Source organism: Elephas maximus, chromosome 9 (genome assembly GCF_024166365.1).
Source record: "Elephas maximus indicus isolate mEleMax1 chromosome 9, mEleMax1 primary haplotype, whole genome shotgun sequence".
Taxonomy (NCBI): domain Eukaryota; kingdom Metazoa; phylum Chordata; class Mammalia; order Proboscidea; family Elephantidae; genus Elephas; species Elephas maximus.
In genome coordinates, this window is record NC_064827.1 from 38,584,995 (window position 1) to 38,657,083 (window position 72,089).

The 72,089-nt window shown below is 36.8% G+C and overlaps 1 non-coding gene across 1 annotated transcript; it reads right to left on the reverse strand.

Moving 5' to 3' along the window:
* Window positions 1-35,146: 35,146 nt before the first annotated feature.
* Window positions 35,147-35,253, reverse strand: LOC126083478 (U6 spliceosomal RNA). The gene has a single exon (XR_007518822.1). It is a non-coding gene; the product is annotated as a U6 spliceosomal RNA (small nuclear RNA).
* Between the last annotated feature and the right edge of the window lie 36,836 nt (window positions 35,254-72,089).

A 72,089-nucleotide genomic window follows, 5' to 3' on the forward strand; every position in this document is an offset into this window, starting at 1 on the left:
TTCCTTGCAGGCATATGGGTATTATTCTATCACTGATAGCGTGGTACTTCAGGATAGATCTTGAAATGTTCTTTTTGACGATGAATGTGATGCCATTCCTCTTCAAACTGTCATTCCCTGAATAGTAGACCATAAGATTGCCTGATTCAAAATGTCTAATATCAGACCATTTCAGCTTACTAATGCCAAGGATATTGAGCTTTATGCATTCCATTTCATTTCTGACAACTTTTAATTTTCCTAGATTCATATTTTGTACATTCCACATTCTGATTATTCATAGATGTTTGAGGCTGTTTCTTTCCATTTTGATTCATGCCACATCAGCAATTGAAGGTCCCAAAAGCTTTACTTCATCCATATCATTGAAGCCAACTCTACACAGAAGAGTCAGCACTTCCCCAGCTGTATTTTGAGTGCCTTCCAACCTGAGGGGCTCATTTTCTGGAACAATATCAGACAATGTTCTGCTGTTTTTTATAAGGTTTTCACTATTCATTTTTTTTTTTTTTTTTTTTTAAAGATTGCCAAGTTCTTCTTCCTAGTCTGTCTTAGTCTGGAAGCACCACTGAAAACTGTCTGTCATTGGTGACCCTGCTGGTATTTGAAATATCAGTGCCATAGCTCCCAGCACCACAGCAACACACAAGCCACCATATTATGACAAACTGACACATGAGTGGTGGTGTGCACTGCATATATATTCTAACATAAAAAAAACATGATGGCACAGTTTTGGTACTTCCCAGACATAATCAAACACCTCACAGGATTAGTTTACTGGGTTTGAGGGCTTAGAACCATAGTCTCATGAGAAAAGTCAGTCACTTCGCACAATGTAGTTCATAAAGGCAATGTTCTGCATCCTAGTTTGGTGACTCACATCTGGGATTGTCATAGTTATCTAGTGCTGCTGTAACAGAAATACCACAAGTGGATGGCTTTAACAAACAAAAATTTATTCTCTCACAGTCTAGAAGGATAGAAGTCTGAATTCAGTGTGCCAGCTCCAGGGAAAGGTTTTTTCTCTCTGTTAGCTTTGTCATCAATTTTCCCCAGTCGGGGAGCTTCTTAGCCCAAGGACTCCAGTTCCAAAGGACCCATTATTCTCCTAGTTCTTGTTTATTCATGGTAGGAGGTCCTCTGTCTCTGTGTTCGTTTCTCTCTTTCATGTCCCAAAAGAGATTGACTTAAGACACAACCTGATCTTGTAGATTGAGTCCTGCCTCACTAACATAACTGCAGCTAATCCTCCCTTATTAACATCATAGAGGCAGGATTTATAACACACCAGAAAATTGTATCAGATAACAAAATGGTGGACAATCACACAGTACTGGGAATCATTGCCTAACCAAGTTGAGACACATATTTTTGGGGACACAATTCAATCCATGACAGGGATCTTAGAAGTTTGCCAGTGCCATCTAAGATCCAACTATTGGTGTCTACTCATCTGGAGCAAAAGAGAAAGAAGAAAACGAAAGACTCAGAAAAGAAACTAGTCTACAGAATTAATAGTCTATACAAACAATCGTCTCACCTACCTTGAGAGCAGAAGAACTAGATGGTGCCGGTGCTAGCACCACCAACCATTCCGACCAGAAACTCAATAAATGCTCCTTGATGGAATGGGAGAAAAATACAGAAAAAAAGTCAAATTCCTAAAAAAAAAGGCCAGACTTACTGGACTGGTAGAGACTAGATGAACTCTCAAGATTATTGCCCTGGGATGCCCTTTAAACTTATGGTTAGGGTTGTGTGTCAGTTTGGCTGGGCCATGATTCTCAGGAGTCTGAAAATTATGCAATGATGTAGTCTGGCAGTTATGTAATGATGTAATTTGGTAGCTACATAGTGATGTAGCTATTCCACATTTTGAGACATAATGTAATCATCTCCATAATGTGATCTATTGTGATCAGTTAATGAGTTGTAAAGGAAATTTCCTCAGGGGTGTGGCCTGCATCCACAATATATATGGATGGTCTGGCAAAGCTCTCTGGCTTTTGCTCACTCGGCATCCTGCACCCAGATCCTAAACCTCTGACCTCTGGTTCTTAGCACTTGAGCCAGTGCCCTGCCATATTTCCTGCCAATCTTGGGATTCATCAGCCTCCACAGCCTGTGTGTCAGTAGCCTGCCATCTGACCTAATGATCTTGGGTTTGTCAGCCTCTGCAGCTATGTGCGTCAGGAGAAGCCTCCAGCCTGATCCCTGACCGACAGATTTGGGACAACCATATGAGCCATTTCCTTGAGATAAATCTCTCTCTCTCTCCCTCTCCCTCTCTTTCTCTCTCTCTCTCTATACACACACTAGAGAATTAAAACCAGGTATATAAATATATATATATATACCTGGTTTTAATAACCAGCCTAAGACAACTTGGAACTCAAACCTCTCCCAGGGGTCACCTTTCAGCCAAAGGACAGATTGGTCCATAAAATAAATATCACTTTTGAGTACTGTGCTCCTCTAAATAATCATCTAAACGAAACCAAATGGTAAATGGTAAACAGTTACCCTAGACCAAAGATGAGAAGGTAAGTTGGCGGGGGGGGGGGGGGCGGGGAAGCTAGATTAATGGAAACAAAACAACAGGAATGGAAATAATGAGAATGCTGATGTGTTGTGAAAAATCTGACCAATGTCACTGAACAATATACATAACAAATTGTTAAATGAGAATCTAATTTGCTGTGTAAACTTTCACAAAAACACGATAAAAATATATTTTTAAGTGTATGTTATTCAGAAATTCATGAACATGCAGTCCCAGACAGTTCACTACTGCCACCATTGGTCAATGCTGAGCATCACTCTACTTACCAACACCAACCACACATATACCTACTAGACTAAACTTGCTGAATAGTTGAATAATGAAAGATGTTTAAATGAAAAAAATGTAAAAATCAGTATACTCAAAAGTATGTATTATATGCCTATTATGTACCAGGCATCATTCTGCTTAGATGCTGGGGATATTAAAGCAAACTCGATATAGTCCCAGCCTTCAGGAAATTACAGAGAAGAAAGCTAGCAATTGAAAAAAGAGGGTGAAACTTTCTATGAAAGGGTTACACACAGGGCTTAAGGAGACCACATAGGGTGCCACTTCACCCAGTGGTTAAGAGAGTTAGAGAAGGCTTCTCTGAGGAGCTATCATGTGAAATAGAACTGAAGGAACCATAGGGGTTAGTGATGAGATGGGTGAGGTATGAGGTTCTAGGCAGAAGATAAAACATGTGCTAATGCCTAGAGAAAGAACACAGATTTTTTTGTATACTATAGATGAAAGGGAAAATTTACACTATTTTTAGACAGTAAGTGAAAACAAGTTATCATCACCAAATAGGGAGCAGTAGAGACACAAACTGGAAGGAAGAAAACTGAGGAGTAATGAGATAGCTTATCCAAAATACGGTCAGGGGAAGGAGCAGCTGGAAAGACGCTCTCCAGCTCTGAATGCAAAGTGTCACACTCGATCCCAGGATGGTTCAGGTAAAGCCTCCTAAAAAATTAGGCTAGTTTTCTCTTTGAGATTCAAGCATACCTGTTTGGGTTCAGGAGAGACATCCAGAGGTTGACTTAGGTTGGGCACAATGGTTAAGTTCTTGACTGCTAATGGAAAGCTTGGCAGTTCAAACCTACCCAGCAACTCCATGGGAAAAAGACCTGGTGATCTACTTCACTAAATATTCTAGCCAAGAAAACCCTTTGAGCTAAGGGCTGTGGAGACCATGGCCTCAGGGAACATCTAGCTCAATTGGCATAACATAATTTATAAAGAAAATGTTCTTCATTCTACTTTGGTGAGAAGTGTCTGGAGTCTTAAAAGCCTAAAGCCTGAGTGGCCATCTAAGATACTCTAATGGTCTCACCCATTGGGAGCAAGAGAGAATGAAGAAAATTAAAGGTACAAGGGAAAGATTAGTCCAAAGGACTAATGGACCACATCTACCATGGCCTCCACCAGACTGAGTCCAGTACAACTAGATGGTGCCCAGCTACCACCACTGACTGCTCTGACAGGGCTCACAATAGAGGGTCCTGGACAGAATCGGAGAAAAATGTAGAATAAAATTTTAACTCACAAAAAAAGACCAGACTTACTGGCCTGACAGAGACTGCAGAAACCTGAGAGTATAACCCCTGGATACCCTTATAGCTCAGTAACGAAGTCACTCCAGAGGTTCACCCTTCAGCCAAAGATTAGAAAGTCCCATAAAAAAAACACAAAAAACAAAAACCGACACTAAAGAGGCACACCAGCCCAGGGGCAAGGACTAAAGGGGTGGGGGGGGGGACAGGAAGACTGATAATAGGAAATCCAAGGTCAAGAAAGGAGAGTGTTGACATGTCACAGGGTTGTTAACCAATGTCGTAAAACAATATGTGTACTGTTTAATGAGAAACTAGTTTGGTCTGTAAAACTTCATCTGAAGTACAATAAAAAGAAAACCCTATGAGACAGTCCTACTCTGTCATATGGGGTCCCCATGAATCGGTATGGACTTGACGGCACCTAACAACAACAATCTTAAGAGAAGATCTAATTGGTTCTGTGAATAACCACCCCACTCAAATGCGAAATTACAGTTGATCAAATAATGATAGAAAAATAATTCAGGTAGATTTCATTATATTTCATCTCACTTTTTGCCTTTCTTTCTCTAAGCAAGACAACTTTGCTGTCCACGCCTAATAGTATGTGCTAGTTAGGCCACTCTGCTTTGCTCTGCTTCTGAACTTGAATACGAGAAAACTCCAATTAGGTCCCTCTTTAGACTTCATTCAGCTGCTTAAAAAAAAAAAAAAAAAATCCTCCCACAATTTCTGTCAAATATGCAAATGCTTTTATATAAGGGGAAAATTGATGTGCTCTGAGAATGAAGTGTTCTGGTTCAACCAATTTCCTGGTACACTGGTTAATTAAAAAAAAAAAAAATCATGTTTTCCAAATCTTATATTTGATAATTTATTTCACTTTAAAAATAGGTGAAGTCCCATGCTTGTTGATGAATGACCATACTGAAGTGTTTTATTGTCTCTTTCTAAGGTAATTCAGAACCCATGAGACACTTTCTATTTGAGGCCAACCTTTTCTTTCATGCTCACAATAAGCAGCATCATGGTAAAAAATATTGAAGTTGTCAAGGAGTTCATTTTACTTGGAGCCACAATCAACACCCATGGAAGCAGCAGTAGGAAATCAAACAATGTAGTGTACTGGGCATATCTGCTGCTAAAGACCTCTTTAATGTGTTAAAAAACAAAAATGTCACCTCGAAGACTAAGGTGCGCCTGACCCAAGCCCTGGTATTTTTAATCACCTCATATGCATGTGAAAGCTGGACAATAAATAAGGAAGACCAAAGAATTGATGATTTGAATTATGGTGTTGGGGAAGAATACCAAACATACCATGGACTACCAGAAGAACAAACATACCTATCTTGGAAGAAGAACAGCCAGAATGTTCCTTAGAAGCAAGGATGGTGAGACTTCATCTCATGTACTTTGGACATGTTACCAGGAGGGACCAATCCCTGGAAAGGGACATCATGCTCGATACAGTAGAGGATCAGCAAAAACAAGGGAGACCCTCAACAAGATGAACCGACACAGTGGCTGCAACAATGGGCTCAAACATACCGAAGACCATGAGGATGGTGTAGGACCGGGCAGTGTTGCCTTCTGTTGTAGATATGGTTGCTATTGGTGGAAACCAACTCAAAGACACCTAACAACACACAATTGCAGGGTATAATGTTATTACTTGTTAGCTGCCCCCTAATTGGTCCCCAGCTCATGCTGACCTTATGCACAATGGGAAAAAAAAGTGCTGCCCAGTCCCATGCCATCCCCATGATTGGTTGTAGATTGGGCTGTTGCAATCTACAGGGTGTTCATGGGCTGATTTTCAGAAGTAGATCACCAGGCCTCTCTCCCTAGTCTGTCTTAGTCTGGAAGCTCTGCTGACATCTGTTCAGCATCCTAGCAAAATGTAAGCCTCCACTTAATAAGGCTGGTGGTTGTGCATGAGGTGCACTGGCTGGAAACCAAGCCCGGGCTTCCCACATGGAAGGTAAGGATTCTACCACTGCTATTCCTACGTTCTGACACTAGGACAAATTTTGAGAGTTGTTTGTAGGGCAAGTTAGTGATGTTAGCAGGCATTCTTATAATTAAATTTGTTCTCTTACTATTCTATCACCTGGGGGGAAATTCTAGCTAACTACACATTTTTTTAAATTGAGCTTTGACTAGTTGAAGGGTTTATCAGAGGACAAATGCCACCCAGGGAGTCTTAAAGTGAGTACCTTAGTTTCAATTCAAAAGTTGAAACAGAAAGTTAAGCTGTGGTAGAATTTATTTGCTAGATTCATCCTCAGTCTCAGAGTTTTATACCTAACATTCTGCAACCCACATAAGCAAGAAAACTGAAATAACAAAAAAATAAAAACATAAGGAAAGCTAGGGATGAAATTACGATACAGGCCATAATATCACCTCCATTTAAAATAACGACGGCTGCCGACAGGAAGTAAAACAGCTTCAGAACTGACAGAGGCATCTGCAGTTAAGGACTATATCACACCACTAACACGATAACCCCCGCTGGTAAACTGAGTGGGAACACAGCTCCAAAGGAAGCCGGCATCCACTTCTGGTGATAAAAGCTAAAAAAACGGGAATAATATAGCAAGTAAAATAACACAAAACAAAAATAGAACAGGAAATGAAAAATGCATGCACAGTAAATACAATCCTCCTATAGGTTGGCTTTTCCTTTTTTCTCTCAAAAGCTTTCTTTTGCCCCCAAATGTTGAAAATAATAGTTCAAATCAGGGGATGAAAACAAGTGACTGCTGACTAAAACTAATCAAGTATGCACGAGAAAGCTGCTAAGGAGTAACACTGTGCTTTGGCAATGGCAATGAAGGAATACATAGTTTAGCGATGTAGCAAGACATTAAAGTTACGATTTAGACATTTATTTAAGGTAATCAGTAATAATAATGAGCTAGATATTTGAAATAATCTGTGTATTTCAATAAAAAAAAATGAAACTACCCTTTTTTGTCAGTGTCAGGAATTGAAATAAATTCCAGAGACAAAATTATTGAGATTTTCATTATTTTTGAAAAAAATAAGAACCTTTATTTACCAAGCTTCTACCAAGTCCTTATCTTAATCCATTTATTTTTTTGGTGACAACAGAGAAGACTAAATGTCCATCTTAAAAAGGAGGAAACTGAGGCTCAGACAGACAGCAATTTGCCCAAGGTCAAAAAAGTATTTAAATGGCAAAGCCAGGTACGTCTAAATCAAAAGGTCTTATTTTGTCCCACTCCCGTAAAATTACCTGAAGCACTGGGGAAATCTATTCACACCAAAAATAAATAAATAAAAGCTTAGATGAAAAAAATGAAGTTTGAATTATAGATCATATCGAATTCTGTATAGAATCAAATAAACATGGGTATGGGGGCTAAAATGAAACAATTCCTTTAACCAAAAATAATTTTTCAGAAAGTTATATTCAAAGTATAAATGTTTCAAGGGGAATATTTAGTTTACTTAAGACAAGTTTTTCAAGACTTTATATAAAATATCCATTTACATAGGAAGAGATAACATGCTAATTATCAAGCACTCCTTTCCTACTCATTAAAGTAGATCTCTAGAGGCTTGAGAGAACTTAACCTAGTTTCTTATTAAATTTGCTTACACTTAATAAGATACCTTGTCTATAAAAAGTGTACTATCACTTACATGCCTTGAGCACAGCCTTGCATTCAGTAAGTCCACATTCATGGCATTTTACATTACACTCAAGGAAATATTTTGTGGCAATCAATGGATTTAACACACTGTCAGAGATCTTTAGCCCAAGGAATAATGGCTAGAGATTCAGTTTATCAACTGGGCATCTACACTTACTCAGGGTGTTCCTTGGAATGATCTCTGTGTGCACACGCACATATATGTGTGTATACACATGTACACACATTTTCTTTTTTTTCCTATTTTAAGCCTGCTGCCCTTGGAAAATTGATTCATGGGAATTTTCTGTCAGCTTGGATGTCACTCTTCTACTTCAAACATTCCGCCATACTTAATTGTCTAAGTTTTTTGAAAGTTAACGTAATTGCCAATACTTTTTTCCAGGTGTCTCTTTGGAAACTGTATGAGAAGAGAGAAAAACAATGCATTTAAAATGCATGTAAACTTTCAATTCTTGGTATTCCTCTCATTAACGAAAATCTCATATTTTGAAGAGCAGTTTAACTGAGTTACTGCAAACAATTTTGTTCCTGTGGGTCAACTCTGTTTCAAAACCTCAAAGATTACATTTTGCAATTAAAAAGTAAGCTTTGTACCTTGGTTTTGCAGATGAAGATAGAAAGCAATGGAGTATGTTATTATTCAAGCTCTCAACTCACAACTTTTGCAACGTGGAAGTGACATTATTATATAATAATCCTTTCGATAATATCGTTGATGGACTTTGGCCCTATTCTTTGGATGCAACAAAGGCCCAGTAATCTTTCCTGTTTCATGAAAGGTGATTTGATGAAAAAAATATTTCCATGCTTGCTTTTAACTCAAGGTTTTTATCGAATATGACACAAATGTACACATACATATAAACTTTTCCTAGAAAAGTCTGTTCATTCTCAAAGACGTGGCTCCAATGCCATGTCCACAATACACTAAGAAGCATTCTTTGATTCCCCATACAGAGGTTGCAGCTTCTTATTCACAACACCCACAGCCCAATGTTCCTACAACTACTGCAGCCCTTTTTATTCAATGGTAATGGTTTATGGGTTTAGCTATCCCCAAATTCCATTACCTCCCAGAGGTTGGGGACTGTGTCTTAGTCATCTGTGACTTTCCCAGCATCTAGCATAGGACCATCATACAGCACATGGTGAATGAGTATTTTCTGAATAAATAAAATGTAAATGGTATTGACCTTTTGAAAAAAATAAAAACATAATGCTTCCCCTACTAATTCTGCTTTGAATGTGGATTTTGCTAATTTTGTAAGTACATTTCTATGGAATAATCTTTTTGTTATTTTTAACTACAAAAGAATTAGAATAAATTATTGATAAATATTATTATGATATTAAGAGAAAACTTTATAAAGCATGACATGTACCTCAGAAAAAGTATTAGCACATCTGACTACGTAAGTATGTGAAATATCTGTATTTCATATGACGCCAAGAACAAAGCTAACACATCAAGAACAGATTATTCAAAAATATCTGCAGCTTATATAAAGAATTGGAATTCATAGACATAATAAGTAAAGAACATACAAAACAGCAATAAAAAAAGCATAAGAAACATTATAGAAAAGGGAATTATTGGAAATTGTAAATCATAAGAAAGAGAAATGTCCAAAAGTATATTAAAAAAAACTTGCTTCATTTCTTTTATATTATAAATTTAGTAAATCAAAACAATAACAAGATACTTCATTCATCAGATTGGTGATAATTACAGACGTCAGGAAAGGGGAATGCATTCTTTATTGCCAGGAGTTTAGGTTGTCATGCTTCTTGAAGGCTTATATAGTAGGAAATGTCAAAACTTTAAAACAAACATACAATTTTAATCTAAAAATTCTCCTTCTAGACAACTACAGAAATGCTTATATTAGTAAAAATATATTAACAAAGATATTCACTGAAGCAATTTTTAACGTATCCAAAGTGGGGAATAACCTAAATATTCATCAGTAAGGAATGACTAAATAAATTATGATTTTAATACTGTTACATAGATATTGGAAAACCTGGTGGCGTAGTGGTTAAGTGCTCCATCTGCTAACCAAAAGGTCAGCAGTTCAAAGCCACCAGGCGCTCCTTGGAAACTCTATGGGGCAGTTCTACTCTGTCCTATACGGTCACTATGAGCTGGAATTGACTCGACGACAATGGTTGTCTTTTTTTGTTTGTTTTGTTTTTTTAGTAGCTATTACAATTGTAATTTTTTTTTTATTACAATAGGGTAGATATTAATAATAGGGTGAATCTATATGATATTTAAATACTATGTTAACATTTTAAAATCCTGAAAATCTAAATGGAAAGATGTCCATGGTGATCTACTGATTTAAAGCAAACTCAAGTCACATAACAATATACATGATACAAGCGTACTGAAAATATATATGCATATAGAGACAGTCTAGATGACACATACGAACTTGTTTAGAATGTTTATATCAAATGAATATGAGAGGTAGTACAGGTGGCAATAGAAAGGGGGCTTTAACATTTTACGTCACACACTTCTTATTACCAAAGGCATACAATGTTATATCCGGCATTAAAAATACAGAAAGAAAAAAAAAGAAAGACTTCCACATATTATAAAAATAGTAAACTCGGGAACACTGCCGGAGATACTAGTCTGTAACCAAATCATGCTCATATTAACATCTTCAATCCTTTGAGATTTTTATTTTTGAGAAGGAGCAATTACCTAAAGACAACCCTACATAGAAAGCAACAGAAAAAGTTGGGAGTCTTAGGTTCAAATCCCAGTTGTGACACAGATTAAGTAGATGGACATTATTTCTCTTTGCCTTACTTTCTTATACATGTTTATAATAGTATTTACCTACTAAGATTTTAAAAATGCTTAGTACATCCCATAGTAGATGCTTAATTATTTCTGTTTTTTTTTTTGTTGTTGTTGTTGTTTACTATTTTTCTTTACTATAAGAAACCTTGTCCTGTTTGGAGATGAATGATAAGGTCTGCACCACAGTCTTTACTAGAGGGGAGTGTTACAACTGTAGTCAACAATATGGTGATTTCCTCTCAATTTATAGTGGAATATTGCCTTTATCCTCTAATTTCAGAATCATAATTTTCTACTTTTGCTTATAAAAGCATAGAGCTGGAAAAAATCTCCAAAAGTCATTTAGCTCAGGTTTCGACTTGCAGGCAAAATGAACATTATAAAATACTACCGTGTTTTAATCATTCCTCCAAAAAAGAGATCCTAGAGCTTGCTTGAATGGCTGACCCATCAAATGTTTACATAGTCTTTTATTTAAGTAATATCTTATGGGGATGGAAAGTATACCAGAGACATTTGGAAGAAAAAACAAATTTCTTTTCTTTGAAACACATTATTTTATTTGCCTGCACTTGCCGTATCAAAAATAGTGGAAGAGATGACATTTAAAGAGAGAAAAAAAAAAAGATTTTCAAGCAGGAAACAACAAAAGTGTGATGTGGTAAAATTAAAGGATGTTATCTTTTGAGAAACAACTGAAAATAGGTTACAATTCTAGATATGATGGCAAATTCACAACAGTGTTCAGCCTGTGATTATTGTTGAATCAGTTGTTTGACAAGGTGTTTATGGTAAAAAGATTCCAGCACAGTTTGAGACACAGTTCCAAGGGGCTCTGCACACAAAAAAAAAAAAAAAAGTTGCTCCCCAGTAACCAAATTTAACAGAGGTTTTTTGGCAGGTGATTATGATCATATATCTAAGAGTAAATAGTTACTTTGTTCTTGACATTGTTAATATTTTTTAGATGAATGAAGGGAGCTTAATGACTGACACTATGAGACTTGAACCTATAGTCATACTGCTAGGGAGGGGATCACCTTGTTTTCCACTTGATGACATCTGTACAAAACCAGGAACAGATATCCCAAGAGGCAGAAATAGGGCCATTAGTTTACCTAGGAAAACTGCTGAGTAATAAAAATAATTTTAATTAAAAATCGAGTGATATCCTTCTACCTGAGGATTAAGAGTCCATTAGCAATAACAAGAAGAAAAAAATCAATTAAACATAATCTACATTTAACATCCCCAAAGTTTGTGAAAATGAGATCTTTTGTTTTCTTTTGATTTAACTCAATAACAGATAAATATTTTCTATTAGTAAGCAACGTCTTCCTCTAAATTTATTTTAGTTATGAAGGTAATATCTAAGAAAGGCTTGACTAAACAACTACCCTACCTGTTCTATAGATCACTGATATCTAGAGCCCAAAATTTAGGAGGTAGTTGTTGTAGTTGGAAGCCCTGGTGGCATGGTGGTTAAGTGCTATGGCTGCTAACCAAAAGGTTGGCAGTTTGAGTCCACCAGGCACTCCTTGGAAACCCCATGGGGCAGTTCTACTCTGTCCTATATGCTCACTATGATTTGGAATTGACTCGATGGCAACAGGTTTTTTTTTTTAATTGTAGTTAGTCAGACTTTTCAGATAATTCCACGTATTACCTTAAGTTACTTTGATGTGAATTTACCATCCCTTATTAAAGAAGCCCTGGTGACACAGTGGTTAAGTACTCAGCCAGTAACCGAAAAGTGGTCAGTTCGAACCCACCACCTACTCCATGGGGGAAAGATGTAGCAGTCTACTCCCAGAAAGATTACAGCCTTGGAAGCTCTATGGGGGCAGTTCTACTCTGTCCTACAGGTTCACTGTGAGTCAGAATCCACTCAATGGCAACTGGTTTTTGGTTAGCCCTTATAAACCGGATTGTAAAAGCTGTTGGTTGTGATACAAATTTTAAAAATATAAAGTCCTACATAGGATGTCAGTTGCTATTTTAATTATGCAAGTTGTAAACTCACATAATTGCAGAAGACAACAAAGAGAACTGGTTTCTTTCTCTTTTGGTGTTCTACAAAAATGACTTACTTTCATTCAAAGTTCCTAAGCTTGTTTAAGCAACTGAATACCTAGACGACAGGTGTTCTTTGTTTAACACCATAATGTAATTGTTTTATTTAAATTTCACCACAGAAATTAGGGAAAAAAGTATAGCAAAGAGGAGTATGTCTTTATATCAACAAATAATACCAAATATTATTTGAAAGAAATTACATTTTAGGAGTCTATAAACAAATAATATGAACCCACTAACTAAATCTAATATGATGTCTGAGGGTGACAAGTGAAGCAAAAAATGTTTGATATTATATAATTGAAAACTCATTAATTTTATCATCTGCTGGGCATGAGCCATGACGATTTAATAAAAATATTATTAGAATTAAGAAATCCAATAATTTTAAGGTTTAAAATACTAAGAACTTAAAATTGAGAGTAATCTAGCCATGATTGGATTTTTCCTTTCTTTTGCAAATAAAGGGATTGTCATTATTTAATTTTAAAAGCTAGTATCTTGGACCAATTTATGGAAAACCAGTATGTGTGTACGTATATGTACAAAAATATATATTTTTATGGAGAAACCATTTTATAATAAATTGTAAACATCATATTTCATTTCAAACAATTTCCGTGGATCTCCTGAGACAAAAGGACATCCACAATACCATTATCTCAAGAACTATAACACTGCTCAATAATACTGTCTAATTAATATACAGTCCATACTGTTTACCAATTATTTTAATAGTGTCCTTTATAGTTGTGTGTTTGTTTATTTGTTGCATCAGAATGCAAAGAAAGATCATGAATTACATTTACTTGTTGTGATCTTTAGTATCCTTAATCCAGAATGGTCTCCCTTTTTGCTATTTTTGTCTCTCATAACATTGACATTTTTCGAGTCAGGGCCAATTATTTTTTAGGATTTCCAATTATTTGGATCTGTCTGATTGATTCCTCATTATTAGATTCAGATTATTTTGTGGGAGGAAAAAAAACCAGGGAGATGCTGTTGACTTAATTAATTTTTAAGACTCTTTTTCTTGAATATGTGTTTCAACATACTCCTGATCTTTTTCATCAGTCTTCATTTTTTTTTCTGATCCTGATACGTTATATGGAGCCCTGGTGGCACAGGGTTAAAGAGCGCAGCTGCTAACCAAATGGTTGGCAGTTTGAATCCACCAGCCACTCCTCAGAAACCTTACAGGGCCATTCTACTCTCTCCTATGGGGTCGCAATGAGTCGGAATCGACTTGATGGCAATAGGTTTTTAGATACTTATATATTTGTATTTTTCATTTAATTTTGTGTATGCTTACAGAGTGTCCAAATTTTATATATTAATCAAATATTAATCAATCAATTCATTAACTTGATCACTTAGCAACTTGTTAATTAAATAACATTTCATGTTCCATAGTTTGTAAGTAAATACCATCTGCAAAGAAATTCTACTAACTATACATACCCCTTTTAGTCTAACAACTTTGTGTATCATATTAACATAATTCTGATGGGTTTAGAGACTAATATGGCAGTAGACAGTAGTATTACCACTTTTTTCACTCAATAATATATGTATTAGTGCTGCATGGTTTTCAAGACTTTTTCATATACACTATGTCATTTGTTCTTCAAAATAGCTCTAAGAGTTAGGCCAAAAAATAATAATAATTATTATAGTATTATTCTTATTTTATAGGAAAGTGAACTAAGGCTTTGTTCCAAAATGACTTGTCCAAGGTCATATGGATAAGAAGTGGCAGCACTTGAACTTAACTATAAATATTAGGACTGAAAATGCAGTGAGCAGCTTTGCTTTTGTTCATCACCACACCATTGTCTTTGAATCACATCAGTAAGAAACCTTCCCAGAAGGCTCCCCAAAACATCTCATCACATAGTCAAGTATATTCAAAATCTTTTCCAGGCAATTTCAAATACAGTTTTCATACAGTGTGTCTTCCAATTATCATAGCAATTTGTGCCTTTTTTTGTCCAATTATTTTTACCTCATCTGGGAGTTCCAATTGATTGAAGGCATTTTTGCCTCATTAGTTTTTAATTGGCTCACTTTGGTACTTTTACAAATGTCCAACCTGACCGGCAGCCATCTTTGGGGAGCTCCATACCCCACCCCAACACTAGCATGCTAAGTATGTGTAATGGTATTTGACTTAATTATCACCATTGTAGATAGATCTTGGTAAAACAGCTAATGTTGTTGAGTTTAGAATTTCCTGAGGGGGAAAAAAAAATATCCCTGAATGGTTTTTGTGGTAAATTGGCTAAGGAATCAGAAAGAGAAGGGTAGTAGAGATCTGGCTAGGAATCCAAAAGCCTAACTGTGCCTGTAACTCTGTCTATTCACCTAACTTCCTTAAGCTACAGTTTGCTAATCAGTAAAATAATGCCATTGAACTTAATTGTCTCTAAGATTCTGGCTAGCTATAAAATCCAATTATTTTGTTGGCTAAACATCAGAAATAATGTAAATAACTTCAAATGAAATTGGACTACGGAAGAATATTCTATTTTAAATTCACCGGTGATCTAAAAAGGGGAAACTATACTTTCCTAAGGAAGTGTTTTAATTTTCAAAGATACAAAACCATACTTATTTGACAGATATTTTTATATTTACTAATTTGGTAGCATTTTAAATGCAAAATACTAACATGACCCAAAATCTCTTTTCCATTGTAACTATATTTACATTTTCTGTGCATTTTGAGTCTTTAATATTGTCAGTTGCATTTTGGATTAATCTATCTGTACAGCGCATAAATCTGAAGCAGCATACCACTGTACTAACTTGCACACCTATCATCATGATAATATTAACAATAATAATAAACACCTGTCACCACTTTCTTTATGCTCAGGACATTCAGTTCCCAAAGAAGCCTGTTGCTTCCAAACTTCCTCAACCACAGATGAATTATATGTGCTCACAGAGTTTTCAAAGGGAAGATGAAAAAACTTAAATTCATCAGTCACTAGAAAGGCTTGTCTAACACCATATTCACAATAGGTTAAGAGAGGTGGCATAACGTGGTCCACAGTACGCAGTTCAGAATCAGAGTTCACTGAGTTTGAACCTTCGCTCTGCCATCAGGATTTCTGAGAAATTTGGAGATAATGATGTAAAATGTCTAGGGCTTTTCCTAGAACATTTATACATTCATTACCTGGTGATGAACAGCAACAATTATTATTATATTTCAGTAACATTTCAGCATTAACGATCTATGTGTTTAGGGGGTAGTAGACGTTTGGCAGAATCATCTTAGGAAGTATTCAATACCAGCGCACGAGAGATTTCAGATGATAGACTAGATTTGCTTCTCTAAACCCTTTACATCATAACCGTCTAACACGTGATTATCTACCCAGTCCTGATCTTTTCTCACTGCTCGGCATCTCATGAAGCATACCAACACATACCCAGTAGCTCACACCAGAGAACTACCAGTTATCACTGAAACCTCACCCTCCCTCTCCTTTACAGCTGATATTCATCAACAACAAATCAATTCACTTGCATTTCCCAAATATCTCTTCAATCAACCCATTTCTTCGTATCTCCACTGCTATAACCTTCTTCTGGACTATTGTACCAAAAAAAAAAAAAAAAAAAAAACACACACACACACAAAAAAACCTTTGCCGTCCAGTTGATCCCAACTTATAACAACCCTGTGAACTACTGCAGAAGTCTTGTAATTGATCCCCAAAATCCACACATGGTTCTCTTTGATCCATCATTCACACTTTAGTGATCTTTTTTTTTTTAACACAAGTGTGCTAATTTCCCTGCAGTATACCAAGCACATCAACAGCATCCCAAAATCTGAGTATAAAGACCAAAATCCTTAACACAGCCCACAAGATTCTTAGATTATATGCAGTCATTATCTATCTGCTGAAGTCAACCTAAACTACTTTCTCTTCTTTTTCTATGCTCAGATCACATTAGGCTTCTTTAATTTTGGTAAATGTTGTTACCCTCTTCAACTTCAGTATATTTATATACACTGTGCCTTCTGCCTAGAACATTCTTCTCATCCTTCTAACCACCATCCTTCTAACCATAATTTCAACTCACTTATCAGTGAGCCTTCAGTGACTGACTGAACCCTGAACAATTCAGGCCTTTCTTTTCTATGTTCTCATAGCACCTTATTTTTTCCCTCTGCATATGTCACCCTTTGAAATTCACGTTTACTATACTGTGTGTTTATTAAATTAATACCATAAATTGTAATTTCCATGAAGACATAGATCAAGCCAATCTTTCTCAACTGTGTATTTTTAGTGAATAACACAGTGCAGGCACAAAGTTGATGCTTAATGAAAATTAGTTGAACCCATGCCAAAACCAAACCCACTGCTGTCTAGTAGATTTCAACTCATAGTGACCCCATAGGACAGGGGAGAACTGCCCCCATAGAGCTCACAAGGCTGTGAATCTTCCCATGGAGCAGCTGGTGGGTTCGAATGGCTGATCTGTTGTTAGCAGGGCAGTGCTTTAACCACTGTGCCACCAGGGCTCACTATTAGTTGAACAAAGTACAAAAAGAAAGCCAGAGCTGTTTTGTCACTGTTATTTTTTCTTATGGTTTTATATTTTCAAAATATTTTTTGTTCTCTAAACTCTCTGCTCTTTTTTTTTAAGCATGTATAATTCAAGCACTATGCCCATCTATATGCACCCTTGATAATTGTGCCTGATTGACCAACGACATCGTCAGCATATAGTCCTGATCAGCACTATCAAACTGAATAGGTGCAATTCTGGGATTTTATTACCATATTGGGCTTTATTACAAAATGTATGTGATTTCCATTAAGATTTTTGAAATACTGAAAGTAATGAACTAAAAAAAAAAAAAAGCAAATACTTAGGTTACCTGAAAGGACCAGGACAGATGTCCCATGATCTACCTTTCCTGTGTTCAGATGATTCTCAAATTATAAATTAACTGTGTTTAAAAGTTCAGACATTAATAAATTAATGGTTTAGAACTCATAGGGTATTTACCAAGAAAAAAATGTGCAAAACAATATAAAGATTACCATCTAGGCCCACATAAAAAACACAGTTTAATTGTGTAGCAAATGTAAAACTTTATCTACAGAAAATGCACTGAAAGTGGTTATACCACCACCAGACACAGTTACAACGACTGGAGCTTTTCTAAAACTAATTTCAACAGATATTAAAATGGGACTTTCCAGTGCATAAGGTTGCACTATTTCTGAGGAGTAGAATGGCTACCTTCAGCTGCACTGGAACTGGAACATTTGAATAGGACGCTTTTAGGTTAGGCATCTAGGGCTGTCCTGCAGACAAGGGCACCACAGTTTTTGGTCAATACAAACAAATGAGCTATCCAAAGGATTTCACAGGGTTGGGTTTATCTATTAAGGTACTAGGAAACACCATTCAGTTTGCTTTGCTTATTCTTTCATCTTGGTAATTCACTGTGGAGCAACAAGTGAGAGTAAGTGTATAGTTATTAGATTTGGCCACTCTGGTGTCTATGGTGAGCTGATTAAAAAAAAAAAAAAAAAGTTAATTACAAGTTAATTTTGTGAGGCAGAGCCAAGATGGCGGACTAGGCAGACGCTACCTCGGATCCTTCTTACAACAAAGACACGGAAAAACAAGTGAATCGATCACATACATAACAATCTACAACCCTGAACAACAAACACAGATTTAGAGACGGAGAAGGAACTAATACGGGGAAGCAGCGATTGTTTTCAGAGCCTGCAGCCAGCGTACCAGTCAGGTACGGCACAAGCACAGAGAGCTGCTCCACCACCCTGAACTAACCCCAGGAGGGGGACCAGCCGGTTCCGCGGGCGGCGTGGGACGCAGCCGGTAGGAGAAGTCCCCGGGAGGCAGTGACTGGTCTTGGAACGGGAAAAGCAGCGTCCCAGCCGGGGAACCATCCCGCCGGGATTTGGACTGGACGCAGGTACGGCATAAACACGGAGAGCTGCTCCACCCCCCTGAACTAACCCCGGGAAGGGGCCCAGCCGGGTCGCGCGGGCGGCGTGGGACGCAGCCGGTAAGAAAAGTCCCCGGGAGGCAGCGACTGGTATTGGAGTGGGGAGAACAGCGTCCCAGCCGGGACACTCGGTCACGGCACAAGCACAGGGAGCTGCTCCACCCAACTGAACTAACCCCGGGAGGAGGCCCAACTGGTTCTCAGAGGCGGCACGGCAACGCGGCTGGAGGGACGAGAAGTCCCCGGGAGGCAGCGACTGATTTTGGAGTCGAGAGTGCACCGTCCCAGTAGGGGAACCTTGACGCTGGGCGTGGGGCTGGAAGCAGAGGATCTGACCTTGATTCCAGCGGGCCAGACCCCCTGGGGGCAATCTCCACACAGCCAGCACACATAGGCGACGCGCCCCGTGGGAATCTCAGATATAATAGTCATTCCAAGCAAGACAAGCAACTCTGGCTATATTCTGAGGTGCTACTCTCCTATCTCTCTGTTCCCTCCTCCACCCTCCCCAGGCGGCTTCATTAACATCCGAATAGCCTGAGCCAGAGTGAGAACTCTGATAGGGATCTGACTGCATTTTTTTTTAGCGGATTTTCTAGAAAAACTAGTTTCCCAGCGATGGCTCGGAGACAACAATCCATATCAAACCACTTAAGCAGACCATGACAGCTTCTCCAACTTCCCAAACAAAAGAATCAAAATCTTTCCCAAATGAAGATACAATCCTGGAATTATCAGATACAGAATATAAAAAACTAATTTACAGAATGCTTCAAGACATCACAAATGAAATTAGGCTAACTGCAGAAAAAGCCAAGGAACACACTGATAAAACTGTTGAAGAATTCAAAAAGATTATTCAAGAACATAGTGGAAAAATTAATAAGTTGCAAGAATCCATAGAGAGACAGCATGTAGAAATCCAAAAGATTAGCAATAAAATTACAGAATTAGACAACGCAATAGGAAGTCAGAGGAGCAGACTCGAGCAATTAGAATGCAGACTGGGACATCTGGAGGACCAGGGAATCAACACCAACATAGCTGGAAAAAAATCAGATAAAAGAATTAAAAAAAAATGAAGAAACCCTAAGAATCATGTGGGACTATATCAAGAAGGATAACCTGCGGGTGATTGGAGTCCCAGAACAGGGAGGGGGGACAGAAAACACAGAGAAAATAGTTGAAGAAATCCTGACACAAAACTTCCCTGACATCATGAAAGATGAAAGGATATCTATCCAAGATGCTCATCGAACCCCATTTAAGATTGATCCAAAAAGAAAAACACCAAGACATATTATCATCAAACTCACCAAAACCAAAGATAAACAGAAAATTTTAAAAGCAGCCAGGGAGAAAAGAAAGGTTTCCTTCAAGGGAGAATCAATAAGAATCAGTTCAGACTACTCAGCAGAAACCATGCAGGCAAGAAGGGAATGGGACGACATATACAGAACACTGAAGGAGAAAAACTGCCAGCCAAGGATCATATATCCAGCAAAACTCTCTCTGAAATATGAAGGCGAAATTAAGATATTTACAGATAAACACAAGTTTAGAGAATTTGCAAAAACCAAACCAAAGCTACAAGAAATACTAAAGGATATTGTTTGGTCAGAGAACCAATAATATCAGATATCAGCACAAAACAAGGTCACAAAACAGAATGTCCTGATATCAACTCAAATAGGGAAAACACAAAAACAAACACATTAAGATTAATTAAAAAAAAAAATACACATAACAGGGAATCATGGAAGTCAATAGGTAAAAGATCACAATAATCAAAAAGAGGGACTAAATACAGGAGGCATTGAACTGCCATATGGAGAGTGATACAAGGCGATATAGAACAATACAAGTTAGGTTTTTACTTAGAAAAATAGGGGTAAATAATAAGGTAACCACAAAAAGGTATAAAAACTCTATAACTCAAGATAAAAGCCAAGAAAAACGTAACGACTCAACTAACATAAAGTCAAACACTATGAAAATGAGGATCTCACAATTTACTAAGAAAAACGCCTCAGCACAAAAAAGTATGTGGAAAAATGAAATTGTCAACAACACACATAAAAAGGCATCAAAATGACAGCACTAAAAACTTATTTATCTATAATTACGCTGAATGTAAATGGACTAAATGCACCAATAAAGAGACAGAGAGTCACGGACTGGATAAAGAAACACGATCCATTTATATGCTGCCTACAAGAGACACACCTTAGACTTAGAGACACAAACAAACTAAAACTCAAAGGATGGAAAAAAATATATCAAGCAAACAATAAACAAAAAAGAAGAGGAGTAGCAATATTAATTTCTGACAAAATAGACTTTAGACTTAAATCCACCACAAAGGATAAAGAAGAACACTATATAATGATAAAAGGGACAATTGATCAGGAAGACATAACCATATTAAATATTTATGCACCCAATGACAGGGCTGCAAGATACATAAATCAAATTTTAACAGAATTGAAAAGTGAGATAGATACCTCCACAATTATAGTAGGAGACTTCAACACACCACTTTCGGAGAAGGACAGGACTTCCAGTAAGAAGCTCAATAGAGACACGGAAGATCTAATTACAACAATCAACCAACTTGACCTCATTGACTTATACAGAACTCTCCACCCAACTGCTGCAAAATATACTTTTTTTTCTAGTGCACATGGAACATTCTCTAGAACAGACCACATATTAGGTCATAAAACAAACCTTTGCAGAGTCCAAAACCTCGAAATATTACAAAGCATCTTCTCAGACCACAAGGCAATAAAACTAGAGATCAATAACAGAAAAACTAGGGAAAAGAAATCAAATACTTGGAAAATGAACAATACCCTCCTGAAAAAAGACTGGGTTATAGAAGACATCAAGGAGGGAATAAGGAAATTCTTAGAAAGCAACGAGAATGAAAATACTTCCTATCAAAACCTCTGGGACACAGCAAAAGCAGTGCTCAGAGGCCAATTTATATCGATAAATGCACACATACAAAAAGAAGAAAGAGCCAAAATCAGAGAACTGTCCCTACAACTTGAACAAATAGAAAATGAGCAACAAAAGAATCCATCAGGCACCAGAAGAAAACAAATAATAAAAATTAGAGCTGAACTAAATGAATTAGAGAACAGAAAAACCATTGAAAGAATTAACAAAGCCAAAAGCTGGTTCTTTGAAAAAATTAACAAAATTGATAAACCATTGGCTAGACTGACTAAAGAAATACAGGAAAGGAAACAAATAACCCGAATAAGAAATGAGAAGGACCACGTCACAACAGAACCAAATGAAATTAAAAGAATCATTTCAGATTATTATGAAAAATGGTACTCTAACAAATTTGAAAACCTAGAAGAAATGGATGAATTCCTGGAAAAACACTACCTACCTAAACTAACATATTCAGAAGTAGAACAACTAAATAGACCCATAACAAAAAAAGAGATTGAAATGGTAATCAAAAAACTCCCAACAAAAAAAAGCCCTGGCCCGGACGGCTTCACTGCAGAGTTCTACCAAACTTTCAAAGAAGAGTTAACACCACTACTTCTGAAGGTATTCCAAAGCATAGAAAATGACCCAACTCATTCTATGAAGCTACCATCTCCCTGATACCAAAAACAGGTAAAGACATTAAAAAAAAAGAAAATTATAGACCTATATCCCTCATGAACATAGATGCAAAAATCCTCAACAAAATTCTAGCCAATAGAATCCAACAACACATCAAAAAAATAATTCACCATGATCAAGTGGGATTTATACCAGGTATGCAAGGCTGGTTTAATATCAGAAAAACCATTAATGTAATCCATCACATAAATAAAACAAAAGACAAAAACCACATGATCTTATCAATTGATGCAGAAAAGGCATTTGAGAAAGTCCAACACCCATTTATGATAAAAACTCTTACCAAAATAGGAATTGAAGGAAAATTCCTCAACATAATAAAGGGCACCTATGCAAAGCCAACAGCCAATATCACTCTAAATGGAGAGAACCTGAAAGCATTTCCCTTGAGAACAGGAACCAGACAAGGATGCCCTTTATCACCACTCTTATTCAACATCTTGCTGGAAGTCCTAGCCAGGGCAATTAGGCTAGACAAAGAAATAAAAGGTATCCAGATTGGCAAGGAAGAAGTAAAGTTATCACTATTTGCAGATGACATGACTATATACACAGAAAACCCTAAGGAATCCTCCAGAAAACTACTGAAACTAATAGAAGAGTTTGGCAGAGTCTCAGGTTATAAAATAAACATACAAAAATCACTTGGATTCCTCTACATCAACAAAAAGAACACCGAAGAGGAAATAACCAAATCAATACCATTCACAGTAGCCCCCAAGAAGATAAGATACTTAGGAATAAACCTTACCAAGGATGTAAAAGACCTATACAAACAAAAGTACAAAGCTCCACTACAAGAAATTCAAAAGGACATACTTAAGTGGAAAAACATACCTTGCTCATGGATAGGAAGACTTAACATAGTAAAAATGTCTATTCTACCAAAAGCCATCTATACATTTAACGCACTTCCGATCCAAATTCCAATGCCATATTTTAAGGGGATAGAGAAACAAATCACCAATTTCATATGGAAGGGAAAGAAGCCCCGGATAAGCAAAGCACTACTGAAAAAGAAGAAGAAAGTGGGAGGCCTCACTCTACCTGATTTCAGAACCTATTATACAGTTACAGTAGTCAAAACAGCCTGGTACTGGTACAACAACAGGCACATAGACCAATGGAACAGAATTGAGAACCCAGACATAGATCCATCCACGTATGAGCAGCTGATATTTGACAAAGGACCAGTGTCAATTAATTGGGGAAAAGAAAGCCTTTTTAACAAATGGTGCTGGCATAACTGGATATTCATTTGCAAAAAAATGAAACAGGACCCATACCTTACACCATGCACAAAAACTAACTCCAAGTGGATCAAAGACCTAAACGTAAAGACTAAAACGATAAAGATCATGGAAGAAAAATTTGGGACAACCCTAGGAGCCCTAATACAAGGCATAAACAGAATACAAAACATTACCAAAAATGATAAAGAGAAACCCGATAACTGGGAGCTCCTAAAAATCAAACACGTATGCTCATCTAAAGACTTTACCAAAAGAGTAAAAAGACCACCTACAGACTGGGAAAGAATTTTCAGCTATGACATCTCCGACCAGTGCCTGATCTCTAAAATCTACATGATTCTGTCAAAACTCAACCACAAAAAGACAAACAACCCAATCAAAAAGTGGGCAAAGGATATGAACACACATTTCACTAAAGAAGATATTCAGGCAGCCAACAGAGACATGAGAAAATGCTCCCGATGATTAGCCATTAGAGAAATACAAATTAATACTACGATGAGATTCCATCTCACACCAGCAAGGCTGGCATTAATCCAAAAAACACAAAATAATAAATGTTGGAGAGGCTGCGGAGAGATTGGAACTCTTATACACTGCTGGTGGGAATGTAAAATGGTACAACCACTTTGGAAATCTATCTGGCGTTATCTTAAACAATTAGAAATAGAACTACCATACAACCCAGAAATCCCACTCCTCGGAATATACCCTAGAGATACAAGAGCCTTCATACAAACAGATATATCCACACCCATGTTTATTGCAGCTCTGTTTACAATAGCAAAAAGTTGGAAGCAACCAAGATGTCCATCAACGGATGAATGGGTAAATAAATTGTGGTATATTCACACAATGGAATACTAGGCATCGATAAAGAACAGTGACGAATCTGTGAAACATTTCATAACATGGAGGAATCTGGAAGGCATTATGCTGAGCGAAATGAGTCAGAGGCAAAAGGACAAATATTGTATAAGAGCACTATATTATAAGATCTTGAGTAATAGTAAACCTGAGAAGAACACATACTTTTGTGGTTACGAGGGGGGGAGGGAGGGAGGGTGGGAGAGGGTTTTTTATTGATTAATCAGTAGATAAGAAATGCTTTAGGTGAAGGGAAAGACAACACTCAATACAGGGAAGGTCAGCTCAATTGGACTGGACCAAAAGCAAAGAAGTTTCCAGGATAAAATGAATGCTTCAAAGGTCAGCGGAGCAAGGGCAGGGGTCTGGGGAACATGGTTTGCGGGGACTTCTAAGTCAATTGGCAAAATAATTCTATTATGAAATCATTCTGCATCCCACTTTGAAATGTGGCATCTGGGGTCTTAAATGCTAACAAGCGGCCATCTAAGATGCATCAATTGGTCTCAAACCACCTGGATCAAAGGAGAATGAAGAACACCAAGGTCACACGATAACTGTGAGTCCAAGAGACAGAAAGGGCCACATGAACCAGAGACTTACATCATCCTGAGACCAGAAGAACTAGTTGGTGCCCGGCCACAATCGATGACTGCCCTGACAGGGAGCACAGCAGAGGACCCCTGAGGGAGCAGGAGATCAGTGGGATACAGACCCCAAATTCTCATAAAAAGACCAAACTTAATGGTCTGACTGAGACTAGAGGAATCCCAGCGGCCATGGTCCCCAGACCTTCTGTTGGCACAGGACAGGAACCATTCCCCGAAGACAACTCATCAGACATGAAAGGGACTGGTCAGCGGGTGGGAGAGAGACGCTGATGAAGAATGAGCTAATTATATCAGGTGGACACTTGAGATTGTGTTGGCAACTCTTGTCTGGAGGGGGGATGGGAGGATAGAGAGAGTTGGAAGCTGGCAAAATTGTCCCGAAAGGAGAGACTGAAAGGGCTGACTTAAGAAGGGGAGAGCAAGTGGGAGTAGGGAGTGAGATGTATGTAAACTTATATGTGACAGACTGATTGGATTTGTAAACGTTCACTTGAAGCTTAATAAAAGTTAATAAAAAAAAAAAGTTAATTTTGTGTATTTATCAAGAAAATAGCCTAGAGTTCTTTTAGATTTGCTGAATTTTTCATAAATTACCCAAATTAGTGAGATATATTTGAATTGCAGATAAACCTAACAATGAATTATTCTGCTAGAATCACATGCTTTCTACTTAACAGAGCCTTTAGCCAAAGCCAGAAGTGACATGTAGAGTGGGCACAGGTAGAAAACTCATTGCAGAGTGGGCCTGGCATATGTAAATGGCAACAGTTTTAGAATTATTTGAAAGACATTAATGCCCAATATTTGTGACTAGGATGGAAAACGGAGGCTCAAAGATTTGAATTCAAGCTGAAACTGTATTATGAAAATTTAAATACCAAGTTTTTATGGCAGGTCTAAAATGGTGAATTCCTCTTAGAAAATGTAATTGTAAGAGCCAATTAATTCATACTAGGCAGGAACGCTAGAGTTAATGGAGTTTAATTAAAAAGACAGGGCTTCGTCTTCGGATTTGAGGACAATGACAAATGAAACCTTAATTAGATTCTTAGCTTCCAGGAAAGAGTATGTTCCACGGGGTTTTTGCACAGGAGGTGCCATGTTTACTCACATAATTCCTTGTGCTGCTTAGTTCCTTTCCTCCAATTTTAAGGAAGAAATAAATTTTTGTTGTTGATTGTCACCTTTTACAAGACAAGTGTTTGTTTTCTCTTTCTATATGATCTCTCAAAATTTCCTGAGGCTGGGATCATTTTTGAAGCTCAGAAGTGGTTTACATTAGAAAATCTGGGATCCTGGAATTTTCATTTGATTCCTCTTTCCTTATAAATCCCTTGGTTTCCTTAGACTTAATTAGCCATACGAAAACTTTCCAAATAGCTGGTTTGCACTCCTAGGACTACAAATTTCTTCTCTCAACTCTAGTATCTACTTCAGCAGTTGGTATCTTACAAGAACAGGGTCTTCTGCTGCTGACACCTTTCCTGCCTGATAGCGCCACACCAAATCATTTTCTTATATAAGTGAAAATTATTTATATTATTATTATTGCCCTGTCTTCATTTTTTTTTTTTTTTTTTTTTTTTAATCATTGCAACTATTTTTGAAATGGCAATGTTGGGTAAAGGTGATGTTTGTAAGTACAGTGGGTCTTAACAGATAAGTAAAGAATAATTAGAGTGTGTCATATTATTGGCAAATCTTGTTTGGCTTGTTTGGGTGACTGTAATGCCAATAATTATCGGGGCATTTAAAATCGATCATTTTAAAAAGACCTACTCAAACAGTACGTGAAATTAAAGAAATCAGAATTTCAGAAAAACTGAAGTTAGGGGTCTTTTAAATATTGTAAAGGAAAAAAAAAATCATTCCAAACAATATATTCCCATCAGTGCCACCCTGTACTAAATTGTAATTTTGTCTTGTTTTAGTTCTAGGCTGCTTGTTATTATAATTTATTATTTGCAAAAATAGTAACCCACACACCATTTTCTCTTTTCTACCAAACGGTGAAGAATGGCAGCATCATTATAATAAATACACCAAAGCCTTGTACTCCTAGGAAGAACAGTGCATCACACTAAGTTCTTAGGGAGAGTGTCATCTAATCATCAAATAAAGTGACCAAATACCTAAGAGGTACAAACTTTCATCTGGGAAAAGGGTGGATATTCTACTAACAAAAGCAGCTATGAGCACCTTTGGAATCTACCCCAGAATGGATTAAATACTAAAATAAAACTTGGCTTTTATGAGATAACATGATAATATGAAGCTCATTCAGGAGTTACCACTTGGGCAACTAGGAATACACTGAATATAATTTTAAAAATTACATTAAAAGAGAGAAAAAGAGGAGAGGAGAGAAAGAATAGAAAAACTGAAGTCAGAGCTCCTTCAAGTTAAAATTCAGAGATGAGAGAGTAAGGCAGACTTTTAAACTGGAAGGGTCCCAAAATACTTCAGACACTAAGAAATGTTCAGCAATAGGTTAACCACATTGCGCTGTTCAAGGTAATGCAGGGCAAGGTGTGGGCCAGAAGAAAATCTAATGTTTGATCTATCACGACTGAGGCAGGATTGTGCACATATAGTGCTGTTAAATATACAAAGAATTGTATAGACACTCTACTTACCAGTTCCTATCCTAGAATCTAGCAGAACAGAGGCGCAACATATGTCTGCTGAGTTAAAGTGAACTGACATATAAGTTTTATGTTATTGATTTGTGTCCGGCCAAAAAGGGTGAAAGCTTTTTCTGTTTAGTTATTTAAAGCAAGAGTCATACAAGCTACTTGGATGAAGGCAATGATCGGTCATAACTTGTCACTGGCCTAAGAAACTGCTGACATTAGGATAACGTGTATGCCCCAGAAAGTCGATTCTCAACCACGATGTTCTGACTAAATGCAATGTTATGCTGCAGTGGCCAGTAATTTATTACTAATATTAAAGAATGATATTAATGGATGATTTACTTTTTAAAAAAAGGATATACAGGAAGGTGTGTATAACTTTTTGTATGAGAGACTGAATTGATTTGTAAACTTTCACTTAAAGCACAATAAATGAAAGAAAAAAAAAAAAAGAGTGTGCTTCAGGTGATACCTGTGTCATCTTGCCACATTCCGACATGATAAGTTTTTCAGATCACAGTCAAGCCAATGAGAACATAGTCCTCCATTTATCTTGTCTAAGCCACAGCCAGCAGCGTGACCTCACAGGAACAATTATGTCACAGGTTCAGGTATAGGACCAAAAAAGAAACAAAACAAAACCGAGAACTAAAGACTGTGAAGTTAGAGAAAGGAGGTGTACTTACTGAACAGTGACTGACAATAGTTCTTTCTGAAAATGGGCTTTCAAATGATTAGATATATATGCATATTTATGCCAAGATAATTGAAATCAATTGAAGAAATCCTACAGAAATAAGATCTAAATTGGACTTTTACTGTCACATATTAAAAGCACCTTTTTTTTCTAGAAAGAAGATGAGTGGAAATGAAGGAGTTTCTAGTCTCAGCTTAAATGTAAGGAATTTTACTGAACATTTCAAAGATAAAATTTTGAAGAATATAGAAAGAACACTGTAAGAAATTTTACATTATTTTAGATATTTAACCCAAATCTAGCCCTAAGTTATTATTTGGTTTTCTAATCGAATTTGAAATTCCCTAGGTATTTAGTTACAACCTCCGCTATTCCCTAAGATACCATAAACAGCATCAACTTCATACTTTTATTTTACCCCTTCCTGGTCCTTGAAAACATTTGCGTTTGCCCACTCATGCTAAAAATTACCATGAACAGACTGTGAAAAGAAGCATCAGCTTTTTACGATTTCATGAAAGGCTGCTTCAAGAAATTTAAGAACAGATTTATGCTATAAGTATTAATGACAAATGTACACCATTAAGCAATCCTGAGATATAAAGAAAATAATTACACACATTGATGTTAAACATGAGCATGAACAGAGGAAATACGTTCTCAGGAGAAAACGGAAGACAAGTTCAACATTTATGGAGTTAAATTCCTGATCAAATCTAACCAAGAAAAAATGCAGATGAATACCAAGAAAAAATGCAGATGAATAACCAAGAAAAAATGCAGATGGAAGAAATTTTTTTAGTTTTTTCCCCGCCATAAAATCTATAAATCCTCTTTCACATAAACACTGGAATTCATTCCACTGAATTATTTACATCTTATAAAACCAAAGAGTATATCATTTAAAATATGTTTTATAAACTATCTGCTCAGTTGACAAGGATATACATAATCAGGAGTTAGTTTAGAAGTGGCATATTCCCTTGGCTGGAATCAACACTTGAGGAACTGATCAAGAAAACCATAGAGGCCACAGTGAGTTGATAAGGTGCCCTTGCCTATGTGAGCTACTTGGCATTTCCAAGATCGCTTACCTGTTTAGAACTTAACTTAAAACATGTAGTCATTGAGAACAGTGGTACGCATCAGTCATATCACGTTGTCCACTGAAAAGCAGTAGAAATGAGTAGGAAGATTTGTGGGTGTTCCCGGGAACTCATCAGTCTCCTGTTCATTTTCAATAGGAGACTCACAAGTTCCTGCAAATGCACACAAACGTATTTTAAACAGGCACCCTTGGCAGCTAAGCAGATGCTGATATTTCCTCCACTTCATGTGAATACAGTAAATGCTTCCCTCGCAGTGTCCTCAGCAGCTCAGCTGGGCTTGAGATTCTTTCCAAACAGTGTAGTGGGCATCCCAGTTGCTGGTCACTTACAGTCACTTCTTCAACAAATATTAATTGAGCACCTCCTATGACAGGTACTGCTCTTGTCTCTGGGAATACACTGAAGAACATTTTCTTGCTCTTATGGATATTCTATTGGACATTAGTCCAGTTTGCTTTCAATCGTGCTTGAGTCAAAGTATTGGTCTCCAATGCCAAATGAGATGCAGGGATAATGTTTAAATTTTCCATTATAAAAAGTTCTTGGTAAAGGTTGCAGTTCTCAGTGCAATGGGAAGAACCTGAGAATGGAGATTAAGATGTCTGAATTCCAACCTTAATGCAGGTAAAACCTAGCTGTATTTTCATGGGATGACCATTTAATCTTTTTTGGCTTCAGTTTTCATATTTGTAAATTAATGATTTGGGCTATTTCACCTTTACTTCCACTCCGAATATAACTGGCTGATTACAAGGTAAGAACTGAAAGCACAATATAAAATGATTTCTTTCACAAAGAAATAATAATTGAGTTTTTTTTTATTAGCTTCTGATACTGATTTTTTCTTTTTTTGAAGTTTTAATTTCCAATTAGATCTCAGACTGTAGCACTCAAATAACAAGACTGCCCAATTCTTGACCAGGAAGGTGAGACAATCCTCAAGGTGGATACGTGTTCAAGATGAAGTTTCAGCCTTTACAGTTTTCTGGAACTTCAAGATGTAGAAAATTCTTCCTCTTTTGGTTCACTTGAATGGAAAAATAAATATTCTAATACCCACTCTCATTATGAACAAGCATGTGTATGAGAATATGCACAAACACACACATACACACACATACCAACACACACAAAGACACATGGCCTTCAAAACTCTTCATCCTAAAAATATTCACAGCTGGCAAAAACTCACACTGAGTACAGCATTGTAAACAGATTGCGTTGATTTTGCAACCTATATGCCACTGCAAGAGGCTGTCTATTTAATGCTCTATATAAAAAAAAAAAAAAAATAGGTTTATTTTTCAAGTCCTGTCTAAAAAGTGGCAGACATACATTAGTTTTTTGTTTGTTGTGGGGAGGAGGGGGAAGGGTGGGTACAGCTCAGGAAGGGTTGGTCCGAATAGAATTTTCAGTTCCTGGAGTTTGTGACTTGACTATCCCTGCCTGCTTCTCACTGTCAAAGTACTGAGAACATGTCCTCACATACCTAGTTGAGCTGAGAGAGGAAGCTGTTAACATTTGCTTTCAAGTAAGAACACAAAAGTATACCAGGGCAGCAATGCCATGGAGCCCTGTACAAAGGGGCCTGTCTGGGTACTCCAAAAAAAAAAAAAAAAAACACATTGCTGTAGAGTCAATTCTGACTAATAGTGACCCTATAGGACACAGTAGAACTGCCCCATAGGGTTTCCAAGGATGTAAATCTTTACGGAAGCAGTCTCTCATATCTTTCTCCTGAGGAGTGGCTGGTGTGTTCAAACCTCTGGCCTTTTGGTTAGCAGCCAAGCACTTGACCACTGTGCCACCAGGGCTCCTTGGTATCACTGGAGGTGTGTGAGGAAAAAAAACACAGTCAATGTGACCTCAATGATTCTGACTTGTGATATCTAAGTGCTTGGATGAAGACTAAACAAATAAACAAAAAACGACAGCAACAAAAAAAACATTGCCTTTGAATCAATTCCAACTCATAGTGACCTCCAAATGGACCTGTGGTCAATTACTAGTTTGGTGGAAATGTGTAGAGAGACAGTAGGGCATTCTCTCTTTCATTTCTACTGTGACTAGGAAAGAGAGTCGGCCCCAAGGAATAAGTTCCTCACCAGGTGGGCAATATTTAAATTAATGACTACTTACTTTTGTGGTCCACTATGAGTCGGAATTGACTCCACAGCAATGCGTTTTTTTTTTTTCAGATATACATATGTGAACCATATTCTACAAAGGTCATTTGCTTTATGATTAAAGTCTCCAACTAAAATTACAGTTTAAAATTCAAGAATACTCGAAATAGCCTATGCAATTAAGAGTAGCTTACATTCTTTTTCCAAGGAATAAAACCATGAATCAAGATCATCTCAATGGCAATGGGTCTGTTTTTTTGTTTGTTTGTTTGTTTTTAATTTTTATTTTTGGAGGTGCAGCATCCTATGTATTTCTTTTGTTTTTCCACATTTGCAAACTTTTCAGAACCAAAAAAATCAATTATGACATGGCATAGCATATGGAAATTTACATTGTTAAATAATAAATCAATATGTCAGAGAACATTTATTACAACAAACTTTGCAGAGCAATAGACCAGGTGTTCAAATAACTATGGTACAATCTCTCCCTTTACAGTGCTGTACATTAAAGGGTTAGCCAATGGTAACATACAGGTTCTTAGTCTCAAATGCATGCTACAGATTCAGATATGCAGAGATGATGAGGGAGAACATTAAACAGGAGTAAATGGTACAAACCAAGACACAGAGGAAGTAATGTTGATGTAATAGTGTAGCAATACATCATAACACATAAGAATTTAGGGACCTACGTCAGAGACCCATATCCGAGTAGCTCTACCATGTACAACATGTATGGGCAGATAACTTTTTGAGCCTCAATTTTTTCATCTCTAAATGGAGATACCTATAGTACCTATCTAGTAGTGTTTTTACTGGTCATTATCATTATCAACATGATTATTATTATTGAGGTTAAGTAATGACAGAGAACAAAATTGGAGGCTACAGCTGTGCTCCTGGTTTTACACATTAATGCTAAAACCTTAAATCGAAGCTCAAAAGGAATTGACAGGGAAGAAAAATTCTCAAGAGAATCAGTGGGTTTAACTCCGAGCACATTATAGTCATGAAAATCTACTAATAGCTTTGTCATTACAATGAACTCTGGTACTTTTGGGTTGAGTTATAGTTTCTATTCCTAGGGAACTATTTCCCTAAAATAACTCAGAAATTATTTAAGATGATGAAAAATTATATTGTCCTGTGTATGTCTTATTAAAAAAATTATTCCTTGACATCATTATAGCCCTTTGATAATTAACCTCTTGGTACTTATCTGCAATATGAAAAAAAAAAAAAACCTAAGGAATACTCACGCAATTTATTAGATCACAATAAGGAAGATGGTAAAAACAGACACGGAATAAGAAACATCAACATCACATAATTAAGCACAGAGCAAGCTCTCCCCATAAGGTTTCCAAAGAACGGCTGGTGGGTTTGAACTGCTGACCTTTTGGTTAACAGTCAAGCTCTTTAACCACCGTGGCACCAGGGCTCCAAGATCTCCTAGAATGGAAATTTAGACTAAATAAATGCCACAAGATACTTAGAAGTTCTGAAATTGTCATTTAAAAAAAAAAAAAGTTTCTCAATTTTAAGTAATAGATTTATTTATTATTTTACTACCACTGCCTTATTTGTTACATCCCCTTTTGTTGATAAACATTTTCTATCCTTATTCCAGTCACTAATCTTTGAACAAAATAAACCGTGAAGAACACCAAACTGTTTCTCAGTTGATAGAATATTTCTACCTCATCCAATTATCATGTTCAGGAAAAATGAACTGAATGGTTGAATTAGGCTGAGATAACTCTGAATTTCAAAATGTATCTTTCATGTTAGAATCTAACAGCACACCTATCAAGGCTTTTGATGGGTACTGTGTAAAACAGGAGAATGGTTATAGTGTCTACTGAGCTCTAAGAGATTGAGCCCTGTATTCTTTTCCTAATTTTCCCAAAATTATTGAGAATATGACCATATACTTTAGAGGAAAGCTGTGGAGGTCAAAACGAAATATCATGTATTTATTCATTCATGTATAAAAGCTATTTTGAATAATTTGACTAGTTTTGAATGGTTTCTTTGACACTAAATTCACAGCCAGTAAAAGTATTTCCAAGGCAATTGTACTTATCTTTCTTGCCTACTCCTACAATTGAACCTGACAAAAGAATAATTTTGGCCAACCATAGACATATATTTTAATTAATGATCAACTATTTGTATAAAACCTACAAAAACTATATAAACAACTTAAAATCAAACCTGTAAAACCAAGCCCATTGCCGTCGAGTGGATTCCCACTTATAGCGAACCTATAGGACAGAGTAGAACTGCCACATTGGGTTTCCAAGGAATTGGATTCGAACTGCCAACATTTGGGTTAGCAGCCAAGCTCTTAATGAATTTTGTAACTTTCACTTTGCCAGCTATTTAAGTTTCTATGCTGAGTCATACTAATTCCATTAAATATTATTTTCCAATAGTGTTCCTTAAACAGTTTTTAATTAGTTTGAATTTAGAGAAACAACTTTATATAGGTGCTACAGTGACAGGAATAGTTAAAACAAATTAATTAATACCACACTTCCAGAAAAAAAATTCATTCTTGTTGAAGTATCTCATGATAAGAATCCTTGTTATTTTTTTCAGAGAATTTAAATATTTTCTGCTTTTTTTTTTTTTTTTTGGTTACAGTTAAAGCAGTGATTCCATTGATAATGAGTATAAGAAATGCTTCAAAACATTTATACGTTTCTACCTGTGTTCTGTTTAAAAACAAAAAAGTAACACGTTTGTTACTTATAGATTCAAATATTTCAGGAGTATACAAAGTGTAGGTGAAAGCCTGTCTTCACATCCTTGCTTCCCTATCCAACAGCTTCCTAGGGAGTAACCAATTAAATCTTATATGTTAAGCTTCCAGTATGTTTTCTACTAGTTTGATGAGGTTTATTTATTTATTTATTTATTTTTCTGCATAAATGGAAACCACACTATCCACTGAGTTCTGCAAATTACTTTTGGCATTTATCAATAAAGGATGGTCATCTTTTCATGTCAGGACATTTGCCTCTGGGTTTTTTTTTTCTCTATCGTTTTCTATTTTCTATTTAATTCATTCATACTCTGATCTTTTTATTTCCTTTCTTCTGGGAGCTCTAGCCTTAATTTGCTATTCTTTTTCTAGTTTCTCAAGCTGTAGAGGTAGACTATTGATTTAAGATCTTTCTTTTTTTATTATAGGCATTTGTTGCTATAAATTTCCCTCTGACGTCTGCCTTCACTGTAGCCTATAGGTTTTGGTATGTTGTGTTTTCATTTTCATTCAACTCCAAGTATTTTTTTTCACTTTTTTTTTTTTTAAATTGTACTTTAGATGAAAGTTTACAGAACGAACTAGCTTCTTATTAAAGTTAGTACATATATTGTTTTATGGCACTGGTTAATAACCTCACAACATGTCAACACTCTCCCTTCTCAACCTCAGGTTCCCTATTACCAGCTTTTCCATCCCTTCCTGCCTTCTAGTCCTAAAAATATGTAACACTTCATGAATTTTCATGGTAGCCTTGTGCAGGGGCCAAGACAGTCTTCTCTATATCATTTCAATTTTAGTATATGTGCTGCTAAATTGAATACTTGCCTCTGTTTTTAATGGATAGAAATATTTCATGACATAGCTATGCTGCCATTTTAAACTATTTGACTATGTATGGCTATTTATTTTTTTCCTGTTACAATGCTACAATTAACATCTCTTTGTGTATGTTTATTTTTGTGTATTGTATAATTATTTCTAGGAAGAACAGTATGCTATTTAAAAAAAAGAGCCTAGAAACCAACAAATAATATACCAGAAAGGAAATTTGCACTCCCATCCACACTGAATATCAGTAATATTTCCGTTTCCTTGCCAACACTGGATAGTATCTTTTTTTTTTTTTAATTTGATGGGAGAAAAATACTATCACATTGCTTTTAGTTACTTTTAGCTGATAAAGAATAAAATTGGACTTATATTCAAACAAAAACCCATTGCCATTGAGTCGATTCCAACTCATAGCGACCCTACAGGACAGAGTAGAACTTCCCCATGGAGTTTCCAAGGAGCACCAGGCGGATCTGAACTGCCAACCCTTTGGTCAGCAGCTGTAGCACTTAACCACTACGCCACCAGGGTTTCCAATATTAGTATATATCATATTTTTATTGATTACTTGTGGGGTTTTTTTCTGAGTTATTCATACCTTTTGACAATGATTTTATTATTCTAAGTGGTTGTTTTTATTTTAATTTTAAAAGCTATTTATTTATCATGGCTAATAATACATATTACAAATATTTGCCTCCAACGGTATGCATAAATTTAACTTTACACTATACATTTTCTAATGCTTATGCAGTTTAATTTGTCAATCATTCCTTTTACACTCTCAGTTTCATTTCTTGCTTAGTAGGCGTATTCCCATCCAAATATTCTAAAAACAGACTGCTATTTTCTTCTACTTTTTAGTTAGATACTTAATTAAATTATAATTAACTTTTTCCACAGTGAAAAGATAGTCTTCTCTTTTTTCTTTTTTTTGCCAATGAATAGCCAGTTGTGTCAATCTTTTACAATCTTTTATTAAGGAATACTAAATTTCCTTATTTATATGACAGAGAGACTTTATAATGTAATTTCTGGATGCATTTATTTATTCATTCATTCATACATTTTTATGTGCATGAGTGTTTTCCTTGGACCTTTATTCTGCTGAACTGGTCACTTAACTATAGTCTTTCCTTACAGTAGCTCCTTCAAATATTTAAAATTGACAGGGAAAGTTTCAGTTAGGAGGCATTTGCAATAATTTGAGAGAGATTCTGATGATCTAAAATGGCAGTGAGGTTTGAAAGAAAAGTGCAAGCTTGATAGAACAAATTGACAGAATCTGGTGGTGTACTGGTTAAGAGCTATAGCTCCTAACCAAAAAGTCGGCAGTTTGAATCCACCGGACACTCCTTGGAGACCCTACGGGGAAGTTCTGCTTTGTCCTATAGGGTCACTGTAAGTCGGAATCAACTCGATGGCAATGGATTTTTTTTTTTTTTTTGGTTTGGACAGCAGCTGGATGACATGGGAGGGAAGAACCAAAGGTGACATCCAGCTCCCTTGCTTTGATAATGGGCTCAATTACAATGCTGTTTAATTCCCTGGGTGGTGTAAAGGGTTAATGTGCTCACCTGCTATCCGAAAGGTGAAGGTTCTAGTCTACCAGGAGATGCCTTGGAAGAAGGGCCTGGCAATCTACATCTGAAAAAATCAGCCACTGAAAACCTATGGGACACAGTTATACCCTGATACATATGGGGTTGCCATGAATTGGAGTTGACTCAGCAGCAATTGGAACTGGTACTTAGATATGCAACAAAGAAGGCAAGGCAGATTTCAGAACAAAAATAAGAAATCAAGATGATTGCCAGTGATCTACATGGGGTCATTACAGAGGTGGATATGTAAGTATGTGTGTGTATCTATATGAGTGTGTAAACTAAAACTAACCCGTTGAGTTGATTCTGACTCAGAGAGAGCCTACAGAACAGAGTAGAACTGTCCCACAGGGTTTCCAAGGCTGTAAATCTGCACAGAAGCAGATTGCCACATCTTTCCCCTGTAGAGCTGCTGGTGGGTTCGAACTGCAAGCCTTTCGGTTAGCAGCAGAGTGCTGAACCACTGTGCCATCAGAGTTTGCTGTGTATATGTATATATATATGTGTGTGTGTGTATGGATGGATATATCTGTATATATGTGCATATATATATATGCATATGCACACATTCCACATTCTAGGAAAGATCTAAACTAGAAAAAGTTTTGGAAAGCATCAATAAAAAATGTTAATGAAATGCATATCAGTTAATGACACTGCTGGTAGAAAGCGTGCAGAATGGCAAAAAGAAGGCAGCCTTAGGATGAGCTTTAAAGTGCAAGAACATTTTAGAAGCAAACAAAGAGGTACTTCCAACCATGGATGCTGATCAGAGAAGTAAGAGGAAACATAGAAGTGTGTAATATAGAAGCCAACAATAGTGAGCATTTCCAAAAGAAGGGGAGTTTCAAATCATAAGATGAGGCAAGTAGCCTTGGTGATGCTCATACTAGCCACTTAGAAATCTGAGCAGTATTTAAAATATCTCTCTTACATTCAGTTCCAAAGATGAAATTCAATGTGAGTTACTTAATGGCTTGTGCCCATATGGTACGTGTGGCTTTATTTTAGTTCATGTTTTCCTGTCACTGTATTAAATGAGAATTTTTTTCAAGATCTGTTATGAGTATTATCACATGTATCACTATTTCAGAGCCAAGATGGATGTGACTATTTATGCACAAGATGTCAGCTAGAATGTGAGCAAGAAATATCATAATAAGAATGTTGGCATACAATTATGTAACAAGTTACTCATAAATCTGCATTGTTATTTTTGTGTGCGTTACAGAAAAAAAAATTAGCTCTTTGCACTCACGTACTACTAAAAAAATTAGAATAGGGTAATAATGAACTATAAAGCCTTTAACTAGAAAGCCACCTGGGTTAGTAACAAGGGCACTGCTGTTACAGTCCGAAAGACTTAGATCTGAATCCCAGCTGAATTTTTCAGAGACTCACTTTGCTCACATGTGAAATGAGAATTAAATAACAGTGATTTAAGCAGTGCCATTATTCATCCTACCTTATAAACTCTTTGCAAATACAAGTGTATATAATCTGTGGAAACAAATCATCTCCTTTCTGAGACATACCTAAGGGAGCATAAGAATTTCAGAAAGCAAAGATGGCTCTATAAAGAAGAGTTCCTGAAAACTTCCAATCACTAGTAAATGTCCCTGACACTTAATTTAAATTCATTAGTAGTTTATAATCCAACTGATCTTTGAAGTAATTAATGGGTGGTGAGGAGGTCTCATTTCCATAGGAGAGGAAGACACAGGGATTTACTGGCTATGTCTCTCTATTTCAAAGACTACTGTGTTAGGGCATAGTTGATTCTACAGCTAGTACTAACCCTTCACACATTCTTGTGCACACCACACTATCAGCATGCAACAAAAACTCATCTCCATTAATAAGTGACCACAGTCTAAATTATCATGTGCACGTAAAGGGGTTTAGAGAGTAGACATAAAGGTGAATGGGTGTTTGGGGAATGGTCCACAGAGGTCAAGGCTAGGCATACACCAAATCCTGTTAGATATTTGTCCTTCCAAGGCACACAGAAATCTACACTTCTGACCCCCTTTGCTGGCAACATGTGACTTGTTCTTGCCAAGGAAAGCTGAGTTGAGATAATGTGCACCATTTCCAGACTGGGGCAATGAAATACTCTTGCCTAATTCTTTGTTATGTGTCTGTCCCTGCTCAGCTGTGCGTGTATATATACATATATACACACGTACACACAACTGGTTAAGAGCATGTGTGCCAGAGCCAGGCTCCCTGGCTTTGAATTCTGGCTGTGCCACTTTCTACTGACTGTGCAACTTTCTATGTCTAAATTTCTCTTCTCTAAAATGGAAATAATAATTGTATACCACATGGGTTATGGATAACTGAGAGTATATATATAACATTTTTAGAATAATACAAGCACATAATAAAGACTCAAAATGTTACCTCTTTTTATTAGTATTTCCCATTCATGGCACTTTTCTATACTTTCTCTATGATTACTACTACAAAAAAAATTTTTTTTAAACTAAGAAGACTTTTGGTAGTTAGATTTAGGTTTCACTCCACTTAAAAAAAAATTCTGAAATCTTAGAAATTAGTGTCTTTCCAAAAAATTAGTTCCTCATCATTAGAAATACTAAGACAAGGACAAACGATTGTCAATGATAATAAATGTGATTTTTTCCGTACAGGTAAGGGGGTGAAATAATTTTTTTTTAGATGCTGCTATGAGTCAGAATCAATGGCAATGGGTTTAGTTCTTTTGGTTTTAAGAGCCCTTCAAAATCTACATTTCTAAGGGTTTATGTATCTTTGCATTATTCTGAAAGTGTCTGACTTTAAAAACTACCTTACAAAGGAACAGAATTGTCTTGTAATAATTGAGAAACTACTTTGAATAACTCTGAAATAATTCATCAATCTTGAGTGATGAGACAATAGACCAAATCACTACGTATGAAAAAAATGGTTTGTAAAACTTCCTGTAGCAGCTATCATCCAAAATAATTGGGAACATATTGTTGTTTCCAGGTAAGATATTCAGTAACACAAACCAACCCCTGAATGACGAAGAACAGCACAAAGTGTTTCACTGACTAAGGCACCGATAGAATTTAAATTAGTTCACAAAAATTGTTCAGGAATGGGGAAACTTACAAAATATCTCTGCAATATCTATCCATGGCAATGGGTTCATGGTCTGTATTGATGTTGCCTTTCAGACAGATTTTATTTTCTCTATCTACTGGTATACAATGGGAATATTGGCTAAATCATAATTAATGGACTACTTTCTTCTTTAAATATGGGTTAGAAAATACTAAGGTTGATGAAAAGGGTAGTATTTATAGAAACAAGAGCTACTTTTTCTCCAAATATTTTTTTTTCTTATTTTTGACTTCCTGAAAAACTATTACAGAATTAACGTGCACATTCCCACTTTTAAATTCCTTCATTGACATTGAATTTTTTTTTTTTAAATCAGTGTAGCTATATTAGAAATTTTCATTTCCAAACACTTCTCAGAAGTAAACAGCCTGGCACTGAGTATTAAATAAGATAGGTTCAGGCACAAAATGTCAAATAACATTAAATGCAGGGAGTGTGCATAGCGACTACAACGAATGCACAAAAATCACTAGAATCGTATGGCATCTTCCAGAGAATTTAGAAATAAATTTAAAATAAAATTCTGTGATTTCTGGCTATGGTAGTTCTGTTAATTTTATTACACTAAAAGAAGTGGGCACCTTAAATGCAAAGAAGTTATAAAGTAAGTTTGTAACCCTAAGGAAGTATTGTCACTGGGAAACAAGACGCACACAAAAGGCAAAATAAAATGCTTTGATTTTCACATTCATGTAAGGTTGGTGGTCCTCATCAGAAAAATTTCTACCATGTTTGTTTACTTTTGCCTAACCCATTATTGGGAATTAATATGGTGCGGGGAAAAAACCTAAAGCAAATTCCATAGGTGCTTGAGAAAGCACGTGCTAAAAGATAGCTTAATGAAAAACCAATTTATTGCAGTTAACATTAGCAGGCATCTTTCATTATGACTTCCATTTATGGGGAATTGCTGGTTCTGTGAAGCTCTTGATTGTCTATGGTTTGTAGAAAATGGTAATCAGATCAATAATCTCCATGATTAAATGTACATATGAGCTAAAGACAAGAACCATAGAAACAGAAAAAGGGGAAGATGCACATTATATGAAACAGTCAAAGAAGACTTCATGAAGATGATGGAACTTGTGTTGTGCCTTGGAGAATGGGTGTGGCTGAGCATGACAACAGTAGCAAAAGCTATCCAAACAGTGGAAAGGAACATAAAGTAGAAAGAGCAGGAAGAGGTATTTTGTGTACGTGAGTGGATGGATGAGTGGTAAGGAAACTAAACAGCTGGAGGAGCAGGCTGTTAGGAGAAGTAGAGGAAGACAAGTGTAGTTAACCTGGTGTTAACCACGAGTAGCCTGGCGAGCAATGGGGAGTAAATGGATGACTTCTGAATTGTGATGTGAGAATGATAAAAGTAGTAATAATAAGATTGATCTGGCAGAAATGCACAGGATATATGAAAGAAGAGACCAGTTAGGAAGTTATGGCCATTGCACTAGCATGTGGTAATATTAACCCAACTAAGTATGGTGACAGCGATAATATGAAAGGCATTCTGAAATGAGAAGTGGTAAGACTAGATGACAACCTGTATATGAATGCACATAAAAAGTGCAAGCAAAGTTGCATGAGAATATTCCCACCAGGGTAGCCAGGGAAATGAGGATATGACTGATAGTGAAAAGTGAAAAAAGTGGCCATTTCTGGGAGAAACTAAATTTGGGAAGACTGTAGCCCTTCTAAAATTAAAGTGGCCTTAGATATCTGGAAATAACGTTTAATAAATTAGGAGAGCCCTGGTAGCACAGGGGTGAAGAGCTCAGGCTGCTAACCAAAAGGTTGGCAGTTCATATCCACCAGCCACTCCTTGGAAACCCTATGGGTCAGTCCTACTCTTTCCTAGAGTGACGCTACGGGTTGGAATGGACTTGATGGCAATGGGTTTGTTTGTTTTTAAGTTAGGAAATATCCACATGTAGGACTTAAGGAAATACCTATAAGTGGGTCTATTTAGACGGCGGAGGTGGCAAAAGCTATAAGGAAAGAGGGCTGAGGAAAACAAGTTTCCTCAGCATTATTTAGCACCAAAATGCATTTAGGTATAGTTATGGCTTAAATGCTGCTTCTTGATTTATTAGTCTAATCCACATTAGTATTTCGAAGAAATCATTATACATCTGATGAGAGACTGTGTGTATACACCCACACACACACAAAACACTTCTCAAGCTGTTGAAATTGCTCTGAGAGCATAATCAAAGATGTGGAATGCTTTGTGGAGGACGACCTATAACTAAGTATGCTAAGGAAGATCCAGAAATAATATGGAGTAGACATTCAGTGGCCTCTTTCACATTCTCCTGATTTACTGTACTGCAAAAGAGCTGTTGTGAAAGGACATCAAATTTTAGAAGACTGATTATTTCCTCAGTGAGAATCGTTCTTCTCTCAAGTACAAAGCTGTGTTGCAGAAGACAAACTGACAAACATTATCAAGGGAAAACAAAACAAAAAAAAAAAAAACATGTTGCTTGATTATTCATCAAAGCAGTCAAAATTTAAGAATTCATTAAACATTTGTGCTCATCAAAAGACTTCACCAAAAGAGTAAAAAGACAACCTACAGGCTTGGAAAACATTTTTGGTTATTACAAATCAGACAAAGGTCTAATCTCTAAAATCTATAAGAAAATACAATACCTCTACAGCAAAAAGGCAAATAATCCAATTAAAAAATGTGCGAAGGAAACGAACAGACACTTCACCAAAGAAGACATTCAAGTGGCCAAAAGACACATGAGGAAATGCTCACGATCTCTAGCCATCCGAGAAATGCAAATCAAAACCATAACGAGATACCATCTCACCCCGGCATTACTGGCACGAATCAATAAAACAGAAAGTAACAAATGGTGGAGAGGCTGTGGGGAGACTGGAACTCTTATGCACTGCTGGTGGGAATGCAAAATGATACAACCATTTTGGAAAATGATATGGTGCTTCCTTAGAAAGCTAGAAATAGAAATACCATATGATCCAGCAATTCCACTCCTAGGAATATATCCTACAGAAATAAGAGTCATCACATGAATAGACATATATATATCCATGTTGACTGCAGCATTGTTCACAATAGCAAAAGGATGGAAACAACCTAGATGCCCATCAACAGATGAATGGATAAACAAACTGTGGTACATATACACAATGGAGTATTAAGCAATGCTAAAGAACAACAATGAATCTGTGAAGCACCTCATAACATGGATGCATCTGGAGGACATTATGCTGAGTGAAATAAGTCAATCACGAAAGGTCAAATATTGTATGAGACCACTACTGCAAAAAGTCATGAAAAGGTTTGCATACAAAAAGCAGCATTATTTGATGGTTACTAGTGGGTTTTTTTTTTTTTAGTGGGTTTCGGGAGAGGAGAGATGGGGATGGAAAAACACTTAATAGCCAATAGATAAGCACTAACTTTGGTGAAGGGTAAGACAGTACACAATCCTGGGGAAGCCAACACAATGTCTACAAGGCAAGGCCATGGTAGCTCCATAGATACATCCAAACTCCCTGAGGGACAAAAGTGCTGGGCTGAGGGCCATGGCCTCGGGGAACATCGAGCTCAATTGGCATAACAGAGTTTATAAAGAAAATATTCTACATTCTACTTTGGTAAGTAGTGTCTGGAGTCTTAAAAGCCTGTGAGTGGCCATCTAGGATACTCCATTGGTTTCACCCCTTTGGGAGCAAGGAACAATGAAGAAAACTAAAGACATAAGGGAAAAATTAGTCCAAGGGACTAATGGGCCACATCTACCATGGCCTCCACCAGACTGAGTCCAGTACAACTAGATGGTGCCCAGCTACAACCACTGACTGCACTGACCAGGATCACAAAAGAGGGTCCTGGACAAAGCTGGAGAAAAATGTAGAACAAAATTCTAACTCAAAAAGAAAGAGAAATCCTGAGAGTATGGGCCCCGGACATTCTTTCAGTTCAGTAACGAAGCCACTCCTAAAGTTCACCCTTCAGCCAAAGATTGAACAGGCCCATGGAACAAAACAAGACTGAAAGGGCACACCAGCCCTGGGGCAGGGACTAGAAGGCAGGAGGGAACAGGACAGCTGGTAATAGGGAACCCAGGATTGAGAAGGGAGAGTGCTGACATGTCATGGGGTTGTTAACCAATGTCATATAACAATATGTGTACTGTTGGAGGAGAAACTAGTTTGTTCTGTATATCTTCATCTAAAGTTCAATAAATAAATGAATAAACAAATACAAATTGTAACACTAAAAAAAAGGTTTAAGAATTCATGGAAATAACACATTACTTAATGTAAATCCATACAATGATAATTGTGTATTTGAAACATGGAAAAAGCAAAACGGAGCAGAATGATTTAAAATACCAGTAAGAATGCTGTCACAGAAATAGCAGATTAGGGATCTCCAAGAATTGGTCCAGCCACTAAAGCAACAATTAAGCTGGTAAAACTTGCAATCATTTTTTTCAGAACTCTGGAATCTAATCAAAAACTTATAGCAACCAGAGGAATACTTAATGAAGAAACTGACTGGCAAATTTTGGGAAGAAAGTTCTGTACAATTTTTGCTTATCTGCCTGCCATACCATAGCCCCAGCTCCGTTCAAGCTCTAGGATGGCAACCCATATCTCTGGTGTGGTTTGCTGTTGCCAAGGTGGGACATATGGATCACGTTCTTAAAAAATTGTGATTGTATGTTTTGACATTTTTGGCAGTACCCTGAGGAACTGGCAAAGAAGTTGATATTTGTTTCACCCCCTTGGGATGGAGTTATTTTCGGGTGATATCTGTTGACAGAATCTAAAGACGTACACTACCTATAGCCACCTAAGAATGGCAGACAGAAAAGGCAGAAAACAGACCTGAAACCTGGGATGAGGAGGCTGAAGAGGAAAATTCTTGGGGAAATAACATTTCAATGGATATGTAGCTCACATGCCCAGAGTTGGACACATGTTCAGAAAAGACCTGAGAGCACTCCAGGCTTGCATCTCTGGTCAATGTTTGGACTTGACGCAAATGGGAAGCAAAGACAAAGGCAGAGTTATAGACAACCTGGCTTACTACTGAAGGGGTGCCCCAACTAGGCATCAGCCAGTCTGCAAAGACCAGCAGAGTATTCTTTTGACTGCTGGCATGTGAGGAAATCTCTCTCAGGTAACTGGTTGATCACTGAGATAATGAAATAGAGGCTGCAGTAATCATACACAACATACAATACAGTCTTTGCAAACTCAGTTTGGAAAGGTCACTGAACAAACAGATGACTGCAGCTCTCAAAAAAATCAACAGCATTAAACCTTAGTAAAAAGAGAGAATTTTATTTCCAGATTTACTACATTAATACTCAAAATGTCCAGTTTTCAACCAAAAGATTACCAGACATACAAAGTGTGGAGTAGAGAATTTAGCTTTACCAAAGGAAGGTGACTTGTGCCCTTTATTCCTGAGAAATAACCCTTTTGTCCTTTATTCCTGAGAAATAACAAATTCTTGATTGGGATACTTTGGTCAAGGACTTCCAGACAACACCTGAGGATTTGTGCTGGCAGGTGGGACTGGCCAGATCAGAAATGACTCAACCGGGAGGCCAATATCAACTAGCCACAAGTGACATGATTTAGCCTAAATTTGATGAAAAACATATATACTTCCACAAAGATCAGCGAACTCCAAGTAGGATGAACTCAAAGAGATCAACACTGAATCATATTATAATCAAAATGTTGAAAGACAAAGAGAGAATGTCAAAAACTGCAAAAGGAAGGGAGTCACGTACAAGGGTTCCTCAATAAGATTAATAGTCATTTTCTAATTGTAAATCATGGAGGTCAGAAGGCAACGGGATGGCATATTTAAAGTGTTGAAAGGTTGGGGGAAAAAACTAAAACAAAACTGTCAACAGGAAGTCTCTATCTGGTAAAACTACCCTTCACAAATGAAAGAATAATTAAGACATTCCCAGATAAACAAAAGCTGAAGTGTATTGCTAGTAAATCTGCCCTAAAAGAAATACTAAATAAAGTCTTTTAGGATGAAACAAAAACACACTACATAGTAACTAAGGCACCCTAGTGAAACGATGGTTAATTGCTGAGCTACTAACTGAAAGGTTGGCAGTTCAAACCCACCTGTAGTTCCATTGGAGAAAAGAGTTGGTGATCTGCTCCTGTAAAGATTTACAGCCTAAGAAACCCTAGGGAGAAGCTCTACTCTGTCCTATAGGGTTGCTGTGATTTAGAACAGACTCGATGGCACACAACAAAAACACAAACAACATAATACAAAGTCATACAAATAAATAAGGAACTCTAGTAAGGATAACAACATAGGTAAATATAAAAACCAGTTGTATTTTTGGTTTGTAAAACCTCTTTTTGTTTTGTTTAAGATAAATTGCACAAAACAGTAATTACAAATCTATGTGAACAGGCACACAATGCATATAGATGTAATTTATGACAAACAACTTTTATAGGGAGGCAGATTTGTATAGGGAAAGAGTTTCTGGGTGCTATTGAAGCTAAATTGGTATAAATTCAAAGTAAATTGTTATAAATTTAGAATGTTAATTAAAATCCCCATGGTAACCAAGAAGAAAACAATTAAAAATATACAGAAAAGGAGACAAGAAAGGAATCAAAACAGTACAGTAGGGAAAAAAAATGAAACACAAAAAGTGGCAGCATGAGAGAAATTGAGAGAAAAAACAGAGATGAAAGGCATATAGAAAACAAAGAGCAACATGCCAGAAGTACATCCTTCCCTTTTAGTAATCGCTCTAAATGTAAATAGATTAAACTTACCAATTAAAAAATCAAGGTTGATCAAATGTATAAAAAATCATAATTCAACCTGTCTATAAGAAACTCACTTTAGATCTAAAGGTACAGATACGTTAAAAGTGAAATAATGGAGAAAAGATATTCCACGCAAATAGTAACCAAAAGAGAAAGGAGGTGGTTATAAATACTTTGATAAAATATTTTACAAGAGAAAAGAAGGTCTTCATATATTGATAAAAGGGTCAATTTATCAAGAAGAGATAATAATTATAAATGTATATGCAGTAAACATCAAAGTCCAAAAAAGAATAAAACACACAGCGAGGAACTGAAGGAAGAAACAGTTTTACAATAATAAGTTAAGGTAGAGATTTCAAAACCTCCCCTTTCAATAAAGTATAGAATGTCCAGACAGAATGTTAAGAAGGAAACAGAGGACTTGAACAACACTATAAATCAATTAGACCTAAAAGATATATATGGAGTACCCTAGTGGTTAAGTGTTGCGGCTGCTAACCAAAAGGTCGGCAGTTCGAATATGCCAGGTGCTCCTTGGAAACTCTACGGGGCAGTTCTACTCTGTCCTATAGGGTCGCCAAGAGTCGGAATCAACTCAATGGCAGTGGGTTTGGGTTACCCAACAACAGCAGAACACACGTTCTTCTCAAGTGCACATGGAATTTTTTCCAGGATAGTATTTCCAGGATATGTTAGGACACAAAAGAAGTCTCAATAAGTTTTAAAAGGTTGTGATTATGGAAAGTATAATCTCTGACTACAATGAAATTAATTTAGAAATCAGTAACAGTGAAAACTGGAAAGTTTACAAATAAATGGAAATTAAACAATGTACTATTGGCCAATGGGTCAAAGAAGAAATCACAAGGGAAACTAGAAATTTCTTGAGACTAATAAAAATGAAAACACAACATTACCACACCCAAATTTATGAGATGCAATGAAACCTGTACTCAAAGGTTTAGCTATAAACATCTACCTTAGAAACGAACAAACTTAATAATAATACCTTACCCCAACCCATTGCCGTCAAGTTGATTCTGACTCATAGTGACTCTACAGGAAAAGCAGAACTGTGTCACAGGCTTTCCAAGGTACAATTGGTGGATTTGAACTGCCGACCTTTTGGTTTGCAGCTGTAGCTCTTAACCACTGTGCCACCAGGGCTCCAATAATACCTTATAAGTAAGTATACAAAGATGCACAAACTAAACTCAAATCTAGCAGAAGGTAAGATATTATAAATAATTGAGCAGAGAAAAATGAAATAGGAAATAGAAAAACAATCAAGTGAACCAATAAAACATAGAGCTGGTTCTCTAGACTAAGAAAAAAAAGAAGACTCAAATAACTTTTATTAGAAATGAAAATAAGGGCATTACTACAGATACTACGGAAATAAAAAAGATTATAAGACAATAATATAAATAATTCTAGGCCAACAAATTAGAAAATGTAAATGAAATGGACACATTATAAAAAATACACAAATTACATAAACTGACACAACAAAGAAATTTTAAAAATATGAACAAACACATCACAATCAAATATATTGAACTGGTAATCAAAACCTTCCCAAGAATGAAGAGTTAGGACCAAATGACTCCACTGGTGAATTCCACCAAATATTTAAAGAAGAATTATTACCAATCCTTCTCAAACTCTTCCAAAAATGGAATAGGAGGGGACATTTTATAGTTCACTCTATGAGGCTAACATTACCCTGATAATAAAACACAAATAAAGATATAACAAGAACGTAAAGCTACAAACCAATATCACTCACGAATATAGGTTTTAAAAAACCCTCAACAAAATACTGGGAAAAACCAACAAAAAATAACAAATGTTGAAAGGATATAGAGAAATTGAAATCCTTGCACACTGCTGGTGGAAATATAAAATTGCTCAGCTGTTGTGGAAAAGTTTGGCAGTTCATTAAAAAGTTAAACATAGAATCACCACATGAGCCAACCATTCCACTTCTAGGAAAATATCCAAAATAATTGAAAACAGAGATTCAAACAAGTAATTGAACAGGAATGTTCACAGCAGGACTATTCACAATAGCCAAAATGCAAAAACAATACAAATACCCATTAACAGATAAATGGATAAAAAATTGCAGTATATACATACAGTGGAATATTATTCAGCCGTAAAAAAAGAATGAGGTACTAATACATAGCACAATGGCATGAACGGGCAAAGCATAATGGTAAGTGAAAGAAGTCAGATACGAAAGGTCACATATTGTATGATTTCATTTATATGAAAAATCCAGAATAGGTAGAGATAGAAAGAAAACTAGTAGTTGTCAGGGTGGGAGCTGGGCAGTGACCACTTAATAGGTATGTGGTTTTGTTTTGGGATTATAAAAATATCTTGGAACTAAATAGAGGTGGAGGTTGTATAATAACGTGAATACACTAAATGCAGAGTTGTTCATTTTAAAATAACTGTATGTTTTGTAAGTTGCACCTCAGTTTTGAAAAATACTTGGGGATGTTTCAGAAAATTAACAAATACATTACTTTTCTGGATATTGTGATGTCTGTAGTTTTTGTCAGTTTTAAAAATTTATAATTCCATGATTTCACACACAGATGTGTTGGGTTTTCTCCTTCTAAATATTCTGTTTCATCTCCCCTTCCCCCAAAAGGTCAGCAAATATATAGAATTTATCGTATGGAGGAAACCCAGGTGGCATAGTGGTTAAGAGCTATGGCTGCTAACCAAGAGGTCAGCAGTTCAAATCCACCAGGCGCTCCTTGGAAACCCTATTGGGCAGTTCTACTCTGTCCTATAGGATCACTATGAGTCCGAATCAACGCGGCGGCAGTGGGTTTTTTTTTTTTTTTTTTGGTGTGGTATAGGGGTTCACATAAGAACTTATCTTCAACGGACACTTGTTTATAAAAACTGACATGTTAATTAATTTTTTCATGGAGAGAGAATAATCTCATTTGTAACTGCTTTGGCTACAAAGAAGTTCAAAACTAAATGTCTTCATAAATCACAGAAATTATATGTCTATTTTTTAAAATATTTCTTCCTTTTTCATTTTTTATATTTTCTTCTTTAACTTTCTTATGGTATAGAGATATTTAGGCTGCAATCTAGCTAAAATTCTTTGCGGAAGCACTTATGTCACAGATAACATATTAGCAAACAAATAAATAATTTGTACCTGGATCTGTTTAGATTGTGTACATCTCCCCAGATAATCCTATTTCTCAAATCATGTGTCTATGTATGATTTTATTTTGTCTCTGCAAAGACAATATACCTGATTATACTACTCTATTCTGTCTGATAGATGTGTTGTATGTAGTCATCTTTTCATGGTAAGAGGTTTAAATATGTCATTATTTTAATGAAGACAAATATCACGTGCATAATTTCATTTATATTGCTGCACATCCAGAGTTTATCTAGGATGTAATGTAGTAATAGTTATCCCAGCTTAAGGAAAATCAATGCAGTTCCCTCTGAAGTTTCTATTCTATCAGTACAATGAAGAAAAGAATGTGAAGTAATTCTGTGCTGTAAATAAATCAGTGTTCCCTCATTTCTCCTTAACACATTTTTTTAATGAGATACAGTGATAACTGAGTGTTAAGTGTGTGACTGTCTATTGCTTACACTTGCAGACAACAAATAGAGTATTTAAACTATTATGCTTCACTGACTCTTGATTTCAGAACAAAATTTAGGAAAGCTATAAACATATTTCAATATCTTGGCCTTCAATATCAGGGCTCATGAATGTACTGGCATATGCTGAATTCAGTTTCGTAAAGTTAGTTTACTCTCACTTCCTGTCAACTTCTTCTTCCTTGGGATGAGTAACTAACGGCATGACCTGAGGAGATCTCAGTCAACGGTAAGGAATGGGAAGCTGCTAAAAAGTGTTCCAACTTTAACTGAACTTGAAACTCGAGTCAAGAAGGTATGACATATACCACTCAAGAGTGAAAAATGTGTTTAATTGCTTTATTTAGTTTTAAAACTCAGAAAGCATGCGTATGCCAAATTCTTCAGTGAAACCAGTAATCAACAGAAAGGCAATGAAATAATACGTAAGATCGTAATTAAAAGAAGGATGAAAATAAAACCAGAAAAAACAAGCCAGTTCTATATGCCACACATATTCTTAAGCAAAGCTAAAAATTAATTTAAACAAAGCCATGGCCACAAGTAAGCTATATCCTATGTGATGTTAATTTAATTAAAAGGAAAAATAATACTTCTCTCCCTTGCATTCTTATGGTACTTTGTACCTGTATTTTAGATGACTTCAATCAATATTTATATAATATTATCATTAATAATCCAATTAATGGATTATTATACTATAACAATATATTATTATACTATATGAAGAAGAACGGGGCATCAGGATTGGAGGAATACCCATTAACAACCTGCATTATGCACATGACACCACCTTGCTTGCTGAAAGTGAAGAGGATTTGAAGCACTTACTGATGAAGATCAAAGACCACAGCCTTCAGTATGAACTGCACCTCAACATAAAGAAAACAAAAATCCTCACAACTGGACCAATAAGCAAACATCATGATAAACGGTGAAAAAAATATTGAAGTTGTCAAGAATTTCATTTTACTTGGATCTACAATCAACACCCATGGAAGCATCAGTCAAGAAGTCAAATAATGCATTGCACTGGGCAAATCTGCTGCAAAAAAACCTCTTTAAAGTGTTCAAAAGCAAAGACGTCACCTTGAAGACTAAGGTGCACCTGACCCAACCCATAGTATTTTCAATTGTCTCATATGCATGTGAAAGTTGGACAATGAATAAGGAAAACCAAGCAAGAATTGATGCATTTGAATTATGGGGTTTGCAAAGAATATTGACTACGCCATAAACTGCCAGAAAAATGAACAAATCTGTCTCGGAAGAAGTACAGCCAGAATGCTTCTTAGAAGCAAGGATGACAGCACTTCCTCTCACATACTTTGCACTTGTTGTCAGGAGGGATCAGTCCCTGGAGAAGGCCATCATGCTTGGTAAAGTAGAAGGTCAGTGAAAAAGAGGAAAAACCTCAAGGAAATGGACTGACACAGTGGCTGCAACAATGGGTTTAAGCATAACAACGATTGTGAGGATGGCACAGGACTGGCCAGTGTTTCATTCTGTTGTACATAGCGTCGCTATGAGTCAGAACTAGGTCGACGGCACCTAATGACAACAACATCCAATAAGAATTTAAGCCTGCTTTTATTTTTCCTGCTTCCAACCCTTCAGCTAGAGGGAACTAAAGCACTTAGTAAGAGAAGAGATTAAAATAACAAGAAAGGGAAGACAGTATATAGAGATCATGTAAATAAATGGAGCAAGAACATTTAAGGAGTAAGATATAAAAAGGTAATGAATACAGGAGATAACAATTAAAATTTAAAAAAAATATATTTTCCTTTTGTAAAACATTATGCAATTGATAGTAATATAGGAAATGTCCATGCCTACTGGTCCCAGCTTCTTTTTAAATTAATTCTTTAGCTTCAATAAATAAAAGATAGCTATAACTTTACACATTTCATTATATCATATCATATATCATATCACATCATATCATACCGTATCATACCCCCTGCTGTCGAGTCGATTCCAACTCACAGCGACCCTGTAGGACACAGTAGACCTTCCCCATAGGGTTTCCATGGAGCAGCTGGTGGATTCAAACTGCCAACACTTTGGTTAGCAGCCAAGCTCTTAACCACTGTGCACCAGGGCCCCATACCATATCATATCATATTTAAACATGTATAAATCTATTATGCTACTTCATTTTAGAGGTTTTTTTTTTTTTTTCATAAATGAAACAACAATCTGTTTGGTCTTTCATTTTTTAAAGAAACACACTTGACATGCATTGATATATGTTAGGACATTTTGACAACAGGTACATATGAAAACATTTTTTATAGCCCAAACCATATTCTTTTGATCAATATATACTTTTTATACTATCATCTAAAAAGAAACGGGTTATAAATATAATACAAGTGTGGTTGCCTGATCTGAAAATAACATGAATCATGGCTGTGAAGGTCTTCTTGAGCCATTATTCATCATTTCTTACATCAAATGCCAATAATATAAAAATGCCTCAACCTTATCCAATTTAATATACAGTAAGAATGAAACAAGGAAACCCTGGTGGCGTAGTGGCTAAGCACTACAGCTGCTTACTAAAGGGTCCGCAGTTCGAATCCACCAGGTGCTCCTTGGAAATTCTATGGGGCAGTTCTACCCTGTCCTATAGGGTCTCTATGAGTTGGAATCGACTCGATGGCACTGGGTTTGGTTTTTGTTTTAAGAAACAAGGGATTTCAGACAGTATTCCACACACTTAAAGAGTGCTCTACTCACAAGATATTCTTTTAAAATTCATCAAAAATGTATAGCCATTCATAACACAGGCAATTTCAGTATGAAAAATGCACGCTCTCTAAACAAACATAATTAATACCATACAGGGAGAGATGGACTGTGTATTTGGTTCAGCAGTCTTTCCCTGAGAGTAACCAAGTGATTGTTTCAAGTCATGACTTGAAAATTAATATGACATACACCAGACATGTATGGTTTCATCCTAGTCAACAGCTACAGCCTTAAAAGTCACCAGTAACACATTCTTTTCTGAAGATTTCTCTATGTTAGGATAAACTCACTAAATGTGCTTTGGTATATAAAGAGCGGTTATTAGCACTGCTTTTTCTGGTGCTCTCCCTAAATGTGGCAACCTGCCATCACTCTGGGGACATGGCATGGTCTAACCTAAACAGCAAATAAGATTAGATAATCTCACTCATCCTATTCTAATTCTGGATCATTATAATTGTATAAATTTCTCAAATTGGCTAGGAGGTTCCAAAGCAGAAAATAAGAAAGCTGAAAGGGAGAATGAAAGGCTACCTAGTCAAAAGACTGGCCCTCAAGCACCGATCAATTATATGAAAACCTATGCATTCTCAAAATATTCTTTTTTTTTTTCTTCAGTGGGTTTGTGCCCATAAATCACCCCTTTATTTCAAGCAAACTAGCCAGCCTTTTCTGTTGTTAGTTGCTGTCCAGTCAATTCCGACTCACGGCAACCTCCTGTGTGCACAATAGAACTGTTCTATGGTGTTTTCAAGGCCGTCAACTTTTGGAAGTAGACTGCCAGGTCTGTCTTCCAAGGAACCTCTGGATGGGTTCAAATTGCCAAATTTTTGGCTAGTAATTGAGTGCTTAAACATTTGTACCACCCAGGGACTCCTTTGCACTGCTCTAGGAGCTCATATTCTCTTTTCCCATACATGTTAGCCTGTTCTGTCTTGTTCTTACTATTAGGCAAATCTTCTGCATTATTATGGAGAATCATTAGCCATTATGGAATAAGTAATTCCTTTTGGCTGCTCATTCTGGTGGACCTTAGAGTTGCCCATATGAGAAGCAGCTTAAGTGGAAATCAACATCTGCAAATTAGTGAATCTGCCTTTATGGATTTTGATTCAAGGCTCATACCCTGACCATTATTTATGTTCCCCTAAAATGGTACCCTAATTCACATGTCATATATTCTCAATGGTAACCACTAGAGTGTCTGCTTAAGCACCAATTTCAACTAATCTAGAAATAATGGCCTAATTAAGGTGCTCCTTAAATATATACCATATATAATGTGTAGTGTATACTTCAAATCAGACCATGTCAAATATACCATGTCTGTCAGTTTGTCGTACTGTGGGGGCTTGCGTATTGCTGTGATGCTGGAAGCTACGCCACCGCTATTCAGATACCAGCAGGCTCACCTAAGGAGGACAGGTTTCAGCTGAGCTTCCACACTAAGACAGACTAGGAAGAAGGACCTGACAGTCTACTTCTGAAAAGCATTAGCCAGTGAAAACCTTATGAATAGCAGCAGAACATCATCTGATATAGAGCTGGAAGATGAGCCTTCCAGGTTGGAAGGTACTCAAAAGATGACTGGGGAAGAGCTGCCTCCTCAAAGTAGAGTCGACCTTAATGATGTGGATGGAGTAAAGCTTTTGGGGCCTTCATTTCCTGATGTGGCATGACTCAAATGAGAAGAAAGAGCTGCAAGCACCCATTAATAATTGGAACCTGGAATGTATGAAGTATGAATCTAGGAAAATTGGAAACCATCAAAAATGAAATGGAATGCATAAACATCAATATCCTAGGCATTAGTGAGCTGAAATGGACTAGTATTGGCCATTTTGAATCACACAATCATATAGCCTACTACACTGGGAATGACAATTCGAAGAGGAATGGTGTTGCATTCATTGTCAAAAAGAACGTTTCAAGATCTATCCTGAAGTACAACACTGTCAGAGATGGGATAATATCCATATGCCTACAAGGAAGACCAGTTAATACAACTATTATTCAAATTTATGCACCAACCACTAGGGCCAAAGGTGAAGAAATAGAAGATTTTTATCACCTGCTGCAGTCTGAAATTGATCGAACATGCAATCAAGATGCATTGAATAATTACTGGCAATTGGAACGTGAAAGTTGGAAACAAAGAAGAAGGATCAGTAGTTGGAAAATATGGCCTTGGTGACTGAAACAATGCCGGGGATCGAATTATAGAATTTTGCAAGACCAAGGACTTCTTCATTGCAAATACCTTCTTTCACCAACATAAACGGCAACTATACACATGGACTTCGCCAGATGGAACACACAGAAATCAAATTGACTACATCTGTGGAAAGAGACGATGGGAAAGCTCAATACCATCAATCAGAACAAGGCCAGGGGCCGATTGTGGAACAGACCACCAATTGCTTATATGCAAGTTCAAGCTGAAACTGAAGAAAATCAGAGCAAGACCACGAGAGCCAAAATATGACCTTGACTATATCCCACCTGAATTTGGAGACCATCTCAAGAATAGATGTGACGCATTGAACACTAGTGACCAAAGACCAGACGAACTGTGGAATGACATCAAGGACATCATCCATGAAGAAAGGAAGAGGTCACTGAAAAGACAGGAAAGAAAGAAAAGACCAAGATGGATATCAGAGGAGCCTCTGAAACTTGCTTTTGAGCATTGAGCAGCTAAAGCAAAAGGAAGAACTGATGAAGTAAAAGAACTGAACAGAAGATTTCAAAGGGCCTCTAGAGAAGACAAAGTAAAGTATTATAATGACATGTGCAAAGAGCTCGAGATGGAAAACCAAAAGGGAAGAATACACTCAGCGTTTCTCAAGCTGAAAGAACTGAAGAAAAAATTCAAGCCTCGAGTTGCAATAGTGAAGGATTCTATGGGGAAAATATTAACCGACGCAGGAAGCATCAAAAGAAGGTAGAAGGATTACACAGAGTCATTATACCAAAACGAATTAGTTGATATTCAACCATTTCAAAAGGTGGCATATGATCTGGAACCGATGGTACTGAAGGAAGAAGTCCAAGTTGCTCTGACGGCATTGGGGAAAAACAAGGCTCCAGGAATTGACGGAATATCAGTTGAGATGTTTCAACAAACAGATGCATCGCTGGAGGTGCTCACTCGTCTATGCCAAGAAATATGGAAGACAGCTTCCTGGCCAACTGACTGGAAGAGATCCATATTTATGCCTATTCCCAAGAAAGTTGATCCAACCAAATGTGGAAATTATAGAACAATATCATTAATATCACACGCAAGCAAAATTTTTCTGAAGATCATTCAAAAACAGCTGCAGCAGTACATCGACAGGGAGCTGCCAGAAATTTAGGTCGGTTTCAGAAGAGGACGTGGAACCAGGGATATCATTGCTGATGTCAGATGGATCCTGGGTGAAAGCAGAGAATACCAGAAGGATGTTTACCTGTGTTTTATTGACCATGCTAAGGCATTCAACTGTGTGGATCATAACAAACTATGGATAACACTGCAAAGAATGGGAATTCCAGAACACTTAATTGTGCTCTTGAGGAACCTTTACATAGATCAAGAGGCAGTTGTTCGGACAGAACAAGGGGATACTGATTGGTTTAAAGTCAGGAAAGGTGTGCATCAGGGTTGTATTCTTTCACCATACCTATTTAATCTGTATGCTGAACAAATAACCCGAGAAGCTGGACTATATGAAGAAGAACGGGGCATCAGGATTGAAGGAAGACTCATTAACAACCTGCGTTATGCAGATGACACAACCTTGCTTGCTGAAAGTGAAGAGGGCTTGAAGCACTTACTAATGAAGATTAAAGACTACAGGCTTCAGTATGGATTACACCTCAACATAAAGAAAACAAAAATCCTCACAACTGGACCAATGAGCAACATCATGATAAATGGAGAGAAGACTGAAGTTGTCAAGGATTTCATTTTACTTGTATCCACAATCAACAGCCATGGAAGTAGCAGTCAAGAAATCAAAAGACGCATTGCATTGGGTAAATCTGCTGCAAAGGACCTCTTCAAAGTGCTGAAGAGCAAAGATGTCACCTTGAAGACTAAGGTGCGCCTGACCCAAGGCATGGTATTTTCAATCACATCATATGCATGTGAAAGCTGGACAATGAATAAGGAAGACCGAAGAAGAGTTGATGCCTTTGAATTGTGGCGTTGACAAAGAATATTGAATATACCACGGAATGCCAAAAGAATGAACAAATCTGTCTTGGAGGAAGTGCAGCCAGAATGCTCCTTAGAAGCAAGGATGGCGAGACTGCATCTTACATACTTTGGACATGTTGTCAGGAGGGATGAGTCCCTGGAAAAGGACATCATGCTTGGCAGAGTACAGGGTCAGCAGAAAAGAGGAAGACCCTCAACAAGGTGGATTGACACAGTAGCTGCAACAATGAGCTCAAGCATAACGATTGTAAGGATGGCACAAGACCAGGCAGTGTTCCATTCTGTTTTGCATAGGGTCGCTATGAGTTAGAACCGACTCGATGGCACCTAACAACAGCCAGAAATAGTGGCCTAATTAAGGTGCTCCTTAAATATAAAAAAAAAAAAAAATTAAATATATACCGTATACAACGTGTACTGCATACTTCAAATCAGACCATGTCAAATATACTGTGACGATCATAAAAGCTAATTCCTACTCCTTACCATCTGGGTTCATAAGATAGCACCTCCTGGCCTTCTCAAGGTACACTGAAACCAGGCAAATTGTTAGCAGAAGTGACGTATGTCGTTTTCAATTGTTGATGCTAAATCCTTCAGATCTCTCCTTTCTCTCTTGCATAGTGACTGACAGCAATCTCTATGGGGACCACTTTGTCAGCTTGGGATGTGGAGTAACTATGCTAAAGCAGAGGTCCTCAGGCGATGCACAGTGAACACGCACATGGTCAAGGAATGAGCTGTTATTGTTTAACTATATGAAATGTTGAGAATGCTTATTTTTTTGCAAAGTAACCTAGTCTATCCTGACCAACACATACTCTTCTGCATTTGCTTAAAAAAAAAAAAAAATCACGCTCAATTTCAGCCAATCTGGACAATAACTATCTTTCTCTTTGAGATTCTACTCAGGGACCTTGAAAGGAAATTACTTGTTCATTGCATAGCTTATATTTTAAGGCAGATAACGTCGAAAATATTTTCCTAATTTGTTGGGAATCTTACCAGTATCATGATCATCATCATGTTATTATAGTGATAACATATATGATGTTATAATCATTAGAAATCATTTTTATTTATGCAAATGTCTATATAAGTACATATACACTGAAATAGATTGTCTTGTTCTAGGTAAATCTTAGTTTAACTGGTCTGTGCAGGGTGGCCAATGTAAAAGCCAAGTTTCCACTAGGTTTACTGAAATACTAACCTTCGCTACCACTACCACTTAAATTTATTTTCCCAAATTTGGCACCTTTCATTGTACTAGAGAGTAACATAATAGTTTGAAATATTCCATGTGCATTCTAACATTCATGACTATAGATTTATAATAAGAGATGGCAGATACCTATGGTAGAGAGATCGACAGACAGACACATTTATTCAACAATTACTTATTAAGCACTTATGTGCAATACGCATAGATGCTGGGAATAAAATACTAGATTCTGGGAATATAATAAGCAACAATAAAAGCATTGCTTTTATCATCTAATGGATATAAATATGTACACAAAAATATCTAAAACCAGAAGAGCTAAATTAAAACAAAGTAGGATGATTAGTCACACGGCAGAGAAGGTTATCATCATAGATCTTTCATTTATAAATGATCTTTCTATCTCTGTTAAACTTAAGAAAGCCATTATTTTGCTAAGACAACCTGATATAGTATTCACCTTTGTAGCTAATTTTTGAGTAAATACAAAAAGAGGGCCACTAGTTGAGCTAATTTCAAGCAGGGTATGTAACACATTCATGTTCAGTTTGAACAACACAGACTGTGAACCTGAGCCTCACCTGTTTTAAAGGCTGAGAACATATTTTACACTAAGCTTCAATTCTTAAAATTTTAATTTTAAACAGCTTGATGGTTACAATTAGGTTGAGTTTGTGACACCTGTCAGGTGCATATTTCTCCCCCTTTTTCTTTCCAACTTGTCTGTAAACAAGTTAGAAAAAAATCCATCTTAAAATTCCAGGTTTGGTATTAACCCATATTAAGCAAACTCCCTTACAGGACAGCTCATTAGGCCAGAAGCTCATTTACAATGCAAGCCAAACTGAGCCACTTTCATCTTATGTAAAATTCAGCTTGATTCAATACCTACCTTCTCTCTTGCACATGACCACACCCAGTCTTCAACACGTACACACACCCTGACATTACAAAATACCAAACTGCTTCTTTGTTTATATTCAAATTAAAAGAGTAACATAGAGCTCCACAGTACAACAGTGCTGTCTGGGGTGGTTTATTAGGCAGCATTTTAGGCAGAAATGAGCTGCAAGAAATGCTTTTTATAAATTCTGTAAACTATACAGACAGAAGACCCAAAAATGTAATATGAATTAGTTCATTCCATACTAAAATGCTCTACTGTCACTTTCTTTGGGAACACCTTGAAAACAGTAAGAGAATTAAGTGGTCATCTCCCCATTTACTTGGAAAGATCATGGTTTTAGGCAGTATCGAAGCAGTAAGTTCATCTCAGGGTAAACACAACTTTTCCAAGCAGAAATAGTGTCCAAGCAGAAATATATGCTCGGCTTGGACTAAAAAGGGAGCCCCTAAATCATGAATGGAAGAATATGGCTCTACTGCAGTATTTGGAAAGCAAGGTGTATTTTCAGGGTTCATCCACTGAGACTTTATCTCCTGTACTTTCCAGAGCAAAATGATCTTTTTTCCTTCTCCCTTGAGATAGATTTCTCACATGCAGTTCGTATTTGAGGATCTTGATGAGAAAGCCAAATCCAAAGCTCTGAGTGACTTCTAAGGTATATAACACATTGTGTGACTGTCTCAGGAGGACACAGGGAACTTCTACTCTTCCTTTTTCAAAACGTCTTTCCTGCGTCCTTTGCCAAATGAGTTTGTCAGATGGTACTATCTCCTGTCATCTGATGAGCTAAACATAAAGGCAGTAATTTCCCTTCCCCTGTATTTTCAAGTAGGTGGATTTGGGGGCAGTAGAATAGCTTTACCTGGGCAATGACACTCTGGCATTGACATACTAATTTATATGTTCTATGTCATGTTTCTCAAATCACTCTCAAGGAGATGAGTACTGTCCCATGACATGTTAAATATTTTTTCTAGAATAAACGTGCTTTGGGTCAAACAAACTTAGAATATTCTGGGTTATACAATATTAGATAAGCATCTTTATTTAAGTATTCAGAACCTTAAATGTGTTAAAGTATACTTTAAATTTCCAGTGCAGAGATGAGGTAAGGACAACTTTAATCAGAATTGGGAAAGTGTGTTCGACACCCCATGTCCCAAATGTAGTAGGTCTAATTAAAATTGCCAAGTCCTTTCAAGCTATATTTCCTCCAATACTAAACTCCCCCCTTTCTCGTGGTAATCTAAATTTACTTATTATCTTACAATGAGTCTTACATATTCACTACTTCAGAAATAGGATGCATAGAATTTTGCTATTTGTCTGATTTACTGATTCCTTCATGCAATGATGTATCGTTAAGCAAAACCCCTCACTATCAACGGCGAGGTAGTAGATCACATTGCAGGAGCTCAAGAGGAAAAGCTAGAAGGGAATCTCTAAAAGCAAGCATTTCAAATAATACTTCCCCAACATCTTCATGCAATATTAAAATGTTAGGCTCTTGGAAACGGCAAAAACTGGGAGCAAATTTTTAAATATCACAGTAAAAGAAACTTTCTCTTTCTAATGTGTGCATTATTCATAATGTAATTTCTAGAGTTAGACTGGTGCTCTTTTATATGCTATATCACAAAATTTTTTTTTTTTTTTTATATCACAGATTGTCCAATTTGGAAACATGAAATCAATAAAATCTAAAAAAATCTATCAGATCTGTGTTTGTGATTCAAAGGATCTTAGTACTGGACATGTGTGCTGACATTAAGGACAGATATAATATGTGGTGTTTTCTTGACCCTTTTTCATTTCATGGAATACCAATTATTATTTTGAGGGATACAGTTTGGGAAGTCTTGTTCTGAGCTACCCTGTAACTTTAGAATTATAATAGAAGGGCATACAGCGGTGTTTCTAGCAACTAACCATCAGAGGCTCTAAAATGTGCTAACACTGATGGTCTGTTTATACAGTCATTTCATCTTTCTTCCTTTATGCTTCATGTAGATACAGCTTTTATTGTGCACATTCTCTCACATACATATAAACAAACAAACAAAAATAATAAAAACCCATTGCCATCAAGCCGATTCCAACTCATAGCAACCATATAAGATAGATTAGAACTGCTCCATAGGGTTTCCAAGGAGCTGCTGGTGGATTCAAACCCCCGATCTTTTGGTTAGCAGCCGTGCTCTTAACCACTGCGCCACCAGGGTTCCCACATATGCACAACTACAGTTAAATTACTCAAACTGTTCGAGGTGAATCAGAGCTAACTGAGCTCCTTCATATGACTGTCATGCAATTCATTTGCCTTATGCAAACTGGAAATAGCTTACCTTTTTTTTATTATTATTTTAAATTCATCTCTTCCTGAAATATATGACATAGACAGTAGGGGAAAAGGGTTCATGCATGATACGATGCCACCTCAATCTCCTGCCTCATCTCATGATCACGTGAAATTATTTTTTCTTCTTTCAGACTTGTGAAAGGGTCATCAAGCTATCAGCCTCAGGCTGAAAAAGCAAGTATGTGAGCAATTTAGCTCGATAAGAATAGCAGCGTAGTCTTGTTAGCTATTGAATTTGAAAGCTGATCAACCAATTAAAATAATCCACTATTACCAGAGACTAAAAACAACTGTTCAGTTAAACCTGTCTAGAACAAATGTCTAATCTCAAATATTATCAATCTAGTGATAGTAGGCACGGTCAGAAATAACACAGGAATGCCACAAAACAGAGAATTAAGTACAGCTCATTTCAGTGGTAGAAGAAGAGAATATAAACAAGAGAGGTATTATCATTTTCACAAAATTAAGACCATAAGCACACTGAAAGGCTTTATAATCAAATAAAGCAAAGTTAGGTGCCATCAAGTCAGATCCAACTCTTAACAACCTTAAGCATAACAGAATTAAACATTCTGTGTAGCACTATATCAGACAAAGTTACACTGTCATCCCATAAGGTTTTCACTGGCTAGTTTTTTCTTTTTTTTAAGTAGATCAGCAGGTCTTTCCTCCTAGTCTGTCTTAGTCTGGAAGCTCTATTGAAACCTGTCTACCATGGGTGACCCTGCTCCACCCCAAAAGCAAATACAGATTAGTTTATATGTCAAATAAAAGCCAATGCATTGGACAAAACATGATTTTTTTTAATTAAAAAGTTACATATACATATGATACTATCTTCAATGTGAACTTTTCAATACTGTCACATTAGCTTCATTGTTTCAATTTTTTTCTGATAGGAAAATTTAGAAGTCATAATTTATGCTACTCTCATTTCCCAAGAGGAAGCTGATTTTCCTGTGATACAGCTTGCAGTAAGGCAAGAGCTCATTAAAACGTGAATACATAAAAAGGAAGACAACCATTAGCTATAATCCAAAAATTTTAATCTTGAAAACCAATTTTTATGGTTTAAATATATTTGTGTGTACAAACCAATAGTATAAATGTAGAGAATGAAATAAACCTATTACATCCAAAGGGAGGAGGTATAATTTAGATAAATGTATTCCTATTGATGGAGGAGCCCTGGTGGTCAGTGGTTAAGCACTCAGCTGCTAATCAAAAGGTCAGCGGATTAAACCCACCAGCCGCTCCATGGGAGAAAGATGTGGCAGCCTACTTCCATAAAGATTACAGTCTTGGAAACCCTATAAGGCAGTTCTACTCTATCCTGTAGGGTAGCTATGAGTCAGAATCGACTCTGCTGGCTTGGTTTAGCATTTTTGGCCAAGAGACTATATTTACTGTGAGTTAAAGTAAGATTATGGGTTATGTGTGTGGGATTTATGGGCTGGGGTCAGAGTTGCATGAACTAAGTTAGTTAGGAATATCAGACAGTACAAGAAATACTTAATTTTAGAATATTTAAGCCATTTTCTTAGGCAAAACAAAAAACAGCAGCAAAAACAATCAATACTTTCATCCACAGAAATCCTACAGGATAATTTTAGTTTGAGACTGATAGAATGCATACAATTAAAAATATAGATTAGATACTGCAATCCTCAACCCAAACAGCACTGTATGCTTTAAATATGGTCACAAACTTTGAGGAAACAGCCCAGTACCAGCACACAGTGAGCACCTAAGACTTTTTTTCTTTCTCCCATTGCAAAAACATCTGATGAAACTCACTTCCTCAGGAAATCACTAAGTGCAATGGTTCTCAAACTTTTGCGTGCATTTAAAACACCTGCAAAAACAAACAAAAAAAGCAAACCCACTGCCATTGAGTCAATTCCGACTCATAGCGACCCTGTAGGATAGAGGAGAACTGGCCCATAGGGTTTCCAAGGAGTGAATGGTGGATCTGAACTGCTAAACTTTTGGTTAGCAGCTGTAGCACGTATCCACTACGCCACCAGTGTTTTCTGAAACACTCGCAGGGCTTCTTAAAGCACAGATTGCTGGGCACCACCCCATAGTTCTGAATCAGTAGGTCTGGGCTAGGGCCTGAGAATCTGAATTTCTGACAAGTTCCCAGAAGCTACAGATGTTGACGAAACAGGAACCACAGCTTAAGAATCACTGACTTATTGACTTAAAAGCTCTAAGAATCATAGTATATATATATGTGTTTCTTCAAGTACTTGACTGTTGGGCCTAATCTAACCTAAAATGGAGGTAACTTCAATAGTACTGAAATCTACTTGCGTGATAAGCATAATTGTGAATAGGAGGTTCTCTTTAAAATAATTATAAATATAAACATTTATTAGTGGAATCCTTAAAGTGTATGAAGAATGTTGAAGATGCTTCATCACTGAATCACAGTTGGTTTATTCATTTATTAAATTCTAATTGAATACCTACTGTATGCTAGACACTAGGATTACAAAGATGAGCAAGTATTTACTATCCCTGTCCTCAAAGAGTTTAGAATGTAACAGAATAAGGAAGGAAATTTAAGCAAGCTAATCTTAAAGTTTCTGCTAACATCTCAGGAAATCCTATAAAATCTCTAAAGAGTTGTCATGAGTTTTCTAGCCTGGGTTTCATCTTAAATAGGTGTATACTATGAGTGGCTCCAGTCCCCTAACTTCCTAGGGTCATCTCTTCCCTTAATCTCTAAGTGAAGAGTCAAACCCTCATTCAATAATACTGCAGAAAGGTTAGTGCTCTTCCCAGTACATCTTATTGCTGCAGATGATGAGGTGGGTATGTCCTAATGTGCAATTAATTAGCCCTGCGCCTGTTGCTGGATGAATCTCCCATCCTCACTTGTCATCCTGCCTTTTGTGATTGTTGTGAACTTCTTTTAAACCCCTGCCTCATGGAAAGATATAGTCTCAAACAAAGTCTGTACCAGATCCTGATAATTTGAGGTTAATGGGGCAGTAGGGTATAAGAAACCACAGCACGGGGACAGAAAATAACTTAGAATATTAGATATAGTTATTCTAAAACCTACTCAGCTCTCCAACGATGGAGAATTTCTCACTTTCTATCTACTCCAGTTTCCTAATATGTTGAGAGACCTGTTCTCTCCTCCATTTAGATGCCTCTCACATTTTTTATTTTTCTTCCAATTCTAAGCTTCTCCATCCACCCATTCATGGGACAGATCTCTAAATACTGTTATATTTTATGCAGACAAAGTAGTTATTGCATTGGAATGGGTGATAGGACTCACCTTTGCATCTATTTTAATAGCGCAATGAAAGTTGTTTGCTTCAAACAAACAAAAAAGCCATGTTAAATCTCTCACCTTCTCTTGGACGTAGAATGCACATATGAATGTATATATATGCATTTATAAATATAAACAATCTACATCTATTTTTTAGACATTGATTTGAAGATTGATTTGAAGAAGAGAGCCATCAAAGTCAATACACCTGAAACAGTATATTTCAACTTATGCAAAATAACATATCAACTCTCTTTTTGTCCCAACCCCTGCATATTCTCTTTATTCACCCAGCTCCATGTTTACTTTGCTATAGGTCAACAACAACAACAGGAAAAAAAAAAACTAGGACAATTACAAAAAACTACATAATCTAAATTTAAAAAATCACATAAACAAAAGTTCTATAAGCTGGTTATATGGGTTCATGGGAATCCAGTAAGAGGTTAAGCCAAGAAGAAAATATACCTAAAAAATCTATGTCAGAGTAATCCCTTGTGAACACTCCATTCCAAAATGCTCAACTACAGAAGTTCCAGTTTCAATCTATGACGAATAGGTAAGAATACTTGACTAATATTTCAAAACAAACATTCCTTCATTGCTTACCTCACATTGCCCTCAGGCATCTGGTGGATATAGATCTCCCTACAACTCAAAATATATGAGCCACAGAAAATGGCCAGACGTGCAAGTGCACTGGCTGAACTACTTCCCATTACCAATGGAGTGAAGCTGACGCGCCTAATGAGCTTACTCCCATTTAACCTATCCTGTGGTCATGCTTGAGGGTTCAGCCATGAATCTGTGCGGTGATGATGATGATGATCATGGGACACATTTCTTATCATTTCCTACATTTTCTGCTTCAGTAGTCAGTAAGCCTACATGTCAATACTAGGGACCATTATTACAGAATCTCTTTCCACTGACACCATTTCCCAAGAAATCTGCTGTGAATTTCTGAGAATGAAAAATATAAATTGGTGACAAAGTCCTGGGTCAGTAGCATACAAGGGTTTGCAGTCCATCTTAAAATAGCCAGGCCCGTGCATGATTTGCACAAAACAACCTCTGTCAGAAATCTTTTCTAACCAATGAACACAGAGTTGGAGGGGACATGGGAATTCTGTTATTCAGTAGTACACTGCTAAAGGTTACATGGATATACAAGGACAAGAATGTTATTTTTTTCAAATGTATTATGTATTTCTTCCTTGATGAAAGTGGTATAAGCACATTGCAGAGAATTCTAACTATGAAGACAAGAAAGAAAAAATAATCCATAATCCCAGCACCTCAACATACCCCTGTTAACATTAACATGGTATCTTTTAAGGCTTCTTTTGCTAAACACATATTTTTACATAGTGGCAATCAGACTGTATTGTAACTTGTATTATGCTTTCCTCATTTAATTTAAATTGAAGTATATTTTCATATTCTACATGAGATCAGTAAAAATACTATGACACTATATTTTTGCAGTATAATTTACTAACCATTCCTTTGTTTTGTGTATTTTCTCCATTTAAGAGGATTCTTTTAAAAAAAATGATCAGAAGTGGAATTACTCAAGGGCATAGATATTTTAAGGCAGTTCTATCAGGGTGAATTGGAAAAAAAAAACTGCTTTAAAAATATCAGAATAACTCTTTTTAAAGCACACTATTGATAAAGACTGTGATTTCAAAATATAGTAGCATATTTGCAGAGGGCTGGAATAATCCATCTGTGATGATTTTTTATTTCGGAAGTTCATATTTGCTATTAATATAACTGGATTGCCTCTCTTGAACAGGGGAACATTCTTTTTCTCACTTTCCCTTTCACATTTCTTCCATAAAAAACTTTTCTGTCTTATGTCACATTCCTTCGAGATTTTATTCTTTATTAGGAAATAACCAGTGTTGTAGGGGAAAAAACATCACAAAGGTTAGTAGTGCAAAAAGAAAGTTTATTCAGCATATATTTAAAAAGACAAAAGTGGGAAACGGACAAGCATGCTGCCATAGCCATGTCTGCCCGAGTCCGAGGAGGGTTACAGAGTCATCAGTATATATTAACATTACAAATGGGCAAAACCATTGAAAGCTTCACCTTTTCACCGATTGGCTAGAAACTGTGATCTTACATTTTGAATTGCCTTTCTTAACAATCATTGGTACATGTTTCAGTAACGACAGTCAGTAGGGTCTTCACTGGGCCAACAAATTTCTATTCACTAAACGTTAATAGAAAAAGATAAGAGTGGAAAGTCTTTTGTGTTCTGGCTTATGTGAAAGGCTCCCTAAAAGATATTTTCCAAGATTATTGTATCTATTGTCTTTATACCCCACCCCCCCAAAAAAAAAACCAGGGCCCAGTTAATGTGTCCTTGTGAGTCCAGTTCCAGCTGGGTCACTATTCTCTATGCTCAAGGACAGGCACTAATGACTCTAATATTATTTCCTAAATCACGAGTTAGTCCAATAAATTGGTGAATAAAAATGTGGTAGCTTGAGAACACCATCACTATTTCCTAGTTAATGCTTTTTCATTTTACTCAAATGTACACATCTACAGAACATCCGTAAAAGTTCTGAATAAAGAATTTTTTAGAAATTCCATATGCAGTAATGTGTCAGTTGAGAAAATATTTTGCCAACAAGATTTTTAGTTCTTATGAAATCATAAAATACTCCAGCCACTGGTCTTTGCTATATCATCTACACACATACAAACACACACAGTGAAATCTACATAGCCAAATCTTGGATTGTTTCCATAGTTATATTTTTCTAGGATTGGAAAAATATTAGTTTAAATCCCTATTTAAGTGCTTAAAAGCTTTTAGCAAGTCATTTAATCTCTTTTTCGCTAACATTTTCAGATCTGTAAAGTGGAAATAAAACCTCCTATCTCATCAGATGGCCATGAAGAACACATGTGAACACTGCTTTGAAAAATGTAACATTATATACATATATATATATATATATATAATGACAAAATTGCCTTTATGGCAAATACGGAAAAGGAAAAAAAAAGGGGGGAAGGCAAGTTTAGGGTATACCTAGATATGGTAGCTTTCTTGATCATAACAAGAAAGCAGATATTGAATAAAATTGGAACAATAAACCTTAAATAAGCAGTTATGGACATAAACATTTCACTAGAAAACAACTAACCAAAAACAAACAAACCAACAAAAAGCGCAACAACAACATTGGCCTTTTTAGCATCCATTCAGATTTCACTTATAAATGTGGGATCATCTTTGGCGAATCCTTCTCTCCCTCTCTCTCATACCATGTAATCATGTGTAACTGGTTTCACTCCCACACTAGAGGCTGCATGGGGTCTGGCAGGGCCAGGTAGGGCTTTGTAGTCCCCTAGCTACAATGACTGGTTGAAAGACAAGTAGGTCAGCTCATCAGATCAATAGATGATTACAGTTTTTGCCACGGAGACTTGATTAGAGAGAGTTGGGTATTCTTCCCAGCATTTGACGTTGTAAGAGGGTACCGGCTGCAACTCTCTTGTTACCATAAGAGAAGACTCTAAGACTGGATAAAGAGCAAAGGAAGCAGAGCCAAGAGATGGGGGACAATGGAAGAAGGGAGAAGGATTTAACCCTTGGATCCTAAAATCAGCTGTGTCTTTGGCCAGTTGTGCAAGAAATATTCCATTCGCCCCTCTACATTCACTCTCCGCTCTTTCCATCTTGCTCAGCACTTATCAGGTGAACCGCTCCACATACATTTGTCCCCCCAAAAAACTAACCAACCTCAGTGCCGTCGAGTCAATTCCGACTCATAGCGACCCTATAGGACAGAGTAGAACTGCCCCATAGAGTTTCCAAGGAGCGCCTGGTGGATTCGAACAGCCTACCCTTTGGTTAGCAGCTGTAGCACTTAACCACTATGCCTCCAGGGTTTCCCATTTGTCCCCAGATCCCTATAATTGTTCTCTCCTCTCTCCTAAGTCCTTGGCTACTACACTATGTTTTGTGGTTTCCCTATACGCTGATTACCGCTTTGTACATATTCCCTTTAAAACATTTTTATCAGCTTACCCAATGTGAGTGTTCCATCTGTTTCCTGCTTGAACCCTCACCGATAAACAAGTTCTACATTGGGCATGTCAAATACCTGAGCAGAGACATTCTGATTTTTTCAAACTAGTGTGAACTGCATATTTTGTCACTTGTAATAGAAATAATTCTAACAGATGAAAGCACCAGTGTTTCTATACTACATCAATAAATTCAGAAAGGTTCAGCTTCTCTGCCAAGGACTAAATTTATTTTATGAATGAGGCAAAAGGATGCCCAAACTTTCAGAGGCAAGATTCAGTAAGTTTCTTTACAAAAGCAAATATGATTTCTGATTCAATAGATAGCCACTTTAAGTACAAAGAGAGTTGACCACAAGAAACAATTATGCTGCTTAATAAACATTTTAAATCATGGCTAAATTAATCTCTCCCTTATTTATTCCCAAGGTAATTCCAGGGGTTAAAATACTAAATGAGATCAAGAATAAATGAATAAAGGAATGAATAAATGAGCACTAATTGGTATATGGAAACCTTGGTTGCAAAGAAGGAAGGAATTTTAAACTATGTACAATTAAGGAAACCCTGGTGGAGTAGTGGTTAAGAGCTATGGCTGCTAACCAAAAGGTCAACAGTTCGAATCCACCAGGCACTCATTGAAAACCACATGGGGCAGTTCTACCCTGTCCTATAGGGGTGCTATGACTCGTAATTGACTCAACAGCAATTTTTGTTGTTGTTGTTGTTAATTGGTATATGTCTTTATAGTTTGTAAAATGTTTCACACACTTTTATCTTGATTGAGTGTCACTACCCTGTCAAGGCAAGGATTCTGGGATGTTTACAGATTGTGATAGACTGAATAGTTACCCCCAAAGAATATATTATTTTATATGGCAAAAGAGACTTTGCAGATATATTGAAGGGTCTTTAGAGGAGTAGGCTAATCTGAATTATCCAGGTGAGGTCCAAATTTGATCACAAATGTCCTTTAAAAAGGGAGGCAGAGGAAGACCTGACTACGGAACACTGTGACAACGTGAGGACTGAGGTTGGCTCTAAAACGGAGAGAGGGGCCAGCAGCCAAGGAATACAGCTCTAGAGGCTGAAAAACTCAAGGTGTTAGATTCTCTCCTAGAGTATCCAGAGGAAGCTTGATCCTGCTGGCACCTTGATTTCAGCCCAGTGAGACTGATTCCAGACTTCCAACTTCCAGAACTATAAGAGGATACATGTGTGTTGTTGTAATATGCCAAGTTTTGGCACTTTGTTACAACACTCATGGGCACATCCCCAATGGGCTATGTGAGTAGTAAGAATTAAACTCTCAGTCTGCTATCACAGTCTCTAAGAAAAGAAGGAACCCCAAGAGTACTTGACATTTTTACATATGGGTAACAACGACATGCTTTACTCAATGAAAATATTTTCATGCTTATGTAGTGACTGGGTGCTTTGCTCATGTGTCATTGTATCCTTTATTTTATAGATGCTTAGATGGTGGCAACCACATTCCCCCAATTAGCTTTGCAAAAGTACCAGTAGAGCTTTCTGGAGACACTGATTTTTAATGAGGGTTCAAGGTCAGCTCATTCACAAAAAATCTAACTTTTCACAGTCTCACTAGCAGTTTTAAGCTCACATTTTTGAAGGCTGGTTTATTTTTGGAGTAGCATTAGTTTCTTGATTATTAATCTGGATTCTCTCACAGAACAAATTTATGTTCAGAAGCTTTAAAAAAGAAAAAAAATCTTTGAAATCCTATGGGCCACTAGAAATGGATCAGCCAAAAACATTCTGCCTAAAGTCTGAAAGACAGACATCTGTTTGGGACTTGGTTTGACACGGATCCTGGAAGGAAAAAAAATGAATTGCTTGGCATACAACAAGACAGAATAGGCCACTCATGGGACAACTGAATATAGACGGCATAAGAAAGAAGCTTTCCACTTAGGAGCTATCAACTAACAATTACTAATGAAGGATGTTCCAGAGGGGAAAACCTGGCCCAGATATAAAAGAAACAAGAGAACTTCTGGGAAGAACAAAAAAAGGCCTCAGAACTATTCTATAAAATGGGCCAATTATTAATTCGTGGGCAACCAAATAGCATTTGAATGTAATGAGGGATAAATAACCATTAAACCTAACAAGCTCAAATCATCCAATTCTGTACAGGAAATAAAAAGAGAAAGGGTTGGGAAAAAAAAGAGATATGTGTTGTCACTTACCTAGCCTAGAAAAGTTTGTTAGCTTTTAAAGAAGCACCCTCCAAGATTTGTTGCAACAGCAACCCTGTAGGACAGAGTAGAACTGCCCCCATAGGGTTTCCAAGGTTGTAATCTTTACAGGAGCAGATCACCAGGACTTTTCTTCTGCAGAGCGGACAGTGGGCTGGTGGGTTCTAACTGTCAGCCTTTCAATTAGCAGCCAAGTACTTAACTACTGTGCCACCAAGGCTCCGTTAGAAGCACACCACACACAGGTTATTTTCAGACATAAATCAGATCATGTCATTTCTCTTCTTATAACCCTCCAAAGGAGTCAAACCAAACCTGTTGCCATCAAGTCAATTCTGACTCAAACTGCACTTAACTATAATCTAAGCTCCTTAGCAGAGTCCCTGGGTTGTGTAAATGGTTAGCACATTTGGGTGGTACCAAAAGGCTGTAGGTTCAAGTTCACCCAGGGGCACCTCAGAAGAAAGGCCTGGCAATTACTTCTGAAAAATCAGTCATTTAAAACCTTATGGAGTACAGTTCTATTCTGACACACATGGAGTCGCCATAAGTAGGAATCTACTCAAGGACAACTGGTTTGGTTTGTTTTTTAAATAAC